Below are 54718 nucleotides of genomic sequence, written 5' to 3'. Positions count from 1 at the left end.
GAGACCAGCGGGCACTGGAGGGGCTAGAGTGGCAGTTTGATTGACTTCCATTGTGGTTCTACAGGTTACCATTAACTGTTTGATTCTGTTCTTTGCAGTGCCCCACTAGGGGCTTTCTAAAATGTTAGTTTGTTATTTTGACAGTTAACAAGGATAATGAAGCAGACTTTGAAAAGGATTTTATTTAGTTAATGCACTGTAGACCCCATGAATTGGGATCAAGCAGCTAGTTGAATGTCTATAAAAGTAAAAGCAGAGTGTAGGATTCCCAGTCACTATTCAGTCTGGCAAAAGGCGGATACCGGTGTTTCAAAAGGACTGATGCTGGAAATCTAAAACCGAAGCAAGTTGCTGGAGAAACGCAACAGGTCTGGCAGCTTCTCAACATTTTGGATCCAGTGACCCTTTGGAGCTGATTGTGGCTAGGAAAAGATGTGCTGGAAGGGAGGGGAAGCTTTTTTTAAACAAGGTGGAGGCAGACCCCAGAGAGAGGGAACGGCAGTTGGACAGACAAGGGAATGGATAATGATGAGCTGAGAAACAAAATGGGGGACTGTTCGTGACTGTAAATGGCTGTGGTGAAAGCAGCCTACATGATAAGGCATGAAAAGCATTTCCTGACTTCTGGCATCACCCATTCTCTCCCATCCCACAACAGTGACAGGGAACCCAATCCTCACTTACCATCCCACCAGCATCCACATCCAAAGGATCATTAGTTGCAATTTCCACCACCTCCAATGGGATGCCACCACCAGATACACATTTTCCCCCTCTCCTCCCCTCCCCTTCCCTTGTCAGGCTTCTGCAAGGACCAGTCCCTCTGGAACACCTTGGTGTACTCTTCTACTCCCAACATCTCCCCACAGCAACTTCTCCTGCAACAGCAGAAGCTGTCACACCTACCTGTATACTTTCTCCCTCCTCACTTTCCAAGGTCCCAGACACTTCCAGTTGAAGGAGCAATTTATCTGCACTTCAATCAATCTAGTTTCCTCTATTTACTGCTCACATTGCTGTCTCCTTTATGTTGGAGAAACAAAGCACACAAATTCGGTGGAGTGGTGGACAGCGAAGAAGGATGTGGCAGGTTACAGTGGGATATAGATAAGTTGCAGAGCTGGGCAGAAAGGTGGCAAATGGAGTTCAATGTAGCTAAGTGTGAAGTCATTCACTTTGGTAGGAGTAACAAGAAGATGGATTACTGGGCTAATGGTAGGCTACTTGGTAGTGTGGATGAGCAGAGGGAACTTGGTGTCCGTGTACACAGATCTCTGAAAGTTGCTACCCAGGTAAATAGTGCTGTGAAGAAGGCATATGGCGTACTGGGCTTTATTGGTGGAGGAATTGAGTTCCGGAGTCCTGAGGTCATGTTGCAGTTGTATAAGACTCTGGTGCGGCCTTATCTGGAGTATTGTGTACAGTTTTGGTCGCCATACTATAGGAAGGATGTGGAGGCACTGGAACGGGTGCAGAGGAGGTTTTCCAGGATGTTGCCTGGCATGGTAGGAAGATCGTATGAGGAAAGGCTGAGGCACTTGGGGCTGTTCTCATTGGAGAAAAGAACGTTTAGGGGAGATTTGATAGAGGTGTACAAGATGATTAGAGATTTAGATAGGGTTAACAGTGAGAACCTTTTTCTGCATATGGAGTCAGCTGTTACTAGGGGACACCACTTTAAATTAAGGGGAGGTTGGTATAGGACAGATGTTAGGGGTGGATTCTTTACTCAGCGGATTGAGAGTTCATGGAATGCCCTGCCAGTATCAGTGGTGGACTCTCCCTCTTTATGGTCATTCAAGCGGGCATTGGATAAGCATATGGAGGTTATTGGGCTAGTGTAGGTTAGGTAGGCTTCGATCGGCGCAACATCGAGGGCTGAAGGGCCTGTACTGTGCTGTATTTTTCTATGTTCTGTGGGCAACCACTTTTGCAGAACACCCATGTTCTATCAGTAAAATGACCCCGAGTTTCCAGTTGTCTGTCACTTCAACACACCATCCTGTTCCCTACTCAGCATCTGCTTTTGGCCTGCTGCAGTGCTCCAGTGAAGTTCCATGCCAGTTGGAAGTACAGCACCTCATTTTCCATTTGGTGATCTTTTGAACTCAGTATAGACTCCTGAAAGTTGCAAACTTTTAGGGCCTGAACACTTCCAATGTCCTCAACCTACACTCACATCACTGGCCTTGTTATGTCATGAGCTGCTTTCAAATGATCATCAGCAACTTTTCTTGCTCCCTGGCTACCATTACCCATTCCTTACTTGGCCTAACTGGGGATGTTCTTGTACTCTCATTCGCACCAACTATTGTGTACTAACTAGCAACTCTACTCCCACCACCACACTATGCAATTAAAGGGTCACTGGACCCAAAAACATTGACTCCACAGATGCTGCTGAGCCTCCTGAGTTCATCCAGCAATTTCTGTTTTTGTTTCGGCAGTATATATACAGTACTGTGGGTCTTGAGCATATGTAGCCGGGACTGAATGAGATTTTCTTAACAAAATGTCATTAGTGTATCAACAGTCAATGATAGCTTCATGGTCACCATTACTGATAGTTATAGACAATTTGAATTTAAATTCTACCAGCTGTAGGAGTAGGATTTGAACAACCCATAATCCCAGATCAAATATTTGTAGATTAAACCTCCTTATTACAGGCCCAATGATGTTACAGTCTCCCTATTGATGGATTTGTTACAATCTTGTATTTATGTACTATACAAGCTTAAAGTGATTTCTTTGCCTTTCAGTTCATTCCCTCCCAGCTTTTATTTGCACTTTCTTCAGCCCTGTGAACAGAATTGCCATTTTAGTGATTTTGTGTTTCTGCAACTCCAAATCACTCTGCGTCTCTACCCTATTGAGATCCTTATTTCCCAGCAAGTATGTTGGTTCCTTATTCTACCAACCAAAATCTACTATCTCACTTATGTTGAAATTCATTTACAAATTAGTCATTCCACAATTTGCACCCTGTATGTTGTCACAATCGTCCATTGTATGGATGCCTTTATAAATATTCAGATAATGCTGATTTTCAAGTTGTATTCCTAATGAATCCAAATTGTTATGCAAATTGAAAACAGTTGTTCTAGCAGCATAAACAAAAAGAAATTGCTGGAGAAACTCAGCAGGTCTGGTAGCGTCTGTGGAAAGAAAGTAGAGTTAATGTTTTGGGTCTGGTGGCCTTTCTTCAGAACTTGCCAGTGCCTCCCACATCCTAGGAAAGAGTTTTTTTGTTTTTTAAAAACCCATTCTTGAGACCATGAGAATGGGCCTTGCTTGTTTTGGTCCTGTTGTTATGGAAATGTGAGTAGGAAGGTATTGGGATGAAGACAGAATCCAGTTTGCCTGGAAGAAGCTGAGTGGTGAAGGATGTTTTCTAAAAATTTGTCCACAGGATGCGAGCACCCTCTGCCCATCTCTAATTACCCAGAGGGTCAGACCAGTCTGGAGTCATCAGACCAGGTAATCACTGCACATTCCTCTATGAAAGATGTTCATGAATCAGATGGATCTTTTACAACAGTCAGCTATGGTCACATTGTCTCCATTAAGGCAATTCATTACTCCAGATTTCATTTAATTCAAATTTTACCCTTGTGTGGGATTCAAACCCTTGCAACATTGGCCTGGGGTTTTTAATTTCTAGTCCAGTGTCATTAACATTATGCCGCCACCACCACCTCAGTGAAGTTACTGTAAGTATTAGTTCTCTACATGATGAAGGAGCAGCGCTCCGAAAGCTAGTGCTTCCAAATAAGCCTGTTGGACTATAACTTGGTGTTGTGATTTTTAACTTTGTCCACTCCAGTCCTCCACATCATTCTCTGTTGATGCTTGAATAGTGTGTTGTTTTGATTTTCAATACATTTAAACTGAGGAATATTATCACTGATAACTACTTGCAAGAACTTCAAAGGTTTTTATTTTGAGATTTACTAGAGTCTGTTGATTGGATAACTTTACACTGCTGGAAATTGTGATTATAATTTTCATTTTACCAAAGAAAGCCATCTCAAAATGAGGAAGACCCACTCAATAGAAACACTGACCGTTTCTCCCAACTCCAGGGAGAGTGTGAGGTACAACTTAGTTTCTTTCTCCATTGTCCTTCAGGAAAACTAACTCTTCCATTCCGTCAGCGACATCCTTCTCATAAGGAGCTGTGCAGGGGTGGAATGTGGTGCGATAGTGAGGGTCACTACGGACCGAACTGAGGAATCCAGCTGCCTCTGAGTGAGTTACATTATTGGCCAGAATCACTGAGCCTTTTGACAGCAGCCCCTCCTTCTCCAGCAGACAGAGGTTCCTCAGATAGTCTGCACCCTGTCCCTGGTTCAGAAACACAAAATCGAATGTCTCCACCCTGGGTGATGTCTTGAATTGAGGAATGACCTCAGTAGGAGATCCAGTAACCACTTGGAACTGGGGAGATGAGAGATCTGTCAGAACTGAATGTACAATGAGCCCCCCCCCATGTATTTCAGTGAGAGGGGCTTTGAACAGATGGACACTTGACAGCTATAAAGGTTCCACTGGATGGGAAGCCAGAGTTGTCAAGGTACTTGGTTTCTGTGGTTCAGTACATTGCCCTTGCCTTTCGATCAGGAAGGCAAGGGTTCAATTCCCATTCCAGCGATCTGCGTATGACACTGCAGTGAGAGAGAACGCTGCACTGACAGAAATGCAAGTTTGATGCCAAGTTCAAATAAGACCCATATGTAATGAACAATGAATGTCTTCTTCCATTTCCTGTGTAACAGGCTTGACTGGGCTGAATGGCCTCCTGCCAATGTTCCCCTTCAATGAGGAAGTATGAGATGGGACAGGGGTATGGGCTTGTGATAGCACCCTCCCTCCAAACCTAGTACTGGGATTTTAGTAACAGACAACCTTAGTTACCTGCGAGTGTTTCAGTCCTGCCACCAGGATCATTTCCTCAGCCACTTCAGCAGTTTTGGGATCTTGCTCCAAAGTGTACAGCTTCGCTTCGGGTTTGAGGTGCCTTGCAATGCGAATTGCAGAGTAACCACAATTCGTTCCCAGTTCAAGAGCCCTGACTGGGCAAGTACGCTGTACTACTGATTCGAGGATCTGACCTGCAAAACATCAACAGTTACAAACAGCAGCCCGTGATCAGTTTTCCATAGGCCAGAAGGAAGCTCTTTAGCCCATTCTGTCTGTGCTGGCATTTTGAAAGAGCTACTCAGTTTAAAAAAAACATGCAAAGTGAGTTTAAGTGGACAACACACACTTACAACCTTCTGCCCCAGTAGATGAATGTTCCAGTGCCACTTCAGAGGCTCTGAGCTCTGGAGATTGACATCCCAATGCAGTACAGGGGGAGTGCTGCACTGTTCGAAGTGCTGACCTTCAATTCAGATGATAATCTAAGAAGGCAGTTGTGGTTTTAGTTTGTGATTGTTTTGTGGAGAACAGCATTCCCTGAACTGACCTTGTCCAATATTTATTCCTCAGTCTGCATTACTAAAACTGGTTTGTGTTATATTTCTGTACCCCTGGCAGTTTGCAGTGCACACATCAGCTGATTTTTTATGCACTTTATAACTGTGGACATCTTTGAGGGAAAGTGGAATAAATATGAGGCACAGGAAGATACAAAACTAAGGGGAGACAGTCGGGTAGTGGAATTAGTTTTAGAATTAATACAGGTCTTGTGGATGGGAGTGGGATTAGTTTTGTGATTCACAGGGAGAGGGCAGTAGGATTAGTTTTTGGGATTGGTACAAAACTATAGGGAGAGTGTGGGATTAATTTAGTGATTCATATAGATCTAGGGGGAAGAGGGTAGGATTAGTTTTGGGATTGACACAGGGCTAAGGGGAGAATAGGGCAGTTTCATTAATTATGGAATTGATGTATAGCTATAGAGCAATGCGATTAGTTTGGTACAGATAGGAGGCTACAGGGAGGGTGTGGAGCAGTGGGATCAATTTTAGAATTTATGTGACAATGAGATTAGTTTGGATTTGATACAAGGCTTTGTGGACAGTGTGGGGCAGTGGGATTAGGTTGGGATTGAGACCGGGCTATGGGAAGAATGTGAGGGAGTGGAATAAATTTTGGAATTGATATAGAGCTACATGGCAGTGGGATTAATACATGGCTATGAGGGGATGGGATGGGTTGGATGTCCTGAATAGCTTTTATGACCCTTTCATCCTCTCGGATAGTCGGGAGGTTTTGATACAGTGAATAAGTGAGCGGACTCCACCTTTCTCTGGCCCGGTGCTGGTCACACACTCGTATTTGCCACACCACTCGTCCAATGTGTTTAGTACACTCTCAGGCTTCCCGTGCGTCGAGTTGGTCAAAACATAACGGAATGCCCGTTCTTCCGGGGAGATCCCGGTCAAACAGGTCCTCAACCAGCCCAGGAATCGGTGACGGTAGAAGCGGATCAGCCGGTGGTGATATCGGTTCGCTAGAGCAGTGCAGACGGGCACTAGGACTGCAGCCAGAACAGGAAGCCACATCTTAGCTGAGAGAGGCAGGATACATGAAGTGTTATTAATCTCTGCGGAAACTCAACATCCTGCAGCAATTACTCCTGAAACCATTTTCTGCTCAAGGTGTCTGTTGCTGCTCCATCAGTGGAACTCTATCGCCCCCTAGGTCGCAAAGCAGCCATTCCTGTGTATATTGCATATGTGAAAGCGGTTCTGTTTAGAACGTAGAATATGGGGTACAGAGGAACAGAGAGAAGTTGGTGTGTATATCCATGGATTCTTGAAGGCAGCAGGACTAGTAGATAAAGTGGTTAAGAAGGTATGGGGATACTTGCCTTTATTAGTTAAGGCACTGAGGAAGGAGTTATGATGGAGCTGTATACCGTATAATGTTAGGACACAGCTGGATTTCTGTGTGCAGTTCTGGTCACCACATTACAGGAAGGATGTGATTGTATTGGAGGGAGTGTAGTAGAGATTCACCAGGATGTGGCCTGGCCTGGAACAATTCAACCATGAACAGAGATTAGCTAGGCTGGTGTCACTATCCAGGAGAGTGGAGAAGGTGGGGTGACTTGATTGTGGCATACAGAGTTATGAGGGGGTTAGATAGGGAGGATGTTTTACCCCCATCAAGGGGTCAGTAACCACAATGCTCCGTTTTAAGGTAAGGAGCAGGAGATTTAGAGGGGATTTGAGGAAATATCTTTTCACCCAGCATGTTATCTGTAACTTGCTGCATATAAGGGGACTAGAGGCAGGAACCCTCAAGACATTTAAGAAGTAATCAGATATGCACTTGAAACACCATATCATACAGGACTATGGGCTAACTGCTTGAAATTGTGATTTGAATAGATAGATGTTATTGACTACAATAGACAGAATTAGCCAAACTGTCTGTATACTGTAAAACTTTTATGATGCTATGTGTTATGACATACCTCTCAAGAAGATGGGACTTGAATCTGGACCTTCTGGTTCAGAGATAGGGACACTAACACTGTACTACACCAACCGTCATTCATAGGTAAAGATCAAGGGAGTCTGTCCTAAGGTCAGTACTGAGGGACTGCTTCATTGTTGATTTAGTTTGATTGTTGTCACATGTACCTCAGTACAGTGAAAAGTTTTGTTTTGTGAGCAGTACAGATAGATCATAACATACAAGGATATACAGATCATAGGGTGTTTAGTCAGAGCAAGGCATTCAAGGTTACAGCTGAACAAGATGTGCACAAAAGCATGATCAACATTAGATTTGAAATTAAAGAGGTCCATTCAACAGTCTAACAGGGGTGGGGAGGAAGGGAGAGTACTGAGGGAGTGCTGCACTGTTGGTTGGTCAGAAATGAGGAGGTGCTGCACTGTCGGAGGACCAGTACTGAGGGAGTGCTGCATTGTCCGAGGGCCAGTACTGAGGGAGTGCTGTATTGTCGGAGGGTCTGTCTTTTCGGTGAAGCATTGAGCTCAGGCCTCTCAAAAGGATATCATACCACATTTGCCAAACTGTGGATCATGACCCCACTGAGCCGACAATGGATACAAAGAAGCTGATTGCCTTTGGTTAGGCGTGAGTCTGCTTTAAATCCTGGTATTTCTTTGGTGTTGGTGGACATAGCCTAATCGACTGTTCTCTGAAGTTCAATTGCTGCAGCAAAAAAAAAGTCAGTGAAAAGATTCTTTTTATTTCTTTCATGGGAACCCTGCCTTTACATTAACATCCAAATATTTCACCCCTGTTCCCCCACATTCAGCCCTAGCCAAGAATAAAGCTTCCCCAACCTCCATCTGCTCAAATCAGAGGCATTAAGAGGGACCAAGAAAATATTTTGTACTGAAATAAAATATTCCATTTTGATGAAGAACAGAAATGCTGCTTTGCGGTGTGCTTGAAGTTGATTCAGTTTCAGTCACTTTGCTACAAAGCCTTGAGTGCTGAAATATGAAAATCTAACACACTAATATCAACTATATAACATTATTGTACCGCAAAGGGTTCATAAGAAACTTGAGCCAATAAACAAATACATTGTCACTCCCTTCATAGTAGAAGACACAAGCAACATTAAAATAACGAGGATCCAAGTTGCAAGATAAAGAGGCATGTCGAGTCCTTACCCTGAATAGAGATAAAAATATTCACAGAGTAGTCTGTCAACCTTTACTCTCTAGCTGGCTGGGAATTTGTCCTGTCTGGGATCGTCCGGGTTTGGAATCCAATTGAATTGCCGTGCTTGTTAGTACTGAGACCCCTTCTGGCTGCAAACCTTCAGCTCAAAGCAGCATCAGGTGCGGCTGACAGCTAGTGTCAGTACTTGAACCAAAATAATCTGCCAATTCCAACTGCATTCACTATGCAGTCTTTCACTGACAGAGCCAGAAATTGGGCAAGGAGCAGGCCATTCAACCCCTCAGGTCTGTTCAAACATTTTATTGGATCATAGCTGATCTGTAACTTATATCTATTTACCAACATTTGCTCCATTTTTCTTAATATTCTGGCTGAGCTATAATCCACTTCAGTCATAAATGCCATAATGGAGCCCCAGCATTTGCAGCTTTCTCAAAACAGAGTTCCAGATTTTCACCATTGTGTTCAGAATTCTCTTCTCTCAGGAATAGTGGGGGCTAGGTCATTGAATATATTCAACGCTGAGTTGGACAGATTTTTGATAGACAGGACGGTCAAGGGATATGCATAGTGAGGAGGGCTGGTGGTATTGTAGACAGTAATGTGTTGTTGAGGCCAAATCAGCTCATCCGTGATTTTGTCAATGGTGAAGCAAGGTGAAGGGGCTGAATGGTGCCCTTCTGCCCCTATTTCTTGTGTGTGCTTGAGAACCTTGGTCCATCTTGATCCCTGGCTAATATGTCCATGTGTAATGGTCAGTAAAACTCACAAGCTTTGATGGTAAGGAGATTGTTGATCTCATATGGCATCACATCCAAACCTAGCCTCTGTGCACACTCCTCTGCAAGCAAGGACACCTTGGTATCTTACCAGAGAGGTCAAACCAACAACAACTTGGACTTATAGAACACCTTTCACACACTGAAGTCACTCCAGGCACTTCACAGGAGGGAAACAAAATTTGACTCTGACAGGCAATCAAAATCTGATTGGTCAGAGATCATTTTAAATAAACATCTTAAAAGAGGAAAGAGGTGGAGAGATTTAAGGAGGAGATTCTTAAAATTATGTCCCCTAGTTTTTAGCATAATTTTACAAATAAGATGTCTCCCTCTTAAGACAGAGATGAGAAGAAATATTTTCTCTCAGACATTTGATGGACTGTGGAATTCTCTTCTTCAGCAGGAACAGAAGGCTGGTCTTGAAATTTATCCAAGGTTGAGTTAGATAGGTTTCAATAATCAAGGGAGTCAAGTGTTATGGAGGTTAGATAGCAGGTTGTGCTTAGACCACAACCTGATCAACCACGATCTTATTGAATGGTGGAGCAGGTTTGAACAGCAACATGAACTATTTCTGCTCTGTTTCTTTACAGGAGCCAGACAGTTGAAATTGCAGGGTATTGATGAAATCACATCTTGAATACAGTGTGCAGTTTTGGTCTCCTTACTCGCCCTTCGGCTGAACATGACGCCAAGTTAAATTATTCCTTTCTGCCTGCCCTTGGTGCCCATATCCTTCCATTCCTTGCATATTTATGTACTTATTTAAAAGTCCATTAAATGCCCCTATGTATCTGTCTCCACCACTACCCCGGCAGTGTGTTGCAAACTCCTCCCACTCTCTGTGTAAGGGTCAATTTAATTGAAATGTATAAGATCGGGAATGGTATTTACAAGGTGGACGAAGAAAGGATGTTTTCTCTTGTAGGTCAGTCCAAACTTCAGGGGCACTGTTTTAACATTAGGGGTTGTCCTTTCATGGCAGAACTGAGAATTGTTTTTATCTCAGAAGGTTGTGTGACTTTGAAACTTTCTACCTCAGAGGTTGATGGAGGTCAGGTTATTGAAGATTTTTAAGAGAGTCGGATAGATTCTTGTTACACAGGGGAATCAAAAGTTATTGGGAGTAGATCAGAACATGAAATTTGAAACAAAGATTAGCCATGATCTTATAAATGGTGGAGAAGTATGGAGGGACTGAAAGGTTTACTTCTGTTCCTTTCTCGATACAGTAGCCAATCTCAGAGCGATTAAAAATTAGGGTTGCATAAGAATTAAGAACTGGCAAGTGCTGAGGTCTCAGAAGGCTGTCGAGTAGAAGATGTGACAAAGGGTCAGGAACATGAAAGGTAATTGAACACAAAGGATTTTTTTTGTAGTTGCAGGATTTAAAGCTTTCCTGGGTTTACCATGATCCAGAAGAGAGAGAGAGAGATGCGAGGTTGCCGGGGTGAAGACTCAGTAAGACTTGCAGAGTTTCTCTTCTGCAGATACTGATGGAGGCCAGTTTGTGAATGAAGTGTGCGCATGCACCACAGCGAGAGGGCTGATTCACCATCGCGCTGCACTCTGGGATATGAAGTCCGCCATTAACACAGCTGGTCATGCCATACAGCAAACATTTCCGCCCCTTTCGATACTGACCATCCGACCGGCGCACCAACTGGATGCATCGGCCTGGTATCTTTCTACATTAAATACTTCAATGTAATTCTAAATAAACAATTTATACTTTTTATTCTATTTAAATACATTTTAATAAAAAAAACACAACCCTGTCAGTAGCACATGCAACAACTGGCCGCAGAAGCAATTCCAACATTTTAATAAACATGCCGGGTAAGATATCAGTTTGACTGGAAGAGATTTGAGGGGATGCCCACCTCTGACATGATCACCATTTTAAAGAAACGTTTAGGAACACAGGGCAAGAGAAAGCCATTCAACCTCTGGAGCCTGTTCCGCCATTCAATGAGATCATGGCTGATCTATAGCTTAACTCCATATACCATGAACCATATACCAATTTTGGACTTTGGCCCATATCCTTCAGTACCTTTGCTTAGCAAAAACAAACGATCTCCATTTTTAAATTAACAACTGATGTAGCAGCCTCTTAGCAAATCCCGAGTCAAGTCGTTCCTTAACATAATATTAAAAATTTAATTAAAAAAATTAAAAGTTAAACATACCGTTTAGGTCCGGTTGCTAAGGGAGCCCACTCAGACGGAAGAGCCATACAACGTGACAGACCGGAAGGCTTGTCAAGTTAAAAATATTCCGGAAACATCAGGCGCCCTCCAGCAGAAAGTGGCAGAATAAACTTGTACCTTCACGGCCAATTGCGATTTTAAATTATTCTATGAACTTTCCAAAGGAAACTTCAACTTCAAGTACAGAAGTTATCAGGCTTGTCAAGTTAAAAATGTGCCGGGTATATCAGGCGCCCTTCAGCCGAAGGTGGTGGAAATAAATCACAGAATTGTTACAGTGCGGTGCAGGAGGAGGCTGTTCCACCTACCGCGTCTGCATCGGCTCTTCGCGTTTCAACCCCGCGCCAGTCTTCTGCCAATTCCCTCTGACCTTACATATTGTTTCTATTTAAATAATCATCCAATACCCTCTTGAATGCCTCCGCCCACACTTCTCGACAGCGTATTCCAAACCCTAATTACAAACTGAGAACTTTCTACTCAAATTGCATTTGCTTCTTTAATAACTTTCGTTTCTTTATAACTGTGCCCTCTGGTTCTTGATCCTTTTATGATTGCCCCAAAAAATCATACTACCACTGTTGCAGGCAGTGCGTTCCACGCCCCTACTACTCTGAGAAAAGAAACTACCTCTGATATCTGTCTTATATCTATCACCCTTCAATTTAAAGTTATATTCCCTCATGCTAGCCATTGCCATCCGAGGAAAAATGCTCTCACTATCCAACCTGATCTAAAACCTCTGATGGTCTCATATGTCTCAATTAAGTCACCTTTTAACCTCCCCCTCTCTGATGAAAACAGCCTCAAGTCCCTCAGCCATTCCTTGGAAGACCTTCCCTGCATACCAGGCAACATCCCAGTAAACCTGAACCCTTTCCAAAGCTTCCACATCCTTCCTATAATGTGGTGACCAGAACTGTACGCAATATTTCAAATGTGGCCGCATCACAATTTTGTACAGCTACAGCATGATCTCATGGTTCCGAAACTCAGTTTCTCTACCAATAAAAACTAACACACCATATGCCTTCTTAACAACCCCATCAACCTGGGTGACAACTTTCAAAGATCTATGCACCTGGACACAGAGGTCTCTCTGCTCATCTACACTACCAAGAATCTTACCATTAGCCCATTACGCTGCATTCCTTTACTCCTTCCAAAGTGAATCACCTCTCACTTTTCCACATTAAACTCCATTTGCCATCGCTTAGTCCAGCTCTGCAGCTTATCTATGTCTCTCTGTAACCTACAACATCCTTCATCACTATCCACAACTCTACCAACCTTAGTGTCAGCTGCAAATTTACGAACTCATCCTTCTATGCTGTCATTCAGGTAATTTACAAATATGACTAACAACAGTGGACCCAAAACAGATCCTTGCAGTACCCCACTAGTAACTGAATTCCAGGATGAATATTTCCCATCAACCACTAGCCTCTGTTTTCTTTGAGCTAGCAATTTCTGATCCAAACAGCTAAATCATCTTCAATCCCATGCCTCTGTATTTTATGCAATAGCCTAGAATTAGAATTAGGGTTCCTACAGTGTGGAAACAGTCCCTTTGGCTCAACAAGTCCATACCATCCCTCTGAAGAGTATCCCACCCAGACTCATTACACAACATTTCCTCTGACTAATGCACCTAATCTACATATCCTTGAACACTATGGGGCAATTTAGCTTGGCCAATTCACCTTAACTTGCATCTTTGGATTGTGGGAGGAAACTGGACCCCCTGGAGGAAGCCCACTCAGACATGGAGAGAATGTGCAAACTCCACACAAATTGTCGCCCAAGGTGGAATCAAACCTGGGTCCCTGGCACTGTCAGGCAGCAGTGCTAACCACTGAGCCACCATACCACCCTACCGTGAGGAACCTTATCAAAAGCCTTATTGAAATCCAAATTAACCACATCATCCACTTTACCCTCATCCACCTGTTTGGTCACCTTCTCAAAGAACTCAATAAGGTTTGTGAGGCACAACTTACCTTTCACAAAACTGTGTTGACTCAACTTATTCCTTTCTAGATGATTATAAATCCTATCTCTTCCCTTTCCAACACTTCACCCACAACTAGGTAAGGCTCACAGATCTATAATTTCAAGGGTTGTCTCTACTTCCTTTCTTGAACAAGGAAACAACATTTGCTATCCTCCAGTCTTCTAGCACTATTCTGTAGACAATGATGACATAAAGATCAAAGCCAAAAGCTCAGCAATCTATTCCCTGGCTTCTCTGAGAATCCTAGGATAAATCCCATCTGGCTCAGGGGACTTATCTGTTTTTATACTTTCCAGAATTGCTAACACCTCCTCCTTATACACCTCAATCACAACTAGTCTAGTAGCCTGTATCTCAGTATTCTCCTCAACCACATTGTCTTTTTCTAGTGTGAATACTGACGAAAACTATTCATTCAGTGCTTCTCCTATCTCTTCTGACTTCACGCACAACTGCCCACTACTATGCTGGATTGGCTCTAATCTTACTCCAGTCATTCTTTTATTTCCGATGTATCTATAGAAAGCCTTAGGTTTTCCTTGATCCTATCCACCAACGACTTGTCATGTCCACTCCTGGCTCTTCTCAGCTCTCTCTTCAGGTCTTTCCTGGCTAGCTTGTAACTGTCAAGTACTCTAAATGAGCCATCACATCTCATCCTAAAATAAGCTGCCTTCTTCCTCTTGACAAAATATTCAACTTCCTCAGTAGCTGGTCCTTGAATAAGCTCCACATTTCAACTGTGCCCATCCCCTGCAGTTTCCTTCCCCATCCTAAATCTTGCCTAATCACACTGCAATTGCCTTTCCCTCAGCTGTAACTCATGCCCTGCGATATATACCTTTCCATCACTAAAGTAAACATAATCGAATTATGGTCACTATCTCCAAAGTGATAATCAGCCAAAACCTCAATGTTAATATCTGTGGGCTTGTGGATGGTAATAAATACTGAAATCATGAACGAAGATCATTGCTGAATATGATAAATGTGGTTCGGCCTAATACACTACCCTGAGGAACTCCCGCAGCAATAGCCAATGGTGTGGTAACCCTCAAGTTAAATTCACCACACTCTCTAACATTAAGATTTGTTGCACTTATGCCAACAGACCTCTGTGCTTATCCTGCTTCCTTTAATGACTTAGCTACTTACACAGACAGGTCTTTCTGCTCCTGTTCACCCTATTATTCATCTTGACCTCCTTCTGAGGTCCCAGCATCACTTCAGCTAATTTGATTCACTTCACATGTCATCAAGGATTGGCTGAAGGCATGGAAAACTGCTACTTCCTGGAAACATCTGTCTGTAGTCCTGCAGCTTGTGTTTCAACGTTAACTGTGTCCTGGCCAAGTTTTTCCAATAAACTGCAATAATGTTAAGAAATGCACACCCATCATCTCCTCCTCACAAAAAGTAGCATAAATCCAATTAATTAGCACCATATTAGTCTCAACCATCAGTGAAGCAATGGAAGTAGTCATCAACAGTGCTGTTAAATAACACTTGCTCAGTAATGACCTCCTTAACAATGCTTCTTTCAGCTTCTACCAGGGCCACTCTGCTTTATTCTAACTGACAAGAGAACTGAATTCTGGGTGAATTGAGAGTAACTGCCTTTGACATCAAGGCAGCATTTTGACTGGGTGTGGCATCAAACATCCAACAAAAGTGAAGTCAATAGTAATTGGGGGATAACTCTCCATTGTATGGAATCATACCGAGCACAAAAGATGATGTTTGTGATTGCTGGTGACCAGTTTTCTGAACCTCTAAATGTTGCTGCAGGAATTCCTCAAGGTACTGTCTTAGACAAAACCACATTCCATTGCTTCAAGCAATGACCTTTACTCATGATTTCAGTTTTTACCATCATTGACAAGCCCTCTGGTATTAACATTCAGACTTAGGTTGATCAATGGCTAATAACCATCATGCCACACAAATGCCAGGCAATGACCATCTCCCCTTGACATTGTGGCATTACCGTCATTTAATTCAACATTATTAACATCCTTGGGCTTGAGGGATGTTCCTATCATTGAACATGGACATAACTGGACTAGCCATAAAAGTATTGTGGTTATGAGAGAGAGTCAACTCAATAAATTTTGCAACACCAAGTTGTATTTCTAAGACCTTTAATGTAGTAAAACATCACAGGAGCAATTATCCAACAAGTCCTGATCAGAGCCACATTAAGACTTATGGCACAGGTAATCCAAAGCTTGATCCAAATAGCTGGCTTTAAGTAGTGTATCAAAGGAACAAGAGGGAAACACAGAAGTTTTTAGGGAGAGAATTCCGGAGCTGACACCAGGAAAAGTTTAAACCAGGAAAAAGTGCCCACAAAAGCTACCTAACTGCAACCCCACTGGCATCTTTCAGAAAGGGAATCTGTCACTGTTACACAGATTGATCTGAAGGTGACTATTGTTTCAACAAGAGCCAGGTATAAACAGATGAGCAATTCATTTTTGTACAGCTTCAAAGATTGCAGAGCAAAGCTGGAGGGCAAGATCACAGCACTCAGCAGCAGAAATTCATCAGCAACCTTTAGTTACCACCAGCAGCTGAATGCTACAATTGAGAATTTACAAAATAAACATGCACGATTGGCATTCAGCAGTACCATCAGCATTAAAAGGTTATGTTTGATAGTTCAATAGTAACCAAAACAGGAACATCTTATTACCCGTATATATTCCAATACACAATTCCAGTACAAGCCATCAACAATGGAGCATTCCTTTAGCACAAATATTTAATTTAAAAATTCCAAACTAATTGCTACAGTGAAACTTTAGCTCAGATGCAGTTGTTAGGAACAAACAAATGAGAACATGTATTGTGTTCAACTGATGGAAGACATTCAACAGGTTCAGATGGCACAAACTTCAGTTTGTTTGATTCCTTCCTTTCAGGATAGGAGTTTCACTCTTGTCTCAGTACAGCTACTGCTAACTGTGTGATGAGAGCACTAACTCGTCTTAGATGAAGTCCTGTAGTTCTCACAGTACAGCACACCCTCAGGGACCACATAGGAGTACTCTCCTGGAATTCAAGCATCTTATTTTAATGTAAAATAAAGAACTGAGAATGCTGGAGATCTGAAACATAAATTGTTGGAGAAACTCAGCAGGTCTGGCAGCAACTTTGAGAAGAAAGCAGAGTTAATGTTTCAAGACCAGTGACTTCATTAGAACAGTTCTGCTGAGTTTCTCCATCTTATTTTAATGTTGTACTAAATCTAAATAATTATTAATTAGACTTAGGCAATTTGTAAAGTAGACATTTATTAATTAATGATGTAAACAGTGTCATACAGATTGCATCATTGCAGTTCCCAAGGTCATCATCTGGTGCAGTATGTACCGGGATGTCTTTTGCCTGACAGAGAGATGTATAATTGAATACTGCAAATCAGGTTCAGGATGGGAACAAGAAAATGCAGCCCAATGAACTGTTTGTATTGGAGCAAAGAGATCTAAATTGAATGAGGATGACATCTTCCAGCATGAATGGAGCAGCCATCAATCAGAAAAGAAGCTGGGCTCATTACTGTCATCACTCATTTGATCAGTATTTTACAGTATGTAAAGATTAAATCAAAATGTACAATACATGAACAGACCATTCGGCTCCATTCAATGGTGTTTTTTGCTCCACTAATGCCACCTCTCACTCTAAGATTTGGAGGGGGCACAATTGGGTAGATGCTCTCTCATTTGGGAGTCTGCACCTCAGGTCACCATTTCAAAAAAAAGGGGCCTCCCATTTAAGTAAGAGGTGGAAAGCAATTTCTTCTCCCAGACATTAGTGTTTGGAATTCTCAGCCCTAGATAGCAATGGAGACTGTGTCATTGAATACACATCAAAGATCTGTCCAACTCATTCGATGGACAATCAAAGCAAAGTCACCATGTGAAGAAGTCTGTAAATATTACTAATCCTGGGAGGGGAAGATGATACTGCAGAGCGGTAGGATCAGTTTTCAAATTACATTAATAAAGAGCAGACAATGACAGTGGACTAAACAACATCCTCTTGTGCGTAATTCTCTGTGAAAGAGTCGTTTTGCCTCCCCATTAGTTAAGCACGTGCCAGTCTACGGTCTGGTATTTTATAGCAACAGCCAGTGGCAATCATGAGAGAATGAGAACATTTGTTGCGGAGATCCCTCCATCATAGCCCACTCTGTTTTTCTTCAGTAGTTGTGCCGTCTTTGGTATTGGGCGAGCTGTATATACAGTTAGAACAAGCAAGCAAGGGATATTATAAACCTTGTGGCACAGGATTTGTCCAGTCACAGAACACAAGGCAGGATGAGGCCACCTCTTTGTTCAAATCATCCCACGCCTGCAACACCTCCGTGGGATGTGAGTTGGCCTGCCAGGGGTTCCAAACGATGGTCCAAGCAGGTAGTGCTCACTGATCTCAGTAGCCCATCCCTGCCAACTAGGCTTTTATTGCTTAGTGGTGAAACATGGAGACCCCCCGTGCTCCATGAGTGTGGTAGACCTGAAGCCATGCCGGCCTGCAGTTGGTGATCTCCCCAGTCTTCATTTTGGTGTTCCTGAGGGATTGGCGATCTGGGGCTAGCCAAGGGAGGAAGACAAGGGGAGGACATCACCGACCTTAACAGGGTATGTTCATTGGCGAAACTGGAACTTCCTGGCAAGGAAAGATGCATTATTTGTAACAGCTAATGTAGTCTCTTTATAGCCTTATTTATTGGAACTTCTCCTTGAAATCCCTTGGGGCTTCCACTTCTTGGTTCACCTTCAAAAACGATCCTTTTCTCCTCACTTAGCCTTTGATTTGGTCTGTTCTAACCCCTCACTAACACCAATCCACAAATGCACCAACATACCCACAGTTCCTCAGTCCCCATTCCTGTGCCAAACCAGTTAATCAGAAACTGAAACATTAATTCTGTTTCTCTCTCTCCATAGATGCAATCTGACAATTTTCTCTTTATATCACATCACTTCAGCATCGGCGTTATTCTACTGACACGTATTTGTATCATTAAGTTTCACAAAACAGAAATTTATTCTTGAATAGCAACTTAGGAATGCAACAAAATTAACTAAGGCACTCCACAGGAGTGTTACCTAACAATTTGGAGACATGACATACAAAATATTTGGACTATCAATAGAGATTGATGTAATTAATGCCTTAAATAAAAAAGGAGAATGTCTTAGATAAAAAAAACGATAGTGGAGAGGTGGAGACATTTAGGAAGGAAATATCAGAGGTCCAGGCCTAGGCAGCTGAAGACAATAACTAACATTAAGAAAAGAACTGAAGAAACAGATCTCCTGGAGGTTTCTAGAATGTGGATCAAAGGGGCTAGAAATAAATGGGGGAAATACAGCAGATGCTGGAAATCTGCAACAAGCAGCATGCTAGAGAGATTCAGCAAGTCTAGCAGTATCTGTGATGGGAGAAATAGAACATTTCGAGTCTGGAATGACTCTTCAGCACAGTCTTCTTCAGAGTCTCTGAAGAAGAGATATACCAGACTCAGAATATTGATTCTGTTATTCTCTCCACAGATGCTGTCAGACCTGCTGAGCTTCTCCAAGAAGTGAATGGGAAACAGTGTTTCAGAAACTGAAACATTAATTCTGTTTCTCTCCCTCCATAGATGCAATCTGACAATTTTCTCTTTATATCACATCACTTCAGCATCGGCATTTTTCAACTGACCCGTATTTGTATCACTGTTTGGAAAGAGAAACAGTGAAAAGCTGGAAATCTGAACAAAAGACAGAAAAATGTTGGAAATAGCAGCTGGTCAGTCTGCAACCGAAAAGGTAGGAAACAACCTAATAATCCAGATCCTGATTAATGATTGCATCTTTTCCAACATTGTCTGAACCACTGTGCAAGTCTGGTCTATATCCATATGAATCACTTTCTGCAGCTGATAATGATGTATATATTATTCATCACCATAGGTAGCTTACCATAGGGGTCAATTCTATGTTAAGCGTCACCGGGTGTGGCTCAGGAGTCTCATTTAAGCATGGAATTCCCTGCTGCATTTGCTACTGAGAAACATAAATATCCTTGCTAAAATGATCACTCCTTCACTCCCTGATTTATACTGGAACATTTATCTCCCTAAATTCAACTTTCAGAGCACTGAGGGCAAGCTCCCTTACTCTGCTGCACTCTTATTGATAACCATCATGGTTCCAGGAAACAATTTCAATACAGTGCTGAAAATTGATTGCCAATTATTTCAGCAATCCCATCAATGTGTTACCTCTTCACACACCAGTTCTTCTCCTGTCCATTTAATTTTGATATTGCATCTTCTCATTCATCCTACCTGCAAAGCATTCTGAACAGGGGGAAATAAACAGCCAGAGGTCATGGTCATAGAAAGAAAAAGAGGTCCTGCAAACAGCGTTTAGGGAGTTAGGTAGAAAATTGAAAAACAGGACTTCAAAGGTAGCAACCTCTGGATTACTTCTGCTAACATGCAATAGTGAGTAAAAGAATGGATGGACAGAGATGATGAATGTGTACTTGGAGGGAGGATTTTAAATTCCTCAGGTAGTGGGGCCATTTCTTGGGGAGGTGGGATCTGTACAAATCAGACAGGTTACATCGGAATAGGAATGGGACAATCAACCTTGTAGGGACATTTGCTTAATCTGTGGCGGTGGATCTAAATTAGATAGGCAGTGGATGAGATCCTGATGAGTAATTCAGACGGGGGGGGGGTGAAGCTGAGATAGAGTCAGAATATAAAACATGGGTAGGAAAGTCTGGAAGGCAGATGAAACTTTGGCTAGATAAGAAAGAAGTGAGCTTAGCATGGCGAAACTGAATATATTTTAATATCAAGATCCTAAGGAATATGTTAGATATGCTGAGGGCACAGATAAGCACATGTGAGTGTGATAACATAGCCATGACCAAGACTTGGAAGAACAAATTGGGAGGTCAATGTTCATTCCTGCTATTCAGGTCATTCCTGACTATTCAGATGAAATGGAGAGGGGACAGAAAAGTAATGATGGGGCTGCTTCACAATACTGATTGAGAAATCAATTCTAGCAGTGAGGAAGGATGATATTTTAGAAGAATCTTCAAATGAGGTCTTTTGAGTGGAAGTAAAAATCTCTATAGAGACAAACACACTGTTGGGTGTATAACTATAGGCCCCAAAGAGTCAGGGAGAAATAGGTGCGTAATTGAATTCCAGAGAAATGTAAGAATAATAAGGCAGTGATTGTTCCAGATTTTAAGTAACCAAATATCAACTGGGTTTCAGTGTGCAAGATAGGGGAGGAACAACATTCTTAATTTGCATCCGGGAGAACCCTGTTCAGATATGTAAGTAAGTCAACAAAGTAGGAGGCAGTTCTGGAAGTAATATTTAGAAATCAGCTCAGGCAGGAAGGCATATCAGTAGCGCCTTGTGTGGATTTAAGGCTGAGATAGATATATTCTTGATCTATAGGGGAATCAAGAGTTATGCAGAAAGAGCAGAAAAGTGAAAATGAGAAATGTTAGATTAACCATGGCACTATTGAATTGCAAAGCATGTCTGAGGGGCCAAAATGGCTACACCTGTTCAATTTTTTCATGGCCTTATGGACATGGACTTTAGCAAGGCTCTTGATAAGGTCACTTGTGGCAGACTGGTTAAGCAAGTTAGAGTCCACGGGTTAAGGGAAAGTGACACACTGAATCCAAAACTGGCCGAGAGACAAAACACACGGTAGTTTGAAGGTATTTCTGTGACTGGAAGTCAGTTTCTAGTGGGGTTCCACATGGCTTGGTGCTGGGACCCTTGCTGCTGGTGGTGCACAGTAATGATTTAGACTTAAATGTCAGGGGAATGATCAAGAATTTTCCATATGATATGAGAATTGGTGGGGCAGTAATTTTAATAGAATCCTTATAGTGTGGAAACAGGCCATTAGGTCCAAAATGTCCACACTGATCCTCCGAAGAGTATAACACCCAAACTCATTCCCCTACCCCTATTACTTTAGTGAGGAGGACAGCTGTAAATTGCAGGTGGATATTAATGGACTGATCAGCTGGGCATAGCACTAGTGAATGGAATTCAACCTGGAAAAGTGAGAGGTAATCTACTTTGGGACAGCTAACAACACAACGGATTACATTATGAATGGTTGGACCCTGAAAAGTATTGAAGACCAAAATAATTTTAATGTGCATATCCACAGATTCCTAAATGTAGCAGGATAAGTAGATATAAGGTAGTTAAGAAGGCATAAGATAGGCACATGTGAGTGCGATACTATAGCTATGACCAAGACTTGGAAGAATAAACTGGGAGGTTTATTCACTGAGGCATAGAAAAGCAGGGTGGTTATGTTGGAACGACATAAGATGTAGGTTAGATTACAATTTGAGTGCTGTGTGCAGTTCCGGTCACCACATTAAAGAAAGGATATGACCGCACATGAGAAGAGATTTACCAGCTTGTTATCTGGGCTGGAGGGTCTGAAATATGTGGAAAGACTGAAGAGACTGGGTTGTTTTCTTTGCAGCAGCAAAGAATAAAAAGGGTCCAGATAAATGTATATGAGATCACGAGGGGCAACAGTAGGGTAAATTGGAAGACATTTTTTCTATTTCTAGAGGGGTCAATAACAAGGGGGCATCGATTTAATTTAAGAGGTGGAATACTAGGAGGGGAGTTGAGGAGAATGTTTTTCTTTCAAAGGATGGTGGGAGTCTGACTGCCTGAAAGTGTGATTCTATCAGAAACTCTCATGACACATTTGTTTTTACACATTCACTTGCATTATCATTGCTTTCAAAGATATGGGTCAGGAGTTGGAAAATGGGACCAGTATAGGCAGATCTTTGTTGACGGACATGGACACAACGGGCCAAATTGGACGGGGCTGGTGGGGGTGGGGCAAGTGTTGGAAGGTGGGGGAGCAGGGTGAAGTGTTGGATGGGGTTGGGGGCTAGGGCTCATACTCTGTGTGCTGCTGCAGTCTCCTGAACGGGGAGCAGACTTTAAAAATTCCGAAGCCAGAGAGCACTTAATCGATTAACTGGATAATCGATTATCCGAACAAAATAATGCCCGCCCATCTTGTTTGGATAATCAAGGTTCCCCTGTATAGAAATTGCCTGCCTCAGTAAAAGCCAGAGCATGGCACCTACAACTCTCTTGTCCAAGAGGGGTAAAAGCCATATCCAGATCTTTGGCTGGAACCTGATGGACATCAGTTACCTTTGATTTGGAGATCTTCCATCAGGCACTGCAGGTTATGCACAGCCTCAACACTGCCCGAGTGGGCTGCCCTTCGATACAACTCAATGGCTTTTGAAAAACTCATGGGGAGGCCTGAGGAGAGGATAAGAAGAATTTCATTAGATTGGTCTGATTAAAAGGGATTGTTTGTTTACTTGCTGATGCAGAAAACCTACACTAAAGCAGGCGAGGAGTCGTTCAGCTAGGGTGCTATCAGCAAGCTACACCTGATCCCATTAGGGAGATGGGAGATGTAAAAGGAAAAAGGATGATAGTAATTTAATCCCAGTTTCGAACTACACAGGAGGCTCTTGCTATGTAGACAAATCCAGTGCTATGCACCTCAAAGCAGATATTGTTAAAGGAAGAATTAATAGGGATGTTTTGAACAAGCTGTTCCAACAGGAGATTGATTTAGTGACACTACTTGTACTATTACAAGATAAATATCAAAAATACCAGAGTGGACAACTTGTGCTAAGTAATGTTAAACCAATGTTAAAAAATCCTGAAGGGCTAGATACCTTCTGTGCTCATTCAAGTGAGATATGAGGGAGCTGGAGAATTGGAAACTTGTGGGCTTCGGTCCTGTTTGCTCCTGTGATTTGCTGGGAACCCTGCTTCCCCTCACTACCTTGATGAAGGTTTAACTCTCTCATATAGTACAGTACCTCCCAGTCCTTGCTGGTACAACACTCCCAGAGCACACTGTGCATCAGCGTGTTCAAGGGCTGCAGCCTTTTGATAGAGTTCTGCAGCTCGGCGCAAGTCCATCATCACGGCCCAGCCTTTCTCGTAACATATACCCAGGTTGTAGTGACTCTCAGGATCCTGCAAAGGACAGAAACCAACTCATGTGCTGCTGAAACTCAGGTGTACTCAATAAAAACAAAACATATCTAGGAGATACATTGGTGTGGACACCAACTACAATTGAGAGGTTGGGGTCCCAGGGGTTTCAATGAACAGCAGCGTGCAGTACAGTGCTGGAGATCAAATGCTGTGTTCTACATCCCTCTTGGCTATTTCCTACTCACTTCAACCCATTAGCTGTGGCTGTGCCTTTGGTAAGTCAAAGCCATAAAACTTTGAGAATTCAATTACCCTGTGAGGATCAGTGTTTCATGACATTACCCCTGAATAGATTACTCCAAACTAGGAAATATAGTAGCTGGAATAAGATGGTCAAATCCTTTAACTATCTTAAAGACATCACTGACAGGAAGTTGTTCACACTGCGCTGGAAGTTTGGAGTGCAGCGTGGTCACATTACGAGGGAGAAGCTTCAGTTTTTTGAGGGATTAAGAATCTCCAAAATGTGGGCATTTTCTAATTGATGTGAACCTTCAGAAGGAGGCCATACAGCTCTCAGTTACTCCTTAAATCTTTAAATTGAATGTAAATTCGCCATAGTCTTACCAGACCATCAGGTTGCTCTCTCAGAGAGAGACGACTGGTGGTAGTTTAATCAAAGCTTCACTTGCCTCAGGCCAGGGGAGAGGTTGAGAAGGAGTGACCTTCTCAGCTGGTAACCTCAGCTGGTGGAAATTGAATTAACCTACACTGTTTGTGTCACAAACTAGCTGTTCAACCAACTAAGCGAACTGAACTACCAAATACAACATCTTACCCCACTTTCCGATGCCATCGTCAGGTACCTAGCAGCTTGATGCAAATCTTTGTGGGGTTCTTTTGTAAAGAATACACCAAGGTAGGCTTGGGCCTGAAATGACAAGAGGATGTATTGTTTTTTCTCCATTTCAGAGCAGGACCTTCACAGACATTATTCCTTCCCCATCTCCCAGCCTTTCCTTCCAGATTCTGTTTTAATTTGACTGGGCACGTCAGAGAGAACTTCCATTTCTATAGTACCTGTCACAACCTCAGGATATCCCAAAGTGCACTAAAGTCAATGAAGTACTTTTGAAATGCAGTTAGTTATAGGAAATATTTATTCAAGGGGAACCTGCAGGTGATGGTGTTTCCATATATCTCCTGCCCTTGTCCTTCTTGTCGTGGGTTTGGAAGGAAGCCATGTTTGGCAGGCAATTTGTGCACAGCAAAACACACACAAACAATGTCACAACTAGTAAGGACAGGGGGTGGAACCCAGGGAGGTAGTGAGGAACTGGATCAATCGGAGACTGGTACAGTTGAGAAAAGAAACGGGTTGTACAGTCAGGACAGCAGGAACAAAACAGAGATCAAGGTATTCAAAGTTTGTGAGAAGATTTGTAGCTCGGGTGCTCGTTGTTGTGGTTCTGTTCGCCAAGCTGGGAATTTGTGTTGCAGAAGTTTCGTCCTCTGTCTAGGTGACATCCTCAGTGCTTGGGAGCCTCCTGTGAAGCGCTTCTGTGATCTTTCCTCCAGCATTTGTAGTGGTTTGTATCTGCCGCTTCTGGTTGTCAGTTCCAGCTGTCCGCTGCAGTGGTCAGTATATTGGGTCCAGATCGATGTGCTTATTGATTGAATCTGTGGATTAGTGCCATGCCTCTAGGAATTCCCTGGCTGTTCTCTGTTTGGCTTGTCCTATAATAGTAGTGTTGTCTCAGTCGAATTCATGTTGCTTGTCATCTGTGTGTGTGGCTACTAAGGATAGCTGGTCGTGTCGTTTCATGGCTAGTTGGTGTTCATGGATGCGGATCGTTAGCTGTCTTCCTGTTTGTCCTATGTAGTGTTTTGTACAGTCCTGGCATGGGATTTTGTACACTACATTGGTTTTGCTCATGGTAGAGATCAAGGTAGGACTGATAAATTAAACTGCATTTATTTCAATGCAAGAGGCCGAACAGGGAAAGATGAACTCAGGGCATGGTTTGGGACATGGGACTGGGATATCATAGCAATTACAGAAACATGGCTCAGGGATAGGCAGGACTGGCAGCTTAATGTTCCGGGATACAAATGTTAAAGGACGGATGGAAAGGGAGGCAAGAGAGGAGGGGAGTGACGTTTTTGATAAGGGATAGCATTACAGCTGTACTTAGGGAGGATATTCCTGGAAATACATCCAGGGAGGTTATTTGGGTGGAATGGAGAAATAACACAAGGATGATCACCTTATTGGGATTGTATTAGACCCCTTAACAGTCAGCCGGAAATTGCAAAACAAATTTGTAAGGAGATCCCAGTTATCTGTAAGAATAATAGGATGGTTATGGTATTATGGTAGGGGATTTTAACTTTCCAAACATAGACTGGGATTGCCATAGTGTTAAAGGTTTAGATGGAAAGGAATTTGTTAAGAGTATACAAGAACATTTTCTGAGTCACCTACTAGAGAAGGTGCAAAACTTGACCTACTCTTGGGAAATAAGGCAGGGCAGGTGACTGAGGTGACAGTGGGGGAGCACTTTGGGGCCAACGACCATAAGTTTATTAGTTTTAAAATAGTGATGCAAAAGAATAGACCAGATCTAACAGTTGAAGTTGTAAATTGGAAGAAGGCTAATTTTGATGGCATTAGGCAAGAGCTTTCAAAAGCTAATTGGGCGCAGATATTCACAAGTAAAGGGAAAGCTGGAAAATGGGAAGCCTTCAGGAATGAGAAAACGAGAGTCCAGAGACAGTATATTCTTGTTTGAACGGAAAGGCTGGTAGGTATAGAGAATGCTGGATGATGAGAGAAATTGAGGATTTGGTTAAGAAAAAGGAGGAAGCATATGTCAGGTATGGACAGGAGAGATCGAGTTAATCCTTCAAAGAGTATAAAGGCAGTAGAGTATACTTAAGGGGTAAATCAGGAGGGAAAAAGGGGACATGACGTAGCTTTGGCAAATAATGTATATGATAAATAGATTAAGGACAAAACAGTGACTAGGAAGTGAATAGGGCCCCTCAAAGATCAGCAAGGCAGCCTTTGTGGGGAACTGCAGGAGATGGGGGAGATACTAAATGAGTATTTTGCATCAGTGTTCACTGTGGAGAAGAATATGGAAGTAAGTGAACGTGGGGAAATAGATGGTGACATCTTGAAAAATGTCCATATTACAGATGAGGAAGTGCTGGACACCTTGAAATATATAAAGGTGGATAAATCCCCAGGAACTGATCAGGTGTGCCCTAGAACTCTGTGGGAAGCTAGGGAAGTGATTTCTGAGCCTGTTGCTGAGATATTTATATCATCAATAATCACAGGTGAGGTGCTGAAAGACTGGAGGTTGGCCAGTATTTAAGAAAGGTAGTAAGAATAAGCCAGGGAACGATAGACCAGTGAGCCTGACATCGGTGGTGTGCAAGTTGTTGGAGGGAATCCTGAGGGACAGGAATTACATGTATTTGGAAAGGCAAGGACTGATTAGGGAGAGTCGACATGGCCTTGTACGTGAGAAATCATGTCTCACGAACTTGATTGAGATTTTTGGAAAAGTAAAAAAGACTGTTGAGGGCAGAGTGATGGACATGATCTATATGGACTTCAGTATGGCGTTCGACAAGGTTCCCCATGGAAGACTCTTGATTAGAGTGGTGCTGGAAAAGCACAGCAGTTCAGGCAGCATCCAAGGTGCTGGTGGGGTCTTTTTGGAGGTGGCAGAAATGTCATTGGATGGTTTGGTGTATGCGAAGGTTGGTAGGGTGGAAGGTGAGCACCAGGGGCATTCTGTCTTTGTTATGGTTGGAGGGGTGGGGTGGTGCCACCTCGTCCTCCCACGAGGAGGTTGAGCAATTCATCAACTTCAACAACACATTCCATCCTGACCTTAAATTTATCTGGACCATCTCTGACACCTCCCTCCCCTTCCTGGACCTCTCCATCTCCATTAATGATGACCGACTTGACACCGACATTTTTTACAAACCCACCGACTCCCACAGCTATCTGGATTACACCTTTGCCCACCCTACCTCCTGTAAAAATGCCATCCCATATTCCTAATTCCTCCGCCTCCGCTGTATCTGCTCCCAGGAGGACCAGTTCCACCACAGAACACCAGATGGCCTCCTTCTTAAGAGACCGCAGTTTCCCTTCCCACGTGGTTAAAGATGCCCTCCAACTCATCCCGCACCTCCGCCCTCAGACCCCATCCCTCCAACCATAACAAGGACAGAACCCCCCTGGTGCTCACCTTCCACTTTAGGGAACATCTCTGGGACACTCGCACCAATCAACCACACCGCCCTTTGGCCCTACATTTCAAATCCCCCTCCCACTCAGCCGAGGACATGGAGGTCCTGGGCCTCCTTCACCGCCGCTCTCTCACCACCCGACGCCTGAAGGAAGAACGTCTCATCTTCCGTCTCGGAACACTTCAAACCCAGGGCATCAATGTGGACTTCACCAGTTTCCTCATTTCCCCTTCCCCCACCTCACCCCAGCTCCAAACTTCCAGCTCAGCACTGTCTCCTTGACTTGTCCTACCTGCCTATCTTCCTTTCCACCTATCCACTCCACCTTCCTCTCTGACGTATCACCTCCATCTCCACCCCCAGTCAACTATTGTACTCTATGCTACTTTCTTCCCACCCCCCACCCTCCTCTCATTTATTTCTCCACCCTGCAGGTACTCTGCCTCTATTCCTGGTGAAGGGCTTTTTCCCAAAACGGCGATTTCCCTGCTCCTCGGATGCTGCCTGAACTGCTGTGCTTTTCCAGCACCACTCTAATCTAGAATCTGGTTTCCAGCATCTGCAGTCCTTATCTTTACCTAGTTTTTTCCCATGGAAGATTGGCCAGCCAGGTTAGATCTCATGGAATACACGCAGAACTAGCCATTTGGATACAGAACTGGCTCAAAGGTAGAAGACAGAGGGTGATGGTAGAGAGTTGTTTTTCAGACTGGACGCCTGTGACCAATGGAGTGCCACAAGGATCGGTGCTGGGTCCACTACTTTTTGTCATTTATATAAATGATTTGGATATGAACATAATGAGTAAGTTTGCTGATGACACCAAAATTGGAGGTGCAGTGGACAGTGAACAAGTTTACCTCAGATTACAACGGGATCTTGATCAGATGGGCCAATGGGCTGAGGAGTGGCAGATGGAGTTTAATTTAGATAAAGGCGAGATGCTGCATTTTGGGAAAACAAATCTTAGCAGGACTTATACACTTCATGGTAAGATCCTGGGGAGTATTGCTGAACAAAGAGACCTTGGGGTGCAGGCTCACAGCTCCTTGAAAGTAAAGTCACAGGTAAATAGTATAGTGAAGGCGGCATTTGGTATGCTTTCCTTTATTGGTCAGAGTATTGAGAACTGGATTTGGGAGGTCCTGTTGCAGCTGTAAAGAATATTGATGAGGCCCCTGTTGGAATATTGCGTGCAGTTCTGGTCTCCTTTCTAATGGAAGGATGTTGTGAAACTTGAAAGGGTTCAGAAAAGATTTACAAAGGTGTTGCCAAGGTTGGAGAATTGAGCTATGGGGAGAGGCTGAACAGGCTGAGGCTGTTTTCCCTGGAGCGTCAAAGGCTGACAGGTGACCTCATAGAAGTTTATAAAATCATGAGGGTAATGGATCGGATAAATAGACAAAGTCTTTTCCCTGGGGTGGGGAGTCCAGAACTAAAGGGCATAGGTTTAGGCTGAGAGGGGAAAGATAGAAGAGTGACCTAAGGGATAACATTTTCACACAGAGAGTGGTGCATGGATGGAATGAGGAAGTGGTAGAGGCTGGTTCAATTACAACATTTAAAAGGCATCTGGATGGGTATACGAATAGGAAGGGTTTGGAGGGATACAGGCCAAGTGCTGGCAAATGGGATTAGATTAGGTTGGGATATCTGGTCGCCATGGATGAGTTGGACCAAAGGGTCTGTTTCCATGCTGTACATCTCTTTGACTCTATGACCAGGTAATCTGTTATAAGCAACGCTGCTTGAGTCCAGGACACTCTGGATGTTGGCCTTAGTCTTCTTCAAAGATTTTTATGGAAGCTTTTGCACACACCTGAGGGGGCACAGAACACCATGGTTATTTCAGATGAGGTGGCATCTCAGACAGTGTTGGATCCCATTCCTCCGTGGATGCACTGGGTGCGCCATTCTAGAATTTTTAAAATCTCTTAGGGATTGGGTAGATGCAAAGGGTTGCAGAGAGCCATGTGAAATGTCTGTGGTAAGCAGCAGACAAGGAGACCGGATAAACGTTTCTCACCATCTTAAACAGGGTTGTCAGATAGGGATAGGTCAACCTCCATGGTAATATGCCCAAAGTCATCAAAGGCAAAGGAACAGCACTACTGTTCGGTACTGTCTCAGTCTCTTTGAAAAAGGAGAATGGGGAGAATAAAAGTGCATAGCAGTTTAATAGACACATCTAGGCAGTGGTTTATGATTCACAAGAGCTTCCTCTGAAAAGAAGCAAGTCTCTTCAAATTAATGCAGACCTCTTGAAGAAGCTAAGCAACATACCCGAATATTTCTGTATGCACGCAGCATTTTTTTTCAAATTAAAAGATGATCTCTTGCCTCTTTGAGTCCAGATTTGGCTGCCTTTTCCAACTGTTCTACAGCTTCTTGGATATCCTTGGCCTCTTTATCTGGTTTGATATGCAAGAGGTACTGGGCCCAACGGAACTGGGCCATGTTGTGTCCTTGGGCAGCAGCATAACTATAATACACAGCAGCCTGGCAAGAGAGGGGAGGATAGTGAATAGGATTGGATTTGATTGTGATACATCTTAGAGATTGTCCTACTTTTAAAACACAAAAGACGCAAAACACATGGTGGGAATTTCAGTAGTTTATGCCCTACTTGTCCTCAATAGTTTGTGGTAATGGGGTTAATGGCTGTTTTTTTTTAAAATGAGTTTTTGAAATCAAAGTACAGGACAAACATGCCAAAACTTTTTTGCCGATTCCTAACTGCCTTGAGTAGGCAGTGGTGGGAACTGTACGTCTTGTTGGGCCATTTCAGAGGTCTGTTAAAGGTCAGACATGTTGATGTGGACCTGTAGTCACAGGAATGTTGGCTCAGTGTCCACTTTGTTGGACTAGCAATCCAAGCGTTTGAGCTAATAATCCAGGGATAGGAACATGGGTCCCAATAGGACTGGGCAATTTAAATTCTGCAATAAAAAGCAAGTATCGTAATAGTGCAAATGAAAATACCTGACAGCCATAAATATTCATTTGGTGCATGATGTCCTTTGGGGAAGGAAACAGGCTGTCCTTATCCAGTCTGGCCTGTGAATGACTCCAGACCTCCACCAATGTGCTGGGTAGTAAATGTCAGTAACAATCACATTCCACAAATGAATAAGTAAATAAAACTAAATTCTGTAAGGGCAACAGGCTTCTTTCTCAGTTGATGTGGTGAGATTTGATCTCAGTTCAACATAACCACAATACAAATACTTGAGGGAGGGAAATTGACTAAGATATCCAGAGAACTCCATGTGTGCTTTACAAACAATCTAGGGGAACTTTAACAGATGTCCCAATTTAGTGTTTATCTGACATATAAGCAATTACTATAAGCAGCACTTCCGCAGTACTGCAGGTGAAATCTCCATTTCCATCTTGTACACAAGTGAGGCTCAAATCTACAAACACCTTGCCAATAACATATAAAAGGCAAGTCTTTCTTTTTTACAGATACCTACCTTATTGATATCTTTGACAGTGCCTTTCCCCAGTTCGTAGCAGACTCCGACATTGTACTGGGCTTTGCTGTAGCCTTGGTTGGCTGCTACCATGAAATAGGAGAAAGCCATATCATAGTCTTTGGCTTTCATATTTTTCAGTCCTGTTCAGGATAGGTTTAACAAACAGAAAGATTAGGGAGTATAGCTCTTAGGAGAAAAGAGATTCTTTAGAAGTCAAACTAAGAATTAAGGTGAACAGGGGGTGGTTTGTGATGCAGAAAGACACCAACATAGTGGGTTCAATTCCCAAACTGGTTAAGATCACCACAAAGGTCCAATCTTCTTGCCCTTGTCCCTCACTTGAGGTGCAGTGATCCTCAGGTTGCCTCTCCCCAATGAGTGAGCGGTTCTATGGTCTTCTGGAACTATGGTGGCATTACCAAGGTGAACAGTTTAATTACATCAATCAGTGACTTTGTGCACATTTGTTCTGTGAGAAAATGATCTGTTTCACTGATAATACCCTTCATGGCTAAATGGCCAATGAATGGTCATTGTTTTGCCAAGTATTTTAATATCCTCAGTGTGATATGGGCATCACTGGCAAGGGTGGCTATTGCTCATCCTCTGACTGCCTTTGAGAGGTGTTGGCTTGTCATCTGAACTTCTGCAACCTCCGTCTGAAGAAGGCATAGCCACAGTGCTGTTAGATATCAACATGATGTAGGTTCATTTCCATAAGGTATCCTGTACAGTATATCTTAGATAAGCAAATTCAGGACAGAGAGAATTCTCATCAGTAAAATAACTTACCAATAATGTTTAAAATTGAAGAAATGCTGGACCTTGTAGCTCCCTGCAAGTTAGATGTGGCTTTGTTTAAAATTTCTTCTGGATTTGGGTGCTCTCTCTGATTAAGCAGACCGGATAGTGGCGGTTAGCAGTTAACCAAGCAAAGCTCAACTCATTCAAGGAATCATTCAAACTAAAATCAGTGCTAAATTAGTACTGGAACAAGTTACCTGCAGGTCTCCTTGCTGGCCATCCTCACAAGACGAACCAGAGCATTCGGAGCCTCGTATATCTTTTATAAACAGTGGCTCATCTGCAGCACAGAAGAAAATCTATGAATCTCTACACACTCTAAATCTGATGAAATACCGTGCAAGGTACTCATGGAATAAAAAGCAGAAATGCAGGTGAGACTGCATGGAACAGCTAAGCTATGATGAGTCTCCCAAAAAATATTCTGGAAATACTTAAAGGAACAAGAGGACAAATAAGCAAAGAGCAAAGCCAAAAGGAGACCAAAAAAGGCAATGCATTGAGACAAGAGATGCAGTAAGTTTCAGAATGAATACTTTGCTTTTGTTTTTGGACAAGAGAGGGAAAAATCAGACACTGCAGCTAAGGAGAAATGTGGATTATTGGATGGGGTAAATATTGAGAGAGAGAGAAATTATTGGGAGTGTCTAGCGAGGTCTAGATGAGTTACATCCCAGGCTTTAAAGAGAGGCAAAGGGAGAAGAGTTGAAGCTTATACCATCTTATTCCAGACACAGGCATTGTTCTGGAGGAATGCAGGACAGCTAATGTTATCCTATTGTTTTAAAAGGCAGCAGGGGATAAACTAAGTGATTACCGGCCAGTCAGCCTAATTTTGGTGATGAGCTAGTTATTGTGAAATAAAATTCTGCAGAACAGTATAAATTATCATTTAGTGAGCCACAGAGTAATCAAGGAGAGGCAGCCAGATATGTTAAGGGCTGATTACATTTTACTAACCAGATTGGAATTTTTGAGGGACAAACAATGAGGGTCAATAACAGTAATGCACCTGTAGTTTAAATGGGTTTTGCAAGATTACTGGCAAGGTCCTACAGTGCAACTCCGGTAAATTATAAGCTCACAGCATCTCTGGGAAGGAAGCTACCAAATTCCATCCCATTCACCTCAGAGGTTCCCAATTGATGAACTGTATATGACTAGCTGCCTCAAACTACAACCCATATTTCATGTTCAGTTACAAGTGTCACACTGAGCGTTGGTGAGTAAAGTATGAATTATTATATATACTTGGTTTTAGATTTATATAACACTAAAAATGAACTGTTTATTTTATTTTTTCCAAAGGATTACATTTAAATTCAAAAAGTGATTTTGAGCTTGTAAGTCTGGAGATGACTGGTGTACAGAGTAACATACAAGCATAGACAGAAGACTGACTGGCTGGTAGAAAACAGAAGTTTCATAAGTGGGTCTTCTGTTCTGATTGGCGGGATGGTGTGACACAAAGAGGTTTGTGCTGGGGCCCTGTCACAATTTGAATCTGTGATATGGGAAGTGAAAGCATGGCAGCTAAATTTGCAGATGTTAACCCAGGTGGAAAGATATGTTGTAATGAAGACATAAGGAAGATGCAGATGGATATAAATAGATTGAGTGAGCAAAAATCAGGCAAATGGAGTATAATTGAAATAACTCCACACAGGCTGGTATCCCATCACTGAGTAACCCTTATTTACACGTGGAGAGTCTTTGATACTGATCCAGCTTCCTCAGTGCCAGCTGTCAAGTGAACAGAATTTCTGACACTCCTGTTCATATCTGTCAGCCAGGCCTGTTAACCAGGTTAACAGGCAGAAGTGGGTACTGCAGATTTCCTCCTCCTTCTCCTCAGATGCTGCCTGACCTGCTGTGCTTTTCCAGCACCACTCTAACCTTGAACCAGATTAACAGCCCCAGTCAGGGAACTCCCATATTCCATGAGATCCACCTGGCTGACTTCAAAACAATCACTACAATAATGTTGGACATTATGAAGCAGTTCCAAGTGGCAGAATAAAAAATGAAAAATGCGGAGTTCTACTTAAATAGAGAACATCTGCAAAATTCTAAGGCACAGTGAGATCTAGGTACTCTAGTACATCAGTGACATTAGGTTAGAATAGAGATACAGCAAGTAATTAGAGTCATATATCAAAGAAACAGACCCTTTCGCCCACCATGTCTATGCCTACCAACAAACATGAAACAATACTAATCCCAAATATCTGCACTTGGTCTATAGTCTACTATGCCTTGGTACTTTAAGTACTCATCCTGAAGCTTCTTAAATGTTGTGAGTACTTGCCTCCTCTGCACTCTCAAGCAGCAAGTTCCATATATTGACCATCCTCTGGGTGAAAAAGATTTCCTCAGATCTCCTGTAAACCATTTACTCCTCACCTTAAATTCATGGCCTTGGTCTTACACACGGCTGCCATGGGGAAAAGGTTCTCATGATCTATTCTGTCTCTGTGTCTCAATTGTGTACACTTCAATCAGATCCCTTCTCTACTCCACATAAACTAAACTCAGTGTATCCGATCTGTCCTCATAACTGGGACTTTTCATTTCAGACTACATCATGATCAATTTCCTCTATACCCTCTCCAGTGCAATCATGTCCTTTCAGATAGTGTGGTGACCAGAACTGCACATAGTATTCCACTTGGGCGCAATCAATGTTTAATAAATTTGTAACAAGACCTCCTTGCTCCTATATTCTATGCCTCGGTCAATGAAGGCTAGCATCCCATAAGCCTTCTTCAGCATCCAGTCCACCTGTGCTGACACCTTCAGGTATCTATGGATTTGTGCACCAAAGTTCTTTTGTTCCTCAGTATTCCCAAGAATCCTACTTATCCTTCCCTTATTAAACTTCCCAAAATGCAACACCTCGCACTTATCGGGATTAAATTCTCTCTGCCCAATTTACCAGCTGATCAATATCACACTGCAGTTTGAAGCCATCCTTCCCATTATCACCAACACCAATTTTCATGTCATCTGCAAATTTCCTATGTGTACCTTCTATATTGACATCCAAGTCGTCCATGTACATAACAAACAGCAAGGGTCGCAGCACCGAAACCTGTGGCACACTGCTGGTCACAGGCTTCCAATTACAAAAGCAACCCTCCATCATCACTGTTTGCATCCTATTTCTAAGCCAATTTTGGATCTAGCTTGCCAACTTGCCTTGGATTCCATGGGTTCCTACCTTTTGGACCAGCCTTCCGCATGGATAATTAAGGCATCAAATGAAATTCTATCCTTTATTATAAAAGACATTAAATATACAAGTACATTTTGTTTACAGGGTATTGGTGACCACATCTGAATGCCATGTGCAGTTTTTGTCTCCTGATTTATATGAAACAGATGGCTCAGAGGTTTATGGGGTTGATACCTGAAACAAGCAGCTTATTTTATGAGAAAAGCTGGGCAGACAGGGTTTGTTTTCACTGAAGTGTAAATGAAGGAGAAATGATTTTGTTGAAGTATATAAGATCCAGAATGGTTTTGACAAGGTGGACTTGGAAATGATGTTTCCTGTTGTGGGTCAGTCCAGAACTAGGGCACATTGTTTTAAATTAGATTTCTCCCTTTGAGGACAGAAATGAGGGGAAATGTTTTCTCTCAAATGGGTTGAGCCATTCTGGAACTCTGCCTCTGAATTTTCTTTTAAGTTAAGTTGAATGAAGTTAGTCAAAGGTTATTGTGGATGGGTAGGAATGTTGAATTTGAAACATTAGATCAGTCATGATTCTATTGAATAATTGAGGCACCAAACAACTTTTGCTCCTCTTTCATATGCACAAATATATATATATATGCATGTAAATAACCAGGCAAGGCACTACCTTCTCAAGGGCAATTAGGGATAGCCAACAAACACTCATTTTGCCGATAACATCCACATTCCACAAGTGGATTCTATGATCTCACAGTATCACTAAAAAGATTCTTTGTGACTCATACCTTGTTCAATGCTTTCATTTCGCTTCTGTTGCTTGGTCCTTGAGTACACGGCTTTGGCATTTGCAGGAGGGGTTGATCTGATTGATACAGAGTTCTCAACTCTCGAGTTATTGATTGAATGTGGAGTCACACACTGAGGCAAAATGCACTGTTTGAACTCTAATAACCAAGCAAAACAATATTAACAGTCAGAGAGAGATAGCACAAGGAGGGACAAGGCTTCTGCAAAATAAACATTTAGGGTGGTAGCATTTGGTTGCAGAACCTGAATTTAAATTTTTAAAAAATTTTCATGACAAAGCATCTCATTGTATCAATTATTTGAGGTGCAGTGACTCTGCTAGAGTGAAACTTGTAACGATTTAAATCTGATCTCAACTTCATGAAACAGTGTTTTGGATGATGGATTTGTGCATAGAAGTTGACAATTATTTTATTTTAGAAAAGCATGTGGTGTTAACTTGTGCCTTTTGTGTTGTGTCAAATTAAGTACTGTGGCATATAGGAAATTGATGTCTTCCTTCCCAAGTTTATTACAGCAGTACCGATCTTTGGGGATATTGATGAATTCTTCTATTTCTACTTCTGAGAGAGACCAAATCCCATAAGAGAAACCACAAAACTCTGAAACTCAGCTACACACGTGGTGCAAAGCCAAAAATATGCAAGGCTGTGGTCTCAGGAAGCCACTCTCAGTAACAGCTGTTCTAGCTGACCAAGCTAACTAGGTGTTAACGTGATTCATTTTCCAAGTGATATTACTGTTCTGGTAGGAATACACATCCTGGAAATGAGAAAATGAGATCCAAGAAGGTTGCCATGTTACATGCACATGATTAAAACTCTCAATCAGCAGCTGAGGCCCGACGTGGGGGAGGGGTATAGGAGATTCCAGTTGGTGTAGTGTCAGATAATGAAGAAGTCACTGTAATCCCTGACCACTATCTAATGGCTCTTGATACAAGGTGCATGTATATTGATAATTTAATTAAGAAAGTGTCAGGTTCTGGATGTTTTTTCATAATGGGGTACGGAACAGAGAGCGAAGTGTAATTGCTAGCAGACAGATTAGCCTGAGTTAGATGAGTACACTTAGTGCTGGGCACCTCTTTAGGTGGGACACAAAGTCATGGGTTGAAGAGATTCAGAGGTAATCCTGGGGGATCAGAATATCTTGTTATGAGGACAGACTAGAGGCACCAGGTTACATTTCCATGCGAGCACATCCTAAAAGCAGATCTAATGTGATTGAAATTATCAGGGGTAAACTGAATCATGAAAAAGCTATTTACACTGGCTGGTAAGGTAATAACAATCAACTTACAAATGCCACATAAGAGGGAAAGGAGAGATAAAAAGGATAATAAATGTTGGCCACTTGGTGGATACAGGGACACTGAACATTTTTTAAGGCACAGGTGAATTAATCTTTAACTATTAAAGAGCATAAGGGTAGGAGCAGAGTGGGGTTGAGGCCACAATCAGATCTTACTGTAGGGCTTCAGGTTCTGAATAGACTATCCCCACCCCAATTCATGTATTTTTTCAGACTGAAAAGCAAGCATTGCTGAACCCCTCTCCCAAATCAAATTTTCTTCACACATATGAAGATGGGAGATTTACATCAGCTACAGAAAGCTCATAAGTCTATCACTTATCCCAGCCTGAACTAATACCCTAAGGAAGGGTAAAAGAGATTAAGGGTGCAGGATGTCATTTACACCTCTTTGCACTTAGGTGACAGAATTCTTTCTAAAACATCTTACTGTTTCCAAAAACAGATGCTGTGCATTAGGACTGCTGTACTCACCTTATTAACAGCATATTCTGGACACATTTTACTTACTCAGACTTGTGAATATCTAAAAAACGGTGCACTTACTTATTCTGGCTGGTTCCAGAGTAGATGTAACAATGCTGTGGACAGAGAAAGGCAAGGCTGCGTCACTGTCCTGGGGACCATTGCGGTGACAGAACTGATGATGAAGGTGTCTTGCAAACTGTAAAAACACCACAGCAGCAGCACCCTGGAGGAGATCAGAACAGTGAAGCTTGTACAAAGATCAACTGTGGAATTGCACAGCACAGTTTATCGGACACGGCAGCAGGTATGACACGGCTACAGTCTTAAATGACTGGATTCACAGCACAGAACTGAAGAGTTCATATCCTATCAAAGACAAGTTGTTGAGCTGAATTCCATAAATCTGGTGGCTGCCGAAAGACTGACCAACTGGTTCGCTAGATGTCATTGTCATAGAGATGTACAGCACGGACACAGACCCTTCGGTCCAACTTGTCCATGCCGCTCAGATATCCTAATTTATTCTAGTCCCATTTGCCAGCACTTGGCCCATCCCTCACTAAGCCCTTCCTTTTCATATACCCATCTAGATGCCTTTTAAATGCGTAATTGTACCAGCCTCCACTACTTCCTCTGGCAGCTTGTTCCATACATGCACCACCCTCTGTGTGAAAAAGTTGCCCCTTAGGTCCCTTTTAAATCTTTCTCTTCTCACCCTAAACCTATGGTGTCTAGTTCTGGACTCCCTCAACCCATGAGAAAGACCTTGTCTATTTACCCTATCCATGCACCTCTTGATTTTAAAAACCTCCGTAAGGTGGCCCTCAATTTCCTAAGAAATGAAGGAGGATCTCCTGACTAGCATTTCTTTCCCATCCAGCAGCACTAAAACCAAATCAATAATTAAAACAGAAAGTACTAGAAATACTCCTTCAGGGAAGAAACCTCTCACCATTTCCCAATCTAGCCATCAGGCCAATCTCACCCTCACCCTCACCCTCACTCTGAGCTGGCCTTCCTAATTGATCAGTTGCAAAAGTTGATGAAACAGTTCTCTGCTATATTCGGGTGATTTTTACTAAAGTTTACTACTATTCCATAAGATATAAGAGGCAACTTTTTCGTGGAGAGGGTGGTGTGTATGGAATGAGCTGCCAGAGGAAGTAGTGGAGGCTGGTACAATTACAGCATTTAAAAGGCATCTGCATGGGTTTATGAATAGGAAGGGTTTAGAGGGGTATAGGACTAGATTAGTTCAGGATATCTGGTCAGCATGGATGAGTTGAACCGAAGGGTCTGTTTCCATGATATGCATCGCTATGACTCTATATACAAGCAGAATTAGACCATTTGGTCCATCAATTTTGTTGAATTATGGGTAATATATTTTTTAACCCCATTCTCCTGCATTCGTCCCCTACCCTTTGATTCCCTTACTAATTAAGAACCGATCTACTTCTGTCTTAAATATAATCAATGACCTGGCCTCCACAGTTTTCTATGACAATGAGTTCCACAGACTCATCACTCTCTGGCTAAAGGAATTCCTTTTCATCTCAGTTCTAAAGGGTCATCTCTTCACTCTGAGAGTATGCCCTCGTGTCCTAGTCTCACCTACTAGAGGAAACATGTTCTCTATGTCTAATCTATCCAAGCCACTCAGTATATGTATGTCCCTTAAACGCCCCTATCAATACCACTTCCAATACCACCCTTGACAGTGCATTCCAGACTCCTAAAACACTGTGAAAAAAGTTTTCCATCATATCCCTTTTGGCCTTGCCCCCCCCTCACCTTAAATGAATGCCTCCTAGTATTAGACATTTCAAATCTGGGAAAAAGATTCTGACCGTCACCCCTACCAATGCATCTCATAATTTTATAAACTTCTAGCAAATCCCTCCTCAGCCTTCAGCGTTACAGAGAAAACAACCCAAGGTTTTCTAGCCTGTCCTTATAGCTCATACCCTCTAATCGATGCAGCATCTTGGTAAACCTCTCCTAAGCATTCTTAATTACCAAGACCGAGGTCAGACTAACTGCCCTAGAGTTTCCTGTCTTCTGCCTCCCCATCTCCTATACAGAGTTGTTGCATTAGCCATTTTTCAGTCCTCTGGGACCCTGCTGACTCCAGCAATTCCTGAAAGATTACTACCACTGCCTCCACAATCTCCTGAGATGAGGTGAAATTTCTTCTATCAAGAGAGATGAGTGTCTTTGGAACTCCTTGTCACAGTCAGCTGTGGGAGCAGAGACCTTGTGCATATTTAAGACTGAGCTCGATTCTTGTTGAATGGGGAAAATCAAGATTTATGGGAACGGGCAGGAAAGTGGACATGAAGAATGTTGAATCAGCCATGATTTAATTGAATGGCAGAGCAGGCTTCAGGGAGAAATGGTCTATTTCTGTTCCTATTTCTTTTGGTCTTATGGAATGAGCAATTGGCAAATGGCTTCCCAGATAAGAGGGTCACCTTTATAATAATAAAAAAAACTAACCATGAAAGGAAACAAACTGGAAGTAACCAGGTTAAAGATCACACAACACCAGGTTATAGTCCAACAGTTGACAACCACCTGAAGAAGGAGCAGCGCTCCGGAAGCTAGTGCTTCCAAATGAACCTGGTGGACTACAACCTGGTGTTGTGTGATTTTTAACTTTGTACACCCTGTTCAACATCAGCACCTCCAAATCATGGAAATAACCAGTCTGAATGATTAAGATTTTGCAGATTAGCGAGTAAATAGAGACCTTCAAAGATCTTAAATTTTCTTTCAGACAGACTAAAGAAAGAGTCAGCAATGTTTACATTCTCCACTCAGAGGGATTGTTGGCAATATTGTTACTTTCTCTGTGAATATTGCCCAGTCATTGAATGGATCAAGAAATCAGTTGAACACTAAAAACTGTTACAACCAAAACTGGTGGTGAGTCCACAAACTGAAAGCAATATTCTGTTGTTTGTATTCTCACCCATCCTACAGCATCCAATCCTGAAAAACGAGGTAACTGCTTGGAACAAAATCGAGCGTTCTGCTCTTTCTCTCTCTCTTCTCCATTTCGAGAATCTGTTGAACTGAGGAATGCATATAAAAGAGAATTAAAGCTGCAGGGTCAGGATGGTCACAGAAATGAAGACATTCAGCCCAAATGAATGTACAAGAGCCGCTTCACATTCCACCTGCCCCACCTCAACCTTCCAGCATCCTTCCATTTCCCTCTTTGTTACATAATTATCCAGTTTTCTTTTGAAATAATCCAAGTTGTTCCCCTCAGCCATTTCCTGCAGTAGCAAGTTCCACATTTTTACAACTTTCTGAGTAAAGAAGAACATAAGAAATAGGAAAAGTACACCACTTGGCTCCTCGCATCTGCTCCACTATTTTAATTCAACTGTTGATCAATCAAGGCATTCACCTTGGTGTCTGCTCCCCATAATATGCAATGCCTTTATGGTTCAAGAATTGGTCTCTGTCAGTACTGAATACAGTCAATGAATCAGCCTTCACATCACACAAAGGTACAGAATTTTCAATGCTCTTAGTCCTCTGACAGAAGGAATTTCTTCTCATCTCTATCTTAAATGGGCGACCTCTTATGATGGAATTAAGTCTACTAGTTCTGGATCTTTCCTTGAGGGGTAATATTTTTTCAGCATCCACAACGCTTTGCTCTCTTCAATCTTCTATGTTTCAATAAGATCACCTCTCATTCTTCTCTAAGTTCCAGGCACCAAGTCAGTGCTGAGCTGAACGTGTTGTAGGTACACTCAATCCAGTGAGGGAGGGAGTTCCAACATTTTAAACCCTGTGACAATGAAAGAATGCTGATATGCTCCCAAGTCAGGACAGTGAACGGCTTGGAGGGGAACTTGCAGGTGGTGGTGGTGGCATTGGTTGGGGAGGATGGGGGTGTATCCCCATATACCTACTGCCCTTGTCCTGCTAGGCAGCAGAGGTCAGGAGTTTGGAAGTAGCTTTGGAACAGCCTTGGTGGTTTTTTTTAACATTAGATTCCCTACAGTGTGGAACCAAGCCCTTCGGCCCAACAAGGCCACACTGACCCTCCGAAGAGTAACCCACCCAGATCCATTTCCCTCTGACTAATGCACCTAACACTGTGGGCAATTTACCATGGCCAATTCACCTAACCTGCACATTTTTGGATTGTGGGAGGAAACCGGAGCACCTGGAGGAAACCCTTCGCAGACACGGGGAGAATGTGCAAACTCCACACAGACAGTCGCCCGAGACAGGAATCAAACCTGGGTCCCTGGTGCTGTGAGGCAGCAGTGCTGCCCACTGAGCCACTGTGCTGCCTTGCATCTTGTAGATGGAAAACTCTGCAAACAATGTGTGGTAGCTATGAATGGAGTGAATGGTGAATGCAGGGGGTGCCAATCAAGCAGGCTGCTTTGTCCTGACAGGCGTTGAAATCCTCGAGTGTTGTTGGAGCTGTACTCATCCAGGAAAAATCTAAGTAAATATTCAACTATACTCCTGATTTGCACCTTGAAATACTTGTCAATCTCACAAGGTAGATTAACGACTTACCTGCTTTTGAAGTGAGGGTGAGTTGAAACCAGAGAGGAGTTGATCACATCATCTTCAGCAGAGTGGGTGGGAGGCAGGCGCAGGGAGGATGATGGGCCAGTAATAGACCAACGGTGAAGTACTAAGTGGTAGAAGAACGAACCAGTAAATGAAACAGCCTTTGAAAAATGGCGAATAAGCCACCTGGTGAATGTGCAAAATCTGAAACAGTTCAAGACAGAATCACTTCACTGCTTTCCCAGGTCCCAACATGTTAATTTATTTTAGTGGATGTTGGCTGAGGGATAAATATCGCCCTAGGACCAGTGGGAGGGGATAGTTCTTCTTCAAATAGTATCATAGCATTCGCTACATCCATCTAAGACAGCAGACAGTGCCTTGGCTTGATCTGGAAGACAGCACTTACATCATTGCAGCATTCCCTCAGTTTTGTGTTGATGTGCCAGTTTAGATTTTCTGCTCAAAGCTCTGGTTTGTGATTTGAACTTATGGTATTTTTAAAGTGTCACCCACTGATCCACATCAACACAATTCATTATTATGAAGCCAAGTTGTCAAATGCAGACTTCTTTGGCCATTCAATGCGAGTTGGATGGACTCGCAAGACTGCTATTTCTCATTACAATACAGTACCACCACCTAGTGGTAAGGATTATGTACTACCACATACAGAGAGGTTGCAACCACCAGGAACAACAGACAGACATCAGTCACACTTTGCAGTGTCGTGTGTATGTGTTAATAAGAACAGAGTACCTCCCTGGTCGTTTACACCAAAGCCATGCCACAAAAGAGGAATTCAGGATTTAGAAACATTCATCATGTAAAGGTTCTCGCTGTTTCGTTGAATTAAGATGGACTGTAAGCTAGGTCACTCACACAAATCACCCTTGCCCCAGTACTAACAAGTGGTACGTGGGGAAGTGTCCCTACCCCTTTGACCAAAGCTCCATGTTCAAGTCCCACACTGGACTCAACTGCCAAGGAAGGTGCATTCATGACATGGCCAGGCAGATTATTAATATGCAAATCCTTCTGATAAACCTATGACAGGTAGTGAAAGTGAGCACGTCTCCTGGTCAGCCAGAGCAGTGTGTAGCTGCAGCATAGAAGCTTCACCACAATGAAAGGCTCCATGTACAGGTTCGTGTCAAGGTATAGGCTCCAGGGCAAGTACCTCCTTGATTGAGGGACGACCTTAATCAGACTATACAAAAATGTTAGAACACATCTCTTGAGCAGGTAGGACTTGAACCTGGATCTTATGGCCAAGAGGTACAGGTGCAACCATAGAGTCATAGAGATGTACAGCATGGAAACAGACCCTTTGGCCCAACATGTCCATGCCGACCACTATGCCACAACAACCCTCACTGTCCAATTAATAAGTTTGTCAAACCTAGTTCATAACAAAGTCCTTGCTTTAGTAAGCTGTGTTCTGTCTCAATTACTGGATATAGGTAGGGGCATTGTCCTTACAGTCTGCTCAGCCAAAAGAAGACAGCACACATATCAAAGCCCTGCAGGGTCATAGCTGTGAGACTGAGTCTCATTCTGATGAGCATATGGTGGTGACTTGTGAACAACAGCAGTCAGCAGCAAGAAATGACCACTTTGTTCTTGACTTCAAGCTGGAGTAAGTTTCTTTTTAATTCACTCATGGGATGTGGGCTTTGTTGACTCACTGGCGTTTATTGCCTGTCCCTAGTTGCCCTGAGAAGGTAGTAGTGAGCTGTTTTCTTGAACCACTGCAGTCCATGTGGTGTAGATTGACTCACAATGTCCTTAAGAAGCGACTACCAGGACTTTGACCCAATGACAGTAAAGAAACAGTGATATATTTCTAAGGCAAGATGGTGAGTGGCTTGGAGGCGAATTTGCAGATGGTGGTGTTTCCAAGTATCTGCTGCCCTTGTTCTTCTAGATGGAACTGGCTGGGAGTTTAGAAGTGTTGTCTAAGGATCTTTAGTGAATTTCTGCAATGCATTTTTGCGGACAGTATACACAGCTACTACTGAGCATTGGTGGTGGAGGGAGTGAATGTTTGTGGGTCTGGTGCCAGTCAAGGAGGTTGCTTTATAATAGGATGACGTTAAGCTTCTTGAATGTTGCTGGGGCTGTATCCATTCAGACAAGTGGGGAGTATTCCATTACGTTCCTGGCTTGTGCACTGTCGACAGTGGACTGATTTTAGGGAGTCAGGTGGTGAGTTACTCGTAGCAGTAATCATAGCCTCTGACCTGCTCTTGTAATCTAACAATGTTTATGTGGGGAGTCCAGTTGCATTTTAGATCAATGGTAACCCCCAGGATGTTGTTAGTAGGGGATTCAATGATGGTAAAACCATACAAAAGAACAGGATTTTTATAGCTTATCATCAGTAAGAGTCAATGTGAGGAAGACTTCACCAGGGCAAGCTAGAGTCCAGGTGAGAATACTGGAGAATTTGGCTTAAAGTAGGCATTTAGTGCAAAGGGGATAAGAGGTGCTTTAAGTATAGTTTACTGCAAGAAGTGTGCTCAGTGAGGAGTCGAAAAGTGTAGCGCTGGAAAAGCACAGCAGGTCAGGCATCATCTGAGGAGGAAAGTCGACGTTTTGGCTGAGTGAGGAGTTTAGTGAAGGGTGAAGAATTTTTTTTCAAACATGCTTCTTCAGTAAGTTCATTGGCTAATGAGTACTAGTTTTAAGGATTGTCTTTAAGTTGTTGCCATAATAAACTTATGATAAAACTGACTGGTCGGGAAAATATTTAAAACTGGGTGGAATGTAGAATTACAAGGAATGAAGGCATAAAAGAAAGTAGCAAGAAGAATCTTCCCAGTCTAGAAAGATGTGTTGTATGAAATGCATAGGGGTCTCTGCTTATCTATACTGCACACAAAACAATAATTGCTCTCCTTCAAACAGACAGTTAACAGGAAATTCAATAGAAGTGCGTAAAATGTTGATCTGTTTATCTTAGTAGTGTGGATAATGTTTCCACTGGCAGAAGGACAATGTAAAGAGATCATGTTCTTGCATGGATAGGATAAATAGACAAAGTCTTTTCCCTGGGGTCGGGGAGTCCAGAACTAGAGGGCATAGGTTTAGGGTGAGAGAGGAAAGATATAAAAGAGACCTAAGGGGCAATGTTTTCACACAGAGGTGGTACGTCTATGGAATGAGATGGTGGAGGAGTGGAGGAGCGGGGGGTGGAGGAGCGGGGGGGTGGGGAAGAAGAGATAGGGGAGCGAGAGATAACGAGGTGGGGGGGGGGAGAAGGACAAGGGGCCGGGGGGAGAGGTATAAGGGGGGGGGGGGGGGGGAAAGAAGAGATATAAGGGGGGGGGAGAGAAGAGATATAAGGGGCGGGGGAGAAGAGATATAAGGGGCGGGGGAGAAGAGATATGGGGGGGGGAAGAGAAGAGATATAAGGGGGGGGAGAAGAGATATGGGGGGGGAGAGAAGAGATATAAGGAGGGGGGGGAAGAGAAGAGATATAAGGGGGGGGAGAGAAGAGATATAAGGGGGGGGGAGAGAAGAGATATGGGGGGGGGAGGGGGAGAAGAGAGATAAGGGGGGGGGAGGGGGAGAAGAGAGATAAGGGGGGGGGAGGGGGAGAAGAGAGATAAGGGGGGGGGGAGAGAAGAGAGATAAGGGGGGGGAGAAGAAGAGAGATATGGGGGGGGAGAAGAGGAGAGATGGGGGGGGAGAAGAGGAGAGATGGGGGGGGAGAAGAGGAGAGATGGGGGGGGAGAAGAGGAGAGATGGGGGGGGAGAAGAGGAGAGATGGGGGGGGAGAAGAGGAGAGATGGGGGGGAAAGAGAGATGGGGGGGGAAAGAGAGAGATAAGGGGGGGGGAAGAGAGAGATAAGGGGGGGGGAAGAGAGAGATAAGGGGGGGGGAAGAGAGAGATAAGGGGGGGGGAAGAGAGAGATAAGGGGGGGGGAAGAGAGAGATAGGGGGGGGGGGAAGAGAGAGATGGGGGGGGGGAAGAGAGAGATAAAGGGGGGGGAAGAGAGAGATAAAGGGGGGGGAAGAGAGATAAAGGGGGGGGAAGAGAGATAAAGGGGGGGGAAGAGAGATTAAGGGGGGGGAAGAGAGATTAAGGGGGGGGAAGAGAGATTAAGGGGGGGGAAGAGAGATTAAGGGGGGGGAAGAGAGATTAAGGGGGGGGAAGAGAGATTAAGGGGGGGGAAGAGAGATTAAGGGGGGGGAAGAGAGATTAAGGGGGGGGAAGAGAGATTAAGGGGGGGGAAGAGAGATTAAGGGGGGGGAAGAGAGATTAAGGGGGGGGAAGAGAGATTAAGGGGGGGGAAGAGAGATTAAGGGGGGGGAAGAGAGATTAAGGGGGGGGAAGAGAGATTAAGGGGGGGAAGAGAGATTAAGGGGGGGGAAGAGAGATTAAGGGGGGGGAAGAGAGATTAAGGGGGGGGAAGAGAGATTAAGGGGGGGGAAGAGAGATTAAGGGGGGGGAAGAGAGATTAAGGGGGGGGAAGAGAGATTAAGGGGGGGGAAGAGAGATTAAGGGGGGGGAAGAGAGATTAAGGGGGGGGAAGAGAGATTAAGGGGGGGAAGAGAGATTAAGGGGGGGGAAGAGAGATTAAGGGGGGGAAGAGAGATTAAGGGGGGGAAGAGAGATTAAGGGGGGGGAGAGAGATTAAGGGGGGGGAAGAGAGATTAAGGGGGGGGGAAGAGAGATTAAGGGGGGGAGAGAGATTAAGGGGGGGGAAGAGAGATAAGGGGGGGGAAGAGAGATTAAGGGGGGGGAAGAGAGATTAAGGGGGGGGGAAGAGAGATAAGGGGGGGGAAGAGAGATTAAGGGGGGGAAGAGAGATAAGGGGGGGAAAGAGAGATAGGGGGGGGGAAGAGAGAGATAAGGGGGGGGGAAGAGAGAGATAAGGGGGGGGAAGAGAGAGATAAGGGGGGGGGAAGAGAGAGATAAGGGGGGGGGAAGAGAGAGATAAGGGGGGGGGAAGAGAGAGATAGGGGGGGGGGGAAGAGAGAGATTGGGGGGGGGGGAAGAGAGAGTGGGGGGGGGGAAGAGAGAGATAAAGGGGGGGGAAGAGAGAGATAAAGGGGGGGAAGAGAGATAAAGGGGGGGAAGAGAGATAAAGGGGGGGGAAGAGAGTTAAAGGGGGGGGGGAGAGATAAAGGGGGGGAAGAGAGATAAAGGGGGGGGAAGAGAGATAAGGGGGGGGAGAGAGATAAAGGGGGGGGAAGAGAGATTAAGGGGGGGGAAGAGAGATTAAGGGGGGGGAAGAGAGATTAAGGGGGGGGAAGAGAGATTAAGGGGGGGGAAGAGAGATTAAGGGGGGGGAAGAGAGATTAAGGGGGGGGAGAGAGATTAAGGGGGGGGAAGAGAGATTAGGGGGGGGAAGAGAGATTAAGGGGGGGGAAGAGAGATTAAGGGGGGGGAAGAGAGATTAAGGGGGGGGAGAGAGATTAAGGGGGGGGAAGAGAGATTAAGGGGGGGGAAGAGAGATTAAGGGGGGGGAAGAGAGATTAGGGGGGGGAAGAGAGATTAAGGGGGGGGAGAGGAGGTTAGGGGGGGGAAGAGAGATTAAGGGGGGGGAAGAGAGATTACGGGGGGGAAGAGAGATTAGGGGGGGGAAGAGAGATTAGGGGGGGAGAGAGATTAAGGGGGGGAAGAGCGATTAAGGGGGGGGAAGAGAGATTAAGGGGGGGGAAGAGAGATTAAGGGGGGGAAGAGAGATTAAGGGGGGGAAGAGAGATTAAGGGGGGGAAGAGAGTTAAGGGGGGGAAGAGAGATTAAGGGGGGGGAATGAGAGATTAAGGGGGGGGAGAGAGATTAAGGGGGGGAGTGAGTTAAGGGGGGGGAGAGTGATTAAGGGGGGGGATGAGAGATAAGGGGGGGGAAAGAGAGATAAGGGGGGGAAAGAGAGATAAGGGGGGGGAAAGAGAGATAAGGGGGGGAAAGAGAGATAAGGGGGGGAAAGAGAGATAAGGGGGGGAAGAGAGATAGGGGGGGGAAGAGAGATAAGGGGGGGAAAGAGAGATTGGGGGGGGAAAGAGAGATAAGGGGGGGGAAAGAGAGATAGGGGGGGGAAAGAGAGATAAGGGGGGGGAAAGAGAGATAAGGGGGGGGAAGAGAGATAAGGGGGGGGAAGAGAGATAAGGGGGGGGAAGAGAGATAAGGGGGGGGAAGAGAGATAAGGGGGGGGAAGAGAGATAAGGGGGGGGAAGAGAGATAAGGGGGGGAAGAGAGATAAGGGGGGGGAAGAGAGATAAGGGGGGTGGGGAGACAAGGCGGGAGACAAGGGGGGTGGGGGAGACAAGGGGGGTGGGGGGAGACAAGGGGGGTGGGGGGAGACAAGGGGGGTGGGGGGAGACAAGGGGGGTGGGGGGAGACAAGGGGGGTGGGGGGAGACAAGGGGGGTGGGGGGAGACAAGGGGGGATGGGGGGAGACAAGGGGGGATGGGGGGAGACAAGGGGGGATGGGGGGAGACAAGGGGGGATGGGGGGGAGACAAGGGCGGATGGGGGGGAGACAAGGGCGGATGGGGGGGGAGAGATAAGGGCGGATGGGGGGGGAGAGATAAGGGCGGATGGGGGGGGAGAGATAAGGGCGGATGGGGGGGGAGAGATAAGGGCGGATGGGGGGGGAGAGATAAGGGCGGATGGGGGGGGAGAGATAAGGGCGGATGGGGGGGAGAGATAAGGGCGGATGGGGGGGGAGAGATAAGGGCGGATGGGGGGGGAGAGATAAGGGCGGATGGGGGGGGAGAGATAAGGGCGGATGGGGGGGGAGAGATAAGGGCGGATGGGGGGGGAGAGATAAGGGCGGATGGGGGGGGAGAGATAAGGGCGGATGGGGGGGAGAGATAAGGGCGGATGGGGGGGGAGAGATAAGGGCGGATGGGGGGGGAGAGATAAGGGCGGATGGGGGGGGAGAGATAAGGGCGGATGGGGGGGGAGAGATAAGGGCGGATGGGGGGGGAGAGATAAGGGCGGATGGGGGGGGAGAGATAAGGGCGGATGGGGGGGGAGAGATAAGGGCGGATGGGGGGGGAGAGATAAGGGCGGATGGGGGGGAGAGATAAGGGCGGATGGGGGGGGAGAGATAAGGGCGGATGGGGGGGGAGAGATAAGGGCGGATGGGGGGGGAGAGATAAGGGCGGATGGGGGGGGAGAGATAAGGGCGGATGGGGGGGGAGAGATAAGGGCGGATGGGGGGGGAGAGATAAGGGCGGATGGGGGGGGAGAGATAAGGGCGGATGGGGGGGGAGAGATAAGGGCGGATGGGGGGGGAGAGATAAGGGCGGATGGGGGGGGAGAGATAAGGGCGGATGGGGGGGGAGAGATAAGGGCGGATGGGGGGGGAGAGATAAGGGCGGATGGGGGGGGAGAGATAAGGGCGGATGGGGGGGGAGAGATAAGGGCGGATGGGGGGGGAGAGATAAGGGCGGATGGGGGGGGAGAGATAAGGGCGGATGGGGGGGGAGAGATAAGGGCGGATGGGGGGGGAGAGATAAGGGCGGATGGGGGGGGAGAGATAAGGGCGGATGGGGGGGGAGAGATAAGGGCGGATGGGGGGGGAGAGATAAGGGCGGATGGGGGGGGAGAGATAAGGGCGGATGGGGGGGAGAGATAAGGGCGGATGGGGGGGGAGAGATAAGGGCGGATGGGGGGGGAGAGATAAGGGCGGATGGGGGGGAGAGATAAGGGCGGATGGGGGGGGAGAGATAAGGGCGGATGGGGGGGGAGAGATAAGGGCGGATGGGGGGGGAGAGATAAGGGCGGATGGGGGGGGAGAGATAAGGGCGGATGGGGGGGGAGAGATAAGGGCGGATGGGGGGGGAGAGATAAGGGCGGATGGGGGGGGAGAGATAAGGGCGGATGGGGGGGGAGAGATAAGGGCGGATGGGGGGGGAGAGATAAGGGCGGATGGGGGGGGAGAGATAAGGGCGGATGGGGGGGGAGAGATAAGGGCGGATGGGGGGGGAGAGATAAGGGCGGATGGGGGGGGAGAGATAAGGGCGGATGGGGGGGGGAGAGATAAGGGCGGATGGGGGGGGAGAGATAAGGGCGGATGGGGGGGGAGAGATAAGGGCGGATGGGGGGGGAGAGATAAGGGCGGATGGGGGGGGAGAGATAAGGGCGGATGGGGGGGGAGAGATAAGGGCGGATGGGGGGGGAGAGATAAGGGCGGATGGGGGGGGAGAGATAAGGGCGGATGGGGGGGGAGAGATAAGGGCGGATGGGGGGGGAGAGATAAGGGCGGATGGGGGGGGAGAGATAAGGGCGGATGGGGGGGGAGAGATAAGGGCGGATGGGGGGGAAGGGCGGATGGGGGGGGAGAGATAAGGGCGGATGGGGGGGGAGAGATAAGGGCGGATGGGGGGGGAGAGATAAGGGCGGATGGGGGGGGAGAGATAAGGGCGGATGGGGGGGGAGAGATAAGGGCGGATGGGGGGGGAGAGATAAGGGCGGATGGGGGGGGAGAGATAAGGGCGGATGGGGGGGGAGAGATAAGGGCGGATGGGGGGGGAGAGATAAGGGCGGATGGGGGGGGAGAGATAAGGGCGGATGGGGGGGGAGAGATAAGGGCGGATGGGGGGGGAGAGATAAGGGCGGATGGGGGGGGAGAGATAAGGGCGGATGGGGGGGGAGAGATAAGGGCGGATGGGGGGGGAGAGATAAGGGCGGATGGGGGGGGAGAGATAAGGGCGGATGGGGGGGGAGAGATAAGGGCGGATGGGGGGGGAGAGATAAGGGCGGATGGGGGGGGAGAGATAAGGGCGGATGGGGGGGGAGAGATAAGGGCGGATGGGGGGGGAGAGATAAGGGCGGATGGGGGGGGAGAGATAAGGGCGGATGGGGGGGGAGAGATAAGGGCGGATGGGGGGGGAGAGATAAGGGCGGATGGGGGGGGAGAGATAAGGGCGGATGGGGGGGGAGAGATAAGGGCGGATGGGGGGGGAGAGATAAGGGCGGATGGGGGGGGAGAGATAAGGGCGGATGGGGGGGGAGAGATAAGGGCGGATGGGGGGGGAGAGATAAGGGCGGATGGGGGGGGGAGAGATAAGGGCGGATGGGGGGGGAGAGATAAGGGCGGATGGGGGGGGAGAGATAAGGGCGGATGGGGGGGGAGAGATAAGGGCGGATGGGGGGGGAGAGATAAGGGCGGATGGGGGGGGGGAAGAGATAAGGGCGGATGGGGGGGGGGGGAAGAGATAAGGGCGGATGGGGGGGGGGGAAGAGATAAGGGCGGATGGGGGGGGGAAGAGATAAGGGCGGATGGGGGGGGGGGAAGAGATAAGGGCGGATGGGGGGGGGGAAGATATAAGGGCGGATGGGGGGGGGGAAGATATAAGGGCGGATGGGGGGGGGAGATATAAGGGCGGATGGGGGGGGGAGATATAAGGGCGGATGGGGGGGGGGAGATATAAGGGCGGATGGGGGGGGGGGGAGATATAAGGGCGGATGGGGGGGGGGAAGAGATAAGGGCGGATGGGGGGGGGGGAAGAGATAAGGGCGGATGGGGGGGGGGGAAGAGATAAGGGCGGATGGGGGGGGGGGAAGAGATAAGGGCGGATGGGGGGGGGGAGAAGAGATAAGGGCGGATGGGGGGAGGGGGGAAGAGATAAGGGCGGATGGGGGGGGGGAAGAGATAAGGGCGGATGGGGGGGGGGGAAGAGATAAGGGCGGATGGGGGGGGGGGAAGAGATAAGGGCGGATGGGGGGGGGGGGAAGAGATAAGGGCGGATGGGGGGGGGGGAAGAGATAAGGGCGGATGGGGGGGGGGGAAGAGATAAGGGCGGATGGGGGGGGGGGGAAGAGATAAGGGCGGATGGGGGGGGAGATATAAGGGCGGATGGGGGGGGGGAGATATAAGGGCGGATGGGGGGGAGAGATAAGGGGGGGGGAGAGATAAGGGGGGGGGAGAGATAAGGGGGGGGGAGATAAGGGGGGGGGGAGATAAGGGGGGGGGGAGATAAGGGGGGGGGAGATAAGGGGGGGGAGAGATAAGGGGGGGGAGAGATAAGGGGGGGGAGAGATAAGGGGGGGGAGAGATAAGGGGGGGGAGAGATAAGGGGGGGGAGAGATAAGGGGGGGGAGAGATAAGGGGGGGGAGATAAGGGGGGGGAGATAAGGGGGGGGAGATAAGGGGGGGGAGATAAGGGGGGGAGATAAGGGGGGGGGGAGATAAGGGGGGGGGGAGATAAGGGGGGGGGAGATAAGGGGGGGGGGAGATAAAGGGGGGGGGGAGATAAAGGGGGGGGAGATAAAGGGGGGGGAGATAAGGGGGGGGAGATAAGGGGGGGAGATAAGGGGGGGGAGATAAGGGGGGGGAGATAAGGGGGGGGAGATAAGGGGGGGGGAGATAAGGGGGGGGGAGATATGGGGGGGATAAGGGGGGAGGATGGGGGGGGGATGGGGGGGAATGGGGGGATAAGGGGGGGGAGAGATAAGGGGGGGGGTGAGATAAGGGGGGGGGAGATAAGGGGGGGGGAGATAAGGGGGGGGGAGATAAGGGGGGGGGAGATAAGGGGGGGGGAGATAAGGGGGGGGGGAGATAAGGGGGGGGGAGATAAGGGGGGGGGGAGATAAGGGGGGGGGAAGATAAGGGGGGGGGAGATAAGGGGGGGAGATAAGGGGGGGGAGATAAGGGGGGGAGATAAGGGGGGGGAGATAAGGGGGGGGAGATAAGGGGAGGGAGATAAGGGGGGGGATTGGGGGAGATAAGGGGGGGGATTGGGGGGGATAAGGGGGGGGATGGGGGGGATAAGGGGGGGGATGGGGGGGATAAGGGGGGAGGATGGGGGGGGGATGGGGGGGGATAAGGGGGGGGTGAGATAAGGGGGGGTGAGATAAGGGGGGGTGAGATAAGGGGGGGTGAGATAAGGGGGGGTGAGATAAGGGGGGGTGAGATAAGGGGGGGTGAGATAAGGGGGGGTGAGATAAGGGGGGGTGAGATAAGGGCGGATGGGAGAATAAGGGGGGGAGAATAAAGGGGGGGGAGAATAAAGGGGGGGGGAGAATAAAGGGGGGGGAGAATACAAGGGGGGGGAGAATACAAGGGGGGGGAGAATACAAGGGGGGGGAGAATACAAGGGGGGGGAGAATACAAGGGGGGGGAGAATACAAGGGGGGGGAGAATACAAGGGGGGGGAGAGAATAAAAGGGGGGGGAGAAAATAAGGGGGAGGGATAAGGGGGGATTCACCCATGGGGGGGGATATAAGGGGGGGGGGGGATAGGGACTTCACCCATGGGGGTACGGAGGTGCTTTAGTCCCTGGTTGTTTGCGGTGGGGTGTCTATAGGCCCGGGGGCTGCGCGCTGTGTACACTCCCGTCCGTCCCCGTCCTTTCCTCACCCCCTCACCCCGGGCCTGTCGATCCTGCCCTTACCTCTCCAAGCCGCGGCCTTTATTCTCCACATTCTGCTCGAGCCCGGCCTCCCCTCTCCGCCAATCAGCGGCCGGGCTCACCCGGCGATGCGTCATCACGCCACGTCCGCTCCGCCGTCTTCCCTCCGGACCGTATTCACAATGACGTCACAGCCCGCCCACCAACATCCGGTCTCTCAAATCCATGATGAAAAGTGGCCTTTTCACACTATTCTCTCTAAATACCAATGAGTATAGTCTCTTTTCTTTTCTCTCCTCTTTCCCCCCACCCCACTGATGTCACGGCTATACTAAGATTCTCCAGCATTTTCTGTGGTATCCCAATACCTACTTTGTGGTTGTTCACTGGTTTCCCCTGCCACCCTCCACATCAAATCACAATGTTCAAGTCCCATCTGCTGCAGAGATGTGCAATGTGTTACAGGATGATGAAAAAAAAATACTTTCATACAGGTTCCTGATAAAAACTCACCCAGAAAATACCAAACCCACAGACACCAGGGAAGACTGTTGCATAGGGGTAATGTTATGCCGAGGCCCAAGCTAATGCTTTGAATTTAAATGCCATCGTGGTAGCTGATGGAATTTAAATTCGACTCAAACCTGCAATTGAAAGCTAGTGACCATCAATTGTTGAATAAACCTATCTAGTTCATGTCTATCTCTTTAGGGAAGAGTTTGTTGCTTGTATTCACACAAGTATGAATCCAGACCCACATGAACCTGGTTGACTCTTAACTACCAGCTAAAACGGTCCTAGCAAGTCATCGGTTCAAAGG

At 45.7% G+C, this 54718-nt stretch overlaps 2 protein-coding genes across 6 annotated transcripts; both read right to left on the bottom strand.

The window, feature by feature from the left end:
- Positions 1-3935: 3935 nt before the first annotated feature.
- Positions 3936-11911, bottom strand: LOC140491892 (transmembrane O-methyltransferase homolog). Of its 3 annotated transcripts, none has more exons than XM_072590329.1 (4): positions 11594-11911; positions 6251-6517; positions 4918-5114; positions 3936-4440 (listed from the first exon to the last, which is right to left on the bottom strand). In XM_072590329.1, exons 2-4 carry the CDS (start codon positions 6510-6512, stop codon positions 4105-4107), a joined length of 795 nt encoding a protein of 264 aa, XP_072446430.1. In that variant the 5' UTR covers positions 6513-6517; positions 11594-11911; the 3' UTR covers positions 3936-4104. The 3 variants fall into 3 exon arrangements, with proteins under 3 accessions (XP_072446430.1, XP_072446432.1, XP_072446431.1); XM_072590331.1 differs by lacking the exon at positions 11594-11911 and adding an exon at positions 10811-10891; XM_072590330.1 differs by lacking the exon at positions 11594-11911 and adding an exon at positions 8607-8852.
- Positions 11912-15752: 3841 nt separating this feature from the next.
- dele1 (DAP3 binding cell death enhancer 1) lies at positions 15753-54066 on the bottom strand. 3 transcript variants are annotated; one of them, XM_072590328.1, is made up of 14 exons: positions 53941-54066; positions 42586-42706; positions 41006-41108; positions 38110-38254; positions 36228-36386; positions 32444-32526; positions 32235-32331; positions 31440-31582; positions 30304-30462; positions 24527-24619; positions 23568-23727; positions 22876-22989; positions 19909-19986; positions 18147-18302 (listed from the first exon to the last, which is right to left on the bottom strand). In XM_072590328.1, the coding sequence occupies exons 1-13, from the start codon at positions 53969-53971 to the stop codon at positions 19940-19942; spliced, it is 1455 nt and encodes a 484-aa protein (XP_072446429.1). In that variant the 5' UTR covers positions 53972-54066; the 3' UTR covers positions 18147-18302; positions 19909-19939. The 3 variants fall into 3 exon arrangements, with proteins under 3 accessions (XP_072446427.1, XP_072446428.1, XP_072446429.1); XM_072590326.1 differs by lacking the exon at positions 19909-19986 and having other exon boundaries at positions 15753-18302; XM_072590327.1 differs by lacking the exons at positions 19909-19986; positions 22876-22989 and having other exon boundaries at positions 15753-18302.
- Positions 54067-54718: the final 652 nt, after the last annotated feature.

This window comes from Chiloscyllium punctatum, chromosome 20 (assembly GCF_047496795.1).
Source record: "Chiloscyllium punctatum isolate Juve2018m chromosome 20, sChiPun1.3, whole genome shotgun sequence".
Taxonomy (NCBI): Eukaryota; Metazoa; Chordata; class Chondrichthyes; order Orectolobiformes; family Hemiscylliidae; genus Chiloscyllium; species Chiloscyllium punctatum.
The sequence above is the reverse complement of the archived record's forward strand: the minus strand, read 5'-3'. Positions and strand labels throughout refer to the sequence as shown.

What these genes read in the sequence shown, in the direction of transcription:
- LOC140491892 (XM_072590329.1), bottom strand. Translation starts at nt 6,512, where the DNA reads ATGTGGCTTCCTGTTCTGGCTGCAGTCCTAGTGCCCGTCTGCACTGCT. An exon ending in CAGCACCGGGCCAGAGAAAG is followed by an intron (nt 5,115 to 6,250) that starts GTGGAGTCCGCT and finishes GATGTTTTGCAG; the next exon opens with GTCAGATCCTCGAATCAGTA. An exon ending in CAGGACTGAAACACTCGCAG is followed by an intron (nt 4,441 to 4,917) that starts GTAACTAAGGTT and finishes TCATCTCCCCAG; the next exon opens with TTCCAAGTGGTTACTGGATC.
- dele1 (XM_072590326.1), bottom strand. Translation starts at nt 53,971, where the DNA reads ATGTGGAGAATAAAGGCCGCGGCTTGGAGAG. An exon ending in AAAGGCCGCGGCTTGGAGAG is followed by an intron (nt 42,707 to 53,940) that starts GTAAGGGCAGGA and finishes TCTACCACTTAG; the next exon opens with TACTTCACCGTTGGTCTATT. An exon ending in GCCAGCAAGGAGACCTGCAG is followed by an intron (nt 32,332 to 32,443) that starts GTAACTTGTTCC and finishes CTGCTTAATCAG; the next exon opens with AGAGAGCACCCAAATCCAGA.